This window comes from Nannobrachium achirus (assembly GCF_963921795.1).
Source record: "Nannobrachium achirus genome assembly, chromosome: 6".
In the NCBI taxonomy this organism is placed as follows: domain Eukaryota; kingdom Metazoa; phylum Chordata; class Actinopteri; order Myctophiformes; family Myctophidae; genus Nannobrachium; species Nannobrachium achirus.
In genome coordinates, this window is record NC_137815.1 from 48358914 (window position 1) to 48431002 (window position 72089).

The 72089-nt window shown below is 41.8% G+C and overlaps 3 protein-coding genes across 7 annotated transcripts in view; 1 reads left to right on the forward strand and 2 right to left on the reverse strand.

Moving 5' to 3' along the window:
- pik3c2b (phosphatidylinositol-4-phosphate 3-kinase, catalytic subunit type 2 beta) overlaps positions 1-12885 on the reverse strand; it is an 89095-nt gene extending 76210 nt beyond the window's left edge. Inside the window, exon 1 of one of the 2 annotated variants that reach the window (XM_080728992.1) lies at positions 12598-12885. The gene's annotated coding sequence lies outside the window, so the exon portion shown is untranslated. Of the gene's footprint in view, positions 1-9911; positions 9925-12597 lie in introns of those variants that run through there. The other variant, XM_080728993.1, reaches the window with a different exon arrangement.
- Positions 12886-20499: 7614 nt separating this feature from the next.
- Positions 20500-46915, reverse strand: nampt2 (nicotinamide phosphoribosyltransferase 2). 2 transcript variants are annotated; one of them, XM_080728546.1, is made up of 11 exons: positions 46851-46915; positions 40088-40223; positions 35970-36073; positions 34705-34833; positions 33537-33695; positions 30418-30548; positions 29172-29397; positions 27752-27871; positions 26548-26688; positions 24054-24179; positions 20500-23457 (listed from the first exon to the last, which is right to left on the reverse strand). In XM_080728546.1, the coding sequence occupies exons 1-11, from the start codon at positions 46896-46898 to the stop codon at positions 23296-23298; spliced, it is 1482 nt and encodes a 493-aa protein (XP_080584672.1). In that variant the 5' UTR covers positions 46899-46915; the 3' UTR covers positions 20500-23295. The 2 variants fall into 2 exon arrangements, with proteins under 2 accessions (XP_080584672.1, XP_080584673.1); XM_080728547.1 differs by lacking the exon at positions 46851-46915 and adding an exon at positions 44888-44947.
- Positions 46916-62512: 15597 nt separating this feature from the next.
- Positions 62513-72089, forward strand: part of cadpsa (Ca2+-dependent activator protein for secretion a) — a gene marked incomplete at both ends in the record, with an annotated part of 143171 nt that continues 133594 nt past the window's right edge. For all 3 annotated transcript variants that reach the window (XM_080728398.1, XM_080728399.1, XM_080728400.1), the window contains one exon: positions 62513-62875. In XM_080728398.1, coding sequence (XP_080584524.1) covers positions 62513-62875 — 363 coding nt within the window. The remainder of the gene's footprint in view (positions 62876-72089) is intronic.

The following is a 72089-nucleotide window of genomic DNA, read 5'->3' on the forward strand; positions in this document are numbered from 1 at the left end:
TATATTGCAACCATTTAATTCTCTGGACCCTAACCCTAACCCTACATCTGTGCCAGCAAATTGTTACAAGAAAAACAACTACAAAAACAACACATTATATAATCTCATTCATAACAAGTGTAACTAATGTAACACCTTTGTCACCCTCAGGTATTACCACCATATTCAGTGGAGACTGGCGGCAGATCCTACCAGTCGTTCCCCATGGCACACGACCGCAGATCATTTCACGATGCCTGAAGAGTTCCCCTCTTTGGAACCATGTTCACACCATGCAACTCACAATCAACATGCGCATAACACATGCGACTGCAGGAAACATGGAAGAAGACATGTTGTTCCACCAGTTTCTCCTTGATCTGGGAGAGGGAAAGATCCCCACAATTCAAGAAAAGGGTGAATTCACTGTTGCAATTATGGATCGCTTTCTCCTACCAGGATCAACTCTGCATGATATGGTCGACTGGGTATTTGAGAACCTTGCCCAAAACATGCACAACCACCAATGGCTTTATGAAAGGGCAATCCTCTGCCCAACTAATGCAGAAGTGGACACGGTCAATCAGTACATTGCCCACAAATTCCCAGGTCAGGAGCACATCCTCCACAGTGTGGATACCGTGCAAGCACATGACAGCCATAACTACCCAGTGGAATTCCTCAACACACTCTGTCCGTCAGGCATGCCACCCCATCGCCTGTCACTGAAGGTTGGTATGATCATAATGCTCCTACGGAACTTTGACACAATCCATGGCCATTGTAATGGCTCACGCTACATCCTGCAGCAAGTCTGCCCACATGTTCTCCTTGCACAGCTGGTATCTGGGATTCATGCCGGCGCCCAGCTACTCATCCCAAGGATTCCCATTTCACCCTCTGAGAATATTTTCCCCTTCACTCTCATCCGCAAACAGTTTCCTGTACGCCCATGCTTTGCCATGACTGTTAACAAGTCACAAGGTCAATCACTGACACGCGTGGGTGTATACTCTGTCAAGGACTTCTTTTCACATGGACAACTCTACGTGGCAGCAAGCCGAGTTGGCAACCCCCTGCAACTCCGAATCTTGCTACTCAATGACGACAACACCAATGTTGTATACAAAGAAATATTGACCCATACATAATGCCTTCCATACTTTCCAAAAAGTATTCATTGCTTTTATTCATCATAAACATATTCTATATTGTTGCACAACTATGACACCATTGGTAGTCATGATACTGTAATTGCAAAGTATGATGTACTGTTGTTCCCTTTCTGCTGCTCAAGTATGTTCAAATTTCTGTTCTGTCATGTAATTGAGTTGTTGTTTTTTGAAAGTGTATACATTTTTTTTTTTCTGTGAAAAAAACAAATAGATATATTGTTTTAAAAAAAGTATGTTCAAATGTATAATAAACCAACCCCTCTACAGATTTACCAACACTGTCTGTCTCCATGCATTGCACTCCTCCATGGGTTAAACAAATCTACAATTGCGTTACCAATTCCCCAAACACAGCCTGACACAGAAAGCCTACTTTCAATCCCTCATATATTGTACACACTGCACATAATTTGAAGCACATCAAACGGGTAAGGACTAGTCTATACTATAATTTTGCGAATGTCTGAGTGAGTGTCTGTCTGTCTGTCTGAAACAGCGTTTCTCCTCAGTGGCTGGAGCAATTGATCTGAAATCGCATCACCATTAGCATATGAACACACCTAACATAACTGTGAAGCCCGTTTGTCACTTTCACAAATCATATACTGTATATTAGCATTTTTATGGTGTATCTACTATCTATTCTGCATCTAGCATGAGGCACATCTATTCTGCATCTAGCATGAGGCAACATGTTTAACCAGCTCTCTCTCTGTGTGTGTGTGTGTGTGTGTGTGTGTGTGTGTGTGTGTGTGTGTGTGTGTGTGTGTGTGTGTGTGTGTGTGTGCAGGCAGGCGGGTGTGTGCGCAGGCGGGTGGGCGGGCGGGCTGGGGGGGGGGGGGGGGTTAGCCATTAAACGAAACGGGTATTTCTTACATTGATGCTCCTACATATTATCATGCAAGCACCAGTTAAAGTTACTTTCCATCCCTCATATACTGTATGCACAGTGCACATCCCATAACCCACACACTGCACATCATTTCAGTGCTCATATCTTTGAACGGGTAAGGGCTAGTACTGGTAAACAGTGAAGTCAGCTCCAGACGTCAACAGATTAGTGATGGGCAATCCCGTTCATTTCAGTGATCGGATCATTTCGTTCACGTTCACGGTAAAGATCCGTTCAAAAGATTCGTTCAAATGATTCGTTCATAGCGCGATCGTCCCGTGAAAAACACAATCGCGGGAGCGTTTTTATTACATCGCGAGTACAGCTAGCCGTCGCGTCCTGTCTGCCGGCCGGGGCTTTTAGGGGGAGGGGCGGGGGTGTGAACGAAAGTGTGAACGACCCATTTCAGGGATTTGAACGAATCGTTCACGAGTCATGCTAATGATTCGAATCTTATGAACGAATCACTCATGAACGACACATCACTACAACAGATGGGCAAGTCAGACACAGCCACGTCTCTGCTCCCTCCAGAGCTGGGACTGCCTGTCAACCTCCATCATTAGTTCAATTAGCCTAGCACTTTGAACACATTGTTAGGGATTGATTGAAAGGATGCATGAGTTAATAAGCCTGCTAGTTATGGTATGGTAGACGATGTCATGCTGATAGAAAAATAGGGAAGACAAAATATATGCACAATCTACTGTATATGCTGTATGTGTACTGTACGTCAGGGTCCAAAATATATTTAACCAATTTCATCGCCATCGTTTGTGTATCCTTTTTTAAAACACTATAGGTGTATGGTTTGTCAAAAATAGATACAGTAGATATTTTTGAAACTTCTGAAAACGTTTGAAAATGTGTAAAGTTGTAAAGTAGTACAAATTGGCAGCAATTGCTGATACAGATGTAAAAATAAAATAATCATTGATATAATGGTCTAGAACAGGGGTTGGCAACCTTTTTGAAATGAAGTGCCATGTTTTAATCTTTCTTGATAGTGTGCCATATCAGTATTTAGTTTGGTTATGACAACTTGTCAAAATTGAATATTTTATACAGATCTTGATCAATATAGGCCTACAACCTTTATTTCTTTTTCTTTTTTACTGCAATAACAGGATTAGGACTAAACTCCTGGCCATCATGGACAACCCCTCTCACCCCCTACATGACCCTGTGAAAGGGCAGAAAAGCTCCTTTAGCAACAGACTGTTACATCCAACTTGCAAAAACGAACGCTATAGGAGAGCTTTAGATCTTAGATGCATTTCTTTTAGATATTTATTATCATCATGTGTTTTCATTGACGTTTTTATGAGCTGCTGTAACGCTTGAATTTCCCCTCGGGGATCAATAAAGTACCTACCTACCTACCTACCTACCAATGAACATTGGACTCAGCAATAACCTCACCTATCTTCCAGACTCCCTCGCCAGAGTATGAATGAATGTAAGATTACGTGCAGGATGTAATTTGCAGATGAGAGGGGACTTCCAAAAACAAAATAGTTCATTTTAAAAGAAAAATCCTATCTCTGGCGTGTGCCAGTGTGCCAGTGATCACCCTCCCCTGTGCCAATGTTGGCACCCGTGCCTAAGGTTGCCTACCCCTGGTCTAGCTCTGAGCTAACAACCTGACACACCAGTTGGAAGCAAATCAATGTGTTTGAGAAGGGTGGGGTTGTTAAACTGATCAAACTCCATTTGATTAACAGCCTGACTTAAGAATGATGTTTGATTCAGTTGCTTTGCCACATTCAATTTCCCCAGCATTTGGCACATTTTGTTACTAATCTGTTAAAAGCTGAATATGAAATGTCCCAATGGAAATTGGGTGCATGTATATATGCATGCATTATATGCATGGAAGAAAACTGGTTAAAAATCCTGCTCAACGTACACCATTCTCTCAATTGTATTATCTGGTAAAACTGTGGGTGTCATGGTCTGGTCTGGTCTGTTATTAGCTCTCAGTTTGTGTCACAAGCTCTGGCACAGAGATACAATATGCATGCACCAAACCAAACCCAATAATTTGTTGACCAGGATCCCCCAGGGGTCTATGCCTGGTCCCCTCGTTTTCTAATCTCAAAATAGCCCATCTGCAAGTTCACAACGCGCCACTATAGATCTGCTATTCTCTGCCAATGCTTGTCTATTACATTACATGCCCAGATTAGGAACGCTGGGTTCAAATTTAAACTCCATCATATGCATGGCATGGCTTCCATCAGTTGCTTGCTACACCATGGAAACAAAGGACTACAAACCAAGCTCACAAACGCTTAAGTATGGATGTACTGTACCTTCTACTGTACCTTACCGCACCATCTATATATATAATACTACATTAGTAATCTGAACATTCCCTATTGCACATCAGTTTTTCACTGGAATCGGTTATTTTTGATGGTCGTAGTATAAACTATAAATCATCGTCCACCCAGTCTGCAGTTCCTAGGGTTGGAGACTTCACCCGTTAGCCCAAAGGGAGACATCCAGACTGATGAGAAGTGATGAGAAGTGTGGGATGGAGGTGAGGATGGTCTACTCTAAATGGTCTAAATCGCGATTTTTATGGGTCACTTACGACTCGAGTAAAAATCCCATTTCCTTTTCCTAAATCTAAAAAATGTCAGCTTGTAGATCTTCTATTTTCTCTAGTTTGAGTTCCAGGCCAAATTTCTCTCTTTGGTCTTGAGCTAAAAGGGAACCACTGGTCTAAAGACCTCAAGTCCCAAAAGAGACATTAGATTAGTTTGCCCGGGACCCAAACTAGTGAAAACAGCAGATGTACAAGCTCACAGCTTCGTGCCGTGTTGTGAGCTAGTAAATCTGCGATTTTGAACTACTTCTTTCACTACTGGAAATTATTTTTTTAAATTTAATTTATGAATTACCTTTTTCTATATATATATAATTGTGGAAAAGTTGTGATTCCTTTATTTAAACTTCAAAAATGAAGGAAATAAAAGGGGATGTTTCCAAAAAGGACTGTCTGCGACCCAAAAATGGATCCTGACCCACTGTTAGGGAAACAGTGATCTAAATGGAGGAAGGCTCATAGTACTATTGAAACTTTATATGGGGGCGGGGGTTAATGGGGAGAAGGATGGCTGGAGGGAAGGTGTGGGGGGGAGGGGGGGGACCCCTGCAATCTATCCCCAACAGGGAAATAAGCTCTTAAAATTAGGGGCAGGAGTGGGGGTTCCCACTCTGAAAGAACAAAGGGGCCAGTGCTGGGGGCTGTGTGTGTGTGTGTGTGTGTGTGTGTGTGTGTGTGTGTGTGTGTGTGTGTGTGTGTGTGTGTGTGTGTGTGTGTGTGTGTGTGTGTGTGTGTGTGTGTCACATGAGCGAGGTCATACTCAGACAGATTCACACGGCTCGGGCACCTCAAAAACAAAGGGGCTGCTGTCATCGGCATACAAACATACACACACGCACACACACACACGCCTGGCCCACGCTCCAGCACATCCCAGTGACACTAGCACACGCGTGCACACAAACACGTACACACACACACACACACACACACACACACACTGTAAAGAAATGCTGACAAGACATAATGTGACATGCTGTGAAACACACACACAGTCTAGTCAGGAAGTACAGTTTACACTTTGCCGCACACATACACTCTCCTGCCCCACGGTCCAGCACATCCGAATGACACTAGCACACGTGCGCGGGCACACACACACGCGCGCACACACACACACACATATACCCCCACTCACTCCAACCAGCCTAGCCAGTAACATAGTCCCACTGGGGCCAGCTGATGCCAGAATTGCTGGGCTGATGATGAAATGATCACCCCCACACCATCTATTCATCCCTATACCTAGTAGGCCACACACACACACACACACACACACACACACACACACACACACACACACACAGACACACTGTTTTGACCTTATTTGTGTACACTCTGTTGGGGAGGCTCGCTAAGTACAAGAATTTAACTGCCTGCAGTGTTGCCACAGCGGTATTGTAAACTAATGTGCATGAGACAATAAAAAAGCTAAAAAAAAAAAAAAAAACACCCTCCTGCCTTCACAAGAGCTTGGCTGAAATCTGCATATCATCTTTTCTGTTTACCTTCACTCATTCTACATCCATGCCCTAACTTGAACTTTGACCCTTAGCCTCGTCATATCTTGTTTCAACCAGGACATTGTGTCCATTAAAGGCAGAGTGAGGCGAGGGCCACACATACGGTACACAGAACCACGCGCGCGTGCACACACACACACACGCACACAGAGTCAGAAACTGCACAACCTAATGTCATTTTTTTTTTTTAATATCAAAGATAAGGAACTTTGTTTGAATTGTTTAGCCAAAGCTTTAAATTCCACTAAAAGAATAAAACATAAGTCATGGCTGTGTCTTCTTCGTGAAATAAGAATATGCAGTATATTCAATTCATCTTCTACTTTGTTTCAGGCCCAGCTCGACATCAAGGATGTAAAATCTACATTGTGTCATTTTAAGCTGGAGATCAGACACTGTAATAGAAATCACCACTAATCAAAACCAGGACAACCCTCATACCCATGCAAGACTGTTTCTGAACTAAGGCTCTTTGTGTTGGGATCCTGTGTGTGTGTGTGTGTGTGTGTGTGCGTGCGTGCGTGCGTGCGTGCGTGCGTGCGTGCGTGCGTGCGTGTGTAGAGAGGGAGGGTGACTAGAAATAGAGACGAGGGAGACATTAAAGTCTACATGAAACTGAAAACAGAAACAATGTGACATACTTAAAACTGTATGTCATGTACAGTATGCTCACATTCAAAAATGAAAATAACTAAATATATACATTTTGATCCACAGAGCCAGAGAAATGTTTTTCTTTCTCCATTCTTGCTCTGCAATTGCTATTGTGTTCTGCCATATGTGTTGCCATGCATATATTTCGCTGCGTATTTTCTTTGTTGTTCATATTTATTGGTGTAATACACGTTTTAATGCTATTCATCATTTTATTGACGTTCATTTCTGCTCTGAATTTTATTTTCTGTTCTGTCATGTTTGTTTTGTTACTCCTGATGTGTTGTGTTGTTTTGCACTGTACTGTATGTGTGTGGCAAAATAATTTCCCTCTAAAGGATCGCTTCACCGGGATCACATTTTGTTCACTGAAGAAAAATAGCCTGTCATTCTTTCATTCGCAGGTTCAATTCGCTCTCAATTTCTTTGTGCAAATGAATGCTCAAATGTCTAGGCTGGATACCATGTATACCTAAAGTGTCCATCTGGAAGTACTGGAAGTACAGTCAGGGCTACAGGACGTCCTGGTAGGATGGACAACATGTAGCCCTCTACTTCCCGTACTTCCGTTTACACACTGTCTGCAGTAGTTCTTTTTCAGGCTTGATCTGCTTGTGAAGTGGAGATAAAAGGTTACAACTGACTGCAAAATGAAACAATATTTTCATTAGTTAATTTATTTCACCCAAACTCTTTTGAATGAATAATTTGTGAACGACACAACACTACAAATCAGTTGACAGCAAGCGGAGCTAACATAGTTTTCATGATAAGATTTTTTTCAAGCAATCGTTATAGACATGTTAAGTAATGGTGGAATCACAGTGCATCATTCACAAAGGGCAAGACAGGGGCAAGCAGCCATGTAAACAACACAGACATCAGACTGAAAAAAATAAACAAAACATAAATACACAATGCAGTATAGAAATGTAAAGGGCAGACCAACTTAAGCAATGAACTAGCAACTAATAAATAATATATTAGCAGCAGGCCTTGACATTATAACTGGACCGCTGATCTGGACGCACAACAGAAAAACTCTCTGATATAATTACCTTGGTTGATCACGTGATTTCAATTATGTATCAGTGAGAGCAAATTGGCTGCTGTCTGTGTGAATAGAATTAATTAGGCCTATATAGCCTCCAGAACCTGGTTAGTCAGTAATTCCAATCAGCCACAGACAGAGATATAGTGCAAAATGTAAGTACGCACACACACAAACAAGCATGCAAACCAACACTCTGGCATAAGAAGAAAAACATACTATACAGGCTCATAATGGACATGAGCAGTTGCAAAAACATGTATTTTAAATAAAGATGAGAAGGTTAAATGGACTAATGTGTATGCTGGCACAGAGACTAGAGTGGGCCTATTCTATTCCGAGCGAAATATGACCATTCCTATCCCTGAGCCTCCAGTCTAAGCCTGGAATTCCTATACCATACATAGTCGTATGCCGTACAGAGTACAGGCGGCATTCCTAGCTATACAGTCCTGCCAGCTACTGGCTTTTCCCATGGCTACAACAGCTATAAGCTCATTCGAGCAGTGAAAAAAACATTAGTCAGCATTTTCTCCTCTTTGGTCTTTAATACTAGATAGTCACATTTTATTTTGGCACTATACTAGTGAGCTTTTAATTTAATGTTTATAATGTAGCCTAGTGTGAAGACTTAAAAGTGTAAAATGTTGATCTTTAGTGAGTCCTGAAACCTGGTTTATAATGTATAAGAATTGTTGATTCATGGACTACACTGAAGGTCTTGTTACACTGAATAAACTGTGCATGGACAGGCCCCTCGCTGAGCAAAGCAACCACCTACACAAGGCGCTGGGTGTAGTGGTGGCCAGCTTCCTGGTCTGCATGTGTGTGACTGTGACTGCATGAAAGGGTATTGGTGCTGAAGAAGATCAGCACCGAGACTTGTCCTTGATAATGAGGTTAACTATGGACCTGTTGGCCTGGATTCTGGAATATAGTACACAGCAGACTAGAGCAGAGTACTTCAGCCCATGTGTGATCGCTCACGTTGCTGTTTCTCCCGCTCCTACCCGGAAATTAACCACATTGAATCACCTGTTGACTTTGTGTTCACCGGACATCCCAGGTAATTGAGTAAATATCTGAAATGACAATTAACCTCCCAATAGAATATATTAGAAAACCAGCTGTACCAGGGGTCCCCTGAAGACCATGGGCTGAGGAATCCTCATTTACAGGGTGTTCTGGTGGCTCAACTAGGTAGAGTATGTCACAGTGTTTTTGAGACCCAATGAGATTGAGACCAGGAGCGCTTATTTTCTATTGACCATGACGGAGGCGCGCCGTCTCTGTCTCAGGCGACTTTGATCCACGGAGACTCCGCCGAGCGAGCGGTAGCGAGCAAGTCGCTGTGTCGAGCATTTCTAAGGTCGGATGAGCCGACTCAGCGCTGGTAGAAGTTGTAAACCAGGGGGACAGAATAGTAAATATTGTTGTGGGGATTGCTTTTGCGACCGACTGCCACTCAAAGGGACTAACTGCACTAGCAAACGAGCCTGGTCTCAATCTCACTCAAAAACAATGTAACATTCAGTATATACTACAGTATGTATCACAAAGATACAGATCACCTCCTACACAGTACAATCCTGAGTGTTACTTTAACTTTGATAGTGTAACTCACTCTGTGTTCAAAGTAACCCTACTGGTGGACAGTACTAAAAAGAGCTGTTCCTACAACAAACAGTCCAACCTGTCCATCTGGTTATTGACTCTGATTCTCTATCTCACTTTCTCTCTCTCTCTCTCTCTCTCTCTCTCTCTCTCTCTCTCTCTCTCTCTCTCTCTCTCTCTCTCTCTCTCTCTCTCTCTCTCTCTCTCTCTCTCTCTCTCTCTCTCTCTCTCTCTCTCTCACACTGCTGGCATTGCATTACACTACACAGGACCTCCTAATAATGGCATTCATTCCATACCCTATTCTTACCCCTTCCTGCTATAGTACATAGCTAACCTTAACCCCAACCTCAAGTTTAAACTCATTCAAAACCCCACCTTAAACATGTCATATATTTTTATGTTTTACCTTGTGAGAAACATATGTCCTCATATGTTCACATGCACACACTGTTTGACTGGATCAATGGGTTTGACACAGGGCTCCACAGGGACACCCAGGGAGAAATTGAAAGGGGTGATGATTAATTATTAAAATAGAATGGGCAGCCAACATCTGCCAACATAATGACACCAACTTGCAGATTACCATTTACGTAAAAAAGCAAGAACTAGTTATGTCTTCCACTATATATATATCTCCTATGTTATCACATTGATCATTGCACATCTGCTTTAATTAAGTCCAGTTGGTCCAATCCTGTTTACTTCTCTTCTAATGCTAAACACTGTACCCCCTATATAGTAATGTAGGTTGCTTTGCAGGCTTTGCAGCTGCTATGATAAAATGTTCTGTCAGGGATCAATTAAGTCTTATTTTATCTTAAGACATCTTATCACTTCGCCTCCAAGTTTGGGGGGTCTTGAGCCCTCTCACACTAGAGAATAATTAACACTGACTATCGGCCTCAAAGGTCTCCAGCTGCCGACCTGCAGTCAGGTTTAAAAATCAGGCAAATTCTCACTAGTCAGAAACAAGTTTCAGGTTGCTGTCGTCTGTGAGTGTAAATCATCTCTGGTTTATCAACAGGTCACTTCTAAGCTATCATTTGTGGGCCACTGATGTTTAGGACTCCTGGATTTTTGTTAAACATCTTCTGGGGTCACAGTGATTTGTGGTGATTCAGAGTGGATCTTTATCTAAACATTCCTTGTATTTACACACACAAATTCCACTTTATAAAATTGGGGACACATGCCCCCTTCAAATATTCGAAACCTAGCCTAATAATACCTTTCATATTTAAAGGGCACATTCTCACCAGGATGTTTTACTGCGATTAAAACAAATCCTGGAGCGCATTGTTGGAAAGTGCCCTTCGTTTGAGCTGGTGTGAAGGCTCATCTGAATACTGATGCGGATCAAACAAACAAATATAAAAACTGTAAAACTCTAAAAACTGTGGTCTCGCTTCCCTTACAAGTGCCCCAGAGTTCGGTTATGAATGCAATCCGCGTCAAATGCAGGGAATGAACCAAAACATGTAGCATTGTGTGTTGAAGAATTAGTAAACACAGGGGGAGAAGTACAGTACACGGGTGTTTCTCCCGTCTCTGGCACTCACGCCTCCCAGCACTGTACTGTACACTTTAGTTATTGTTTTGTCAATGGAAGTTCAGTTCAGTTCTGATTAGGCTCAGTGTCAGAGGTCAGTGAGGATACACTTGCACTCCATCCACAATGTAAAACAGAACATAATATTCACTGTCACTGATGCTTGGATAATGTACAATGTATAAGTCTGCATTGTGTCAGTGTCACGGTCACTATATTTCTGTGTGCTACAACTCAAACCTAAATCCAAGCTCTTTGCTGATGATTTTTGGCAAAATATGTCAGAGAAATGCTAAAAAATAGTGAACATATAGTTTTGCTTTTGTGTGACTAAGTATAATAGGGCTCTTTACCTATGTTCTTCATATAACTGGTCGTCATACTCATCATGGCACTTGGTCTGTGTCTAAAGAGGAGGGCTGTGGACCACTAAGACTACCAATGACATTGTCAGTATAGGAAGGTTTGGTAATTTTAAGTAAGATTCCACACTTTTATTTTTGAATTAATGCAAGAACAAAGGCTTCTATTGTATGTCAGCATGCTACCTTTCCATGAAGAGAAAGGCTGTAGTTTCTATTATCTTGGCAGGCAACCCCATCGATAATGTCATTGGGAGGCAGGTTTCTGAAATTGTGCCATCTTCTAATGAGGATTTGAGACCAATTATAAGAAGATAAGGTAAGTGCTCCTTTGTTTATGTCCCCCTATCTGTGACCTCTGATTCCTTGACTGACTCTGATGCTATCAAAATAGAACGACAATATAGGCTACATTGAAATGAAAACTAAAAGTGACAAAACAATGGCTTATAGCAGGACTAATATATAGTCAAACAGGCCAAACTCAGGTCAAACTCATCTAGGGTTTAAGTCCTTTTTTTTTTGTTTCAGGTAATTGTCAGTATGAAGCATAAAATGATAAATGTCTCTATAAACAAGTCACAGTCAGCTCAAATAGCCTACAGTACATCTTGTGTGGAAAGACCAAACCCAACCACTGGGTGCCTTACAATTACAAAACAAAAATGCCCTAATGTCATGGTGAAACTAACATAATTTGTTGAAGTGATTTTAGATAGTGTGAGTGTTTTCAAGCATCTCTTTGACAGCTGCTACTATCTGAGCCCCAGGCTCCCCTGACTGCTTGCTTTGGCTTGGTGCAATATGAGTCTACAGTACACCAAGTTGTCATTATTCTGACATCTGAGTCTGACATAAAGCGAATTTCGTCTGGAATAAAAATGTGTTTAATCCAATTCCAACAACATTCTTATCAGTTTCAACTTGTGCAGTCCGTTAACATGGGATTGCAAAATGACTGTTTGCAATGCATGCAGGCAGGCTCGCCCTCTCGCCAGAGCAACTGACTAGCGTCATTTTTGTGACCACCACCATGCAATAGCGCAGTTATTGTGGGGCTACGACAAGTGGACGACTAGCCTGCAACTTGTCAAAAACCAAATACAGCAGCTGCTACAGTAACGGCTTATAAGCGAACCCTTTTGAATAAATATAATATTCTAAAAAAAATGCCTTACCTGTTTCTTAAGTCTATGGCCGCCGGGAGCTGGCGGTTGCCATTTTAAAGCGGTTAATTTTCCTTGCCATAAAACAAGAAATTATTGATTCCAGTGTGTAATTGTTGATGCTGATCTGTATATAAATTCCCGAGCGATTAATAGTTTCCGTCTTCTGATATTGGCCGTTATTTCGCACACGTATCACGTCGACATCATGGGTGCCCTAGCTGGCTGGTCCCCGTGTTGTGTACATTGAACAATGCGACCCTCCTCTCCTCGCTGTCCCGGGTATTTGGATGCCGTCTTGCAGAGGTTTTCGCTTTTTCTGTGCATCGCCCTCTCTCTCTTTCAGCGGCGTCTGCACGGTCAGCTACTGTTACACGGACACTGAGGAGCCATCGAATATGGTTGCTCCAGATGTCACTGTTCCGACAACGCATATATTTTTTCAATTAAGTTCAAAGGAGCTTTATTGTTATTGGCATGCGAAAACATGCCAAAGAGAACGGTCAGGCAGGCGAACGGCGTGGTATTCTAAAGCTTTTGGAACAAATAGCAGCATTCTTTTCTTTCTCAATACGATTTAAATAGTATAGGAACAATAAAAACTCAGATTTTAAATTATTTTAAAGGTAGCAGCTCTGTTTCATACTCTAAATGTCAATCAAGTGTTTGTAGTCCTTGACTCCTTGGTGGTTGTATTCCATTCTCTAGCCTTCTTTTATCTGTGGTTAGTATGTGTCTGGGCAGGTGGCTAGAAAGTGTAGCAAATTAATGCATACAATACTAACAGCTGAGCCAGGAGGACGCAAACCAAAAGTGACCCGTCCCCCGCGCCAACACATTTCGATAGGTTACCAATTTTGCTGTAACGTACTCCGGCGAGCTCGGGTCGGGAATCGAACAATGGAGAGGAGGAGAGCGCCATCTTGCGGATATGCGTTGCAAGCGGCACACAGACGCCACATGAAGACTGTTGTAGTAATCAAATCAAATTTGGTGCCACCAAAATGAGGATAGGATAACAACAAGTGATAGGCTACATTGACCCAGGGATGAGCAGTAGTTGTGATAACCTACACATTTTTGAAATACCTATTTTAAATGTTTTTGTTAAACTGCCCACAAAAAAAACGTTAGGTTTTGGTGGTCGATCCGGGTGTTCGACCTAATGACACGTTACCGATATGGTGACCCTGAAGTTTTTTTCCGCTCGAGCACCCTAACTAAATAACTAGAGCATGGCCTGTACATCTGGGCCAAATTTGGTGCCTTTAACACTGAATAGCACGAAAATAACCCTATGGCTTGGGACTATTGGTGAAATATTGTCCATGTAGGTGAGTATGCTAATTGAAGCGAATTGTGCTAATTATGTAAATTGCTAAACATGCAAGTTAGCATCTGGCAGTTTCTAAATGCTGGGTACGCATACTCAACATTTCTAACATAAAACTTTGGTACACTCAACATGTCTGGGTTCACAATGCCCTGCTAGAAAAACCAGCACAAGACCAGCACCAGCACAAACCAGCGCATGTTGTGTTTTCGTCTGGTCTGTGCTGGTGCTGGTGCTGGTTTGTGCTGGTCCCACCATCTAAACCAGCATAAACCAGCACAGACCAGCACCAGCACAAACCAGCGCTTACTGCTGGTCTGTGCTGGTGCTGGTCTGTGCTGGTGTGGTCAGGGAACCCCGGGGGACCCCCCTGAGAAGTGGACCAGGTCTTTGCTAGTTTAATTTGCTCTTTGCTCTGGTGCTTGAATCCTGTTCTGTATTTGACCATATTAGATTGTGACATTATTTTTGACATTGTGGGTGTGAGTGGGATTCGAACCTACTACCTCTGGCACTTCAGTCCTGCTCTTATCCATGGCGCCACTGGAACCTGTTAGTTAACATGGGTGTTTGTCCCTATTTGTATATGACCAGCTTAGACCAGCACAGACCAGCACAGACCAGCACCAGCACAGACCAGCACCAGCACAGACCAGCAGTAAAACACAACATGTGCTGGTTTGTGCTGGTGCTGGTCTGTGCTGGTCTATGCTGGTTCATGCTGGTCTGTGCTGGACCAGCACCAGCACCAGCACAGACCAGACGAAAACACAACATGCGCTGGTTTGTGCTGGTGCTGGTCTGTGCTGGTCTATGCTGGTTCATGCTGGTCTGTGCTGGACCAGCACCAGCACCAGCACAGACCAGACGAAAACACAACATGCGCTGGTTTGTGCTGGTGCTGGTCTGTGCTGGTCTATGCTGGTTCATGCTGGTCTGTGCTGGACCAGCACCAGCACCAGCACAGACAAGCAGTAAAACACAACATGTGCTGGTTTGTGCTGGTGCTGGTCTGTGCTGGTCTATGTTGGTTCATGCTGGTCTGTGCTGGTGCTGGTGCTGGTCTATGCTGGACCAGCACCAGCACCAGCACAGACCAGCAGTAAAACACAACATGTGCTGGTTTGTGCTGGTGCTGGTCTGTGCTGGTCTATGCTGGTTTATGCTGGTTCATGCTGGTCTGTGCTGGTGCTGGTGCTGGTCTGTGCTGGTGGACCAGCATGGGACCAGCACAGACCAGCATAGACCAGCACCAGCACCAGCACAGACCAGCATGAACCAGCATAAACCAGCATAGACCAGCACAGACCAGCATGAAAATTGTGCTGGTCTGTGCTGGTTTTTCTAGCAGGGTGGGGCTCTATGGGCTAGCAAGTAGACTAGTATAGCCGCCATCTTGGAAATATGAAAATTATGACACACCCAATCATAATGATAAGCATTCCAACATGTTTGTAATGGTCAAAAAACATGAAATAGACACCAAAATTGCATTTGTAGCTCATCTGGTTCAAATGTTACAGCCAAAACCGTTTTTGGTGGCGGCCATATTGGATTTGCTACTACGGATTTGGCCGCTATGGTGACCCCGAAGGTTGCCGGCTTGGGCACTAAATAATTAGAGCATGCCCTGGGCTACATCTGGGCCAAATTTGGTGCTTTTAAGATTGATTAGCGCAAAAATATCCATAGGGCCCGGAACTATTGCTGAAATATTATGCTAATGAAATCTAATTATGCTAATTATGAAAATTTCCCAACATATGCAAGTTAGCCTCCGGCAGTTTCTAACTGCTGGGGACCCATACTCAACATTTCTAACATAAAACTTTAGGGTACTCAAAATGTCCGGGTTCATAATGGGGCTCTATGGGCTGGCTAAGGGAGCAAAATGTAAAAAAGAAATCCCACTTTACCCCACTCTCCACCAGTCTCCCCACAAACTCAGAAAGTCGCAAGACCCATGCCCACCCAGGTCAGGTTTAGTCGGGGAGACGGGTCCGACTGCTACAGTCGGATTCTATTGGAGAACGAGAGCGATCAGGTTGTAGCCTAGGGCTAGCTACCTAACGGCTTACTTCGTAAAGTTGACTAATCAACAAGAATTATATAAAATAAAATACCAAATATTAGGGAGAAATAATCGACCGAAGTTATGGATTCAGAATAATTAAAAACACCTAGTTAGACCCCTCGCATCCCACTTAAAGCATATTTTTTGGGAGTGATTTTTTCCCCTATAGTGTATAGTGAGTGAATGAGACCCAGAATTACCCTAGCTGTCAAAGATTTTCCTAGGGAAACTGAATTTCAGTCTTTGTGAGATGTGTTACTAGACACCTTTACAAACACATTGGTGAAGTAATGTTTTGGTAAGGAATTTATTCCAGGATTTGACACTATTTCTAAAGATATCCCCTGACTACATGGAAGAAGTGTTGGAAAGAAACGCAGAAGTTTTGGAAAGAATACAGAATAAACTTGATTGGAAGAAGGAAACAATGATTAGCACAGCTTTGGGTGCAATACATGAATATGATTGTCATTCTGCGAAACTTCATCAAAGCTGAGAGGACAGGCAACTGGAAATTACACTGTTGCCATCTTCACAGCGTATGGACACCGACAATATGCGAAGTCAGCCCATGTGTACCTGCAAATGATGACAGCCCTACCTGAAACACACCCAGATAATTTGAGGAGGGGTTCCACGTAGTGAGGCAGAGTAGCAGGTATTGGGCTGGACTGTCCATGTCCACTGATCTAATTATCGAACAGGTGCTCCTGAGAAGTGAAAACTAAAAACCTTTCAATGCTAGCATGTGTAAACATCAACAATGCCATTAACGGGTGTCTTGAGACCAGTGACCAACACAAAGATCTGTCCAAGGCCAGGCAGACTAGAGATCTCAGTGACACTTTATCCCTGATCAAAGAGAGAGACCCATTCACTGAGAACCCTTCCCTACACAACATTGCTAATGGTACTGTATGACAGCAAAGCAGGGAGTCAGTGTTGAGAAATCAAGGGAAATTGGTTGATTTTGGAGTCTATGGTAGGGAAACCATGTGGAAGAATTCACCTTCAGGAAAGCTAACCAAGCAGTGACACTTGCATCAAGATCATCTGTCAAGGTCAAAGGAGAGACAGTAGTAGTGGATCCACAGGTGTTTTTCCAGCGGCTTGTGGCAGTGAGAGACCGTTGTGAAGATTTGCCATCACTGTTCAAGTATGAACCGAACCGTCATCCTCCTGCTTTGTTTGAATCGTCCTACCTACCGCTTCAGGCAATCTAGGCAGTCCTTGCAGAAGTCCTCTGGAAATCCATTGCAGCAAAGACAACCCAATGGTGTTGTCCAGTATGTCCTTGTTGGGGGTGCACTACTACATCGTCTTCCATGGCCACAAGGTTCCACATATGACAGTGTGTGTGAAATGTATGTCAGATATGTCACACATAAATATGGTACTGCTACTGTCATAGTCTTTGATGGCTACAACGATGAGCCAACAATAAAAGACGCCACCCAACTGTGATGAACAGGTGTTTGTCCTGGTGTGACGTTACACTTCTCTGGTGACATGATCATCCAATCCAAAAAGGATCAGTTCCTTAACAATAAGGAAAATAAACTGCTTCTTAGCTTATCTCAGCGATAATCTAGAGAGGCTGGGTGCATCACAGATCATGCTGATGTGCTCATTGTCCAAACAGCCTCTGCCAGAACAAAGGATACAGTCCTATTTGGTGATGACACAGACTTGTTAGTAGGCTACTCTTGTTGTATCATGCTGATCTGAATGCACATGAGCTGTTTTTGGCACCAGAACCAAAGCAAGGGACAAAAGCAAGACGTACATGGTGCATAAAGCAGACCAAAGCGTTATTTGGTCCTGAAGTGTGTGACAATCTCCTCTTTATCCATGGCATTTTAGGCTGTGATACAACTTCTCGTCTATTCGGCATGGGAAAGGGATTGGCACTGAAAAAAATGAAAAATGATGCTCACTTTCTTGAACAAGCCAAGGTTTTCAGCCAGTCACAGGAAATGGTGGGAAAGGGCATCATCATTGCAGCAGGTGAAAAAGCTCTAGTATCACTGTATGGGGGTGCGTGGCAAGGATGAATCGCTGGATATTCTGAGACACGGGCGATTTTGTGATAAGGTGTACATCTCCAGTGGAACATCAAACTCTACCGCCAACATCAACGGCTGCAAAGTACCATAGACTGTGTGTTCTTTCAAATGATGGAGTGGAAAGGGAGAAGTAAAAACATGAACGCAAAAAGACTGGGGATGGCATGTTATGGATGGTACAGTAGATATATGCCAATAATGACTGATCAGCCTGCTGCACCACCAGAATTACTGGATGTAGTCTGCTGTAACTGCAAGAAAGGATGCAGCACAAAGAAATGCACATGCCAAAAACATGGACTCCCTTGCTCTAATGATTTAGCTAGGGCGCCCGAGTCGGTGACCTTCGTGGGTCACCACAGCTCCAGAAAAACAATGGTTTTAGTGATGAAAAGTGATGAGTCATCACTTTTCAGAGTTTTGTGGATGTTTTCTGGAGCCCGAAGGTCACCGACTCGGGCGCCCTAGCTAAATCATGAGCATGCCCCCCCTGGGCTACATCTGTGCAAAATTTGGCGCTTTTAGACTGATTAGCATGAGAAATAAAAGGCCTCCGACTAACATGAATGCACACCCATACATGCATCGTCTTCTGAGGCCATTTATAGTCCAAGGAATGTTTTTTGTGCAAAACAGATGCTTGCAATGGATTCGGCATCATGAAAACCCCCTACTGTAGTTTGACCCCTCTTATGCTACTAAAAGCAGATTATTTTTTTTTACCTTTTTTCCTGTAATGTAATGTTAATGGGACACCAAATCTAGAGGCTGATAACACCAATTTAGCTGTGTCTAAGAAAGGGTTATCATACCAAAATATAATCTACAGATATAGTGCATGGTAACCTTTGCCACCTTTTTGATACCGACAACCCGTCTGGCCCATGGACTAATATGCAGAGAATGTTGCGGTACAAGCTCTACAAACTGCCAGTTGCCTGATTTACTATGCCTGATGTCTATATGAACTAGGTTACTAGGCTACTCAACTTAAGATGGCTCACCTCCTTATCGTGGTGGGGTGGTTTGCGCATCTCCACGACCTCTAGAGCTATGTCGGCAGGAGTATTGTACTCCTGGAAGGGTCAGGGTCACCCATGCCGAACAGTTCGAAAGGTAGAGACCAGACAAAGAGTGATCCCACTGGCCCTCCAGGTTGAGGGTTCGGCTGTGGGCTGATAACCCGCTCCCGTAGAAAACATTATTACAGAAACAGAAATGCCATTATTTGTCAAAACATTATAGTTATAGTAAAAAAATTGGCAGCAATATTCTACTTATGGGAAATATAAATCTATCAAATCAAACTGGAACCCATTTTATATTTACCCCTCTGTCCAAAAATCTAACTTCAGAACTTAAAATCATTCAAATATCCCTATGGTGAGCAAAACTATGACATATTACAATGAATTGGTGGCCATTTTGGATTAATGCCAATTAAACATAATTTCCACAACTGTGATTTCTTAGGACCTTTAGTATGTTGTTCTAGACACCTCATAGAAAATATGTGTGGTGAAAAAAAAAACTTTTACTATTACTTTGTCGTAATACGCTAGTTTGCCTGTACGACAGTGAAACAAGGGTCAGGAACCGGTCATGGGGTGGTGCCTTCCTTTGACTTAATATCACATCTGCAGTCTGCACTCGGGGTCATATAGCCTTTGGCTTCATTTAAATAATTGTATTATTATTTATTAAATCTACAGGTGGACCAACAGGACAAAAGCTGTGGAAACAGACAATGGTAATAATCCACCGGCCAGCAGGCTGCAGCACTGTGCAGCAGTAGCCTGCAAGGAGAAAAGACCAAACCTAGGCTTATCTGAAATCCAGAAAACTTCACCTGACAGTCATTGCATTTCTGGAGATTAGGTTTAGCAAATATATACTGAAGTAGCCGGCTACTGATGTGCTTCTAAATTCTATTACCATCAGATGGAAGGCCTTTGACAAGTTGTCCAGTACTTCCTATAGAGTACTGCTCGACATGCTGTTGTTACTGTTTCTATCACCAAGCTAGTTGAGAACCAACATTTTAAACAAAGACCCTACCAGACAGACAAGAGCAGCTAGGGGTCTTCAATGTGGATTTGTGTTGATGTCAACTTGACCGTTGGCTCTGTACTTTGTCTGCTCTTTTTTACCCTCTACACCAACTCTCCAAAAATAGCGGATTTGCTATTTTTGGCTGATATTAATGTTCCTGATCACACAAAGATTTGGCAGACCCCCCTGTAGTTAATCTGACCCCCTGTTGAAAACTTGAAGACCTATGGACTAAAGAGAAATCAGGGCGCTCTTACATTTGATCTGATACAGTGTCCAAAGTTCAAATTATCACACCTTGCACAGGAATATAACAGGCTTATTTTATTGTCATACAAAATAGAATTTTGTAAAACTCAAATTAAAAGAATGATCATAGGACATTTTAGTTTAAAGCAAAGAATTTCCCAAAAATATATTTACAAAATATATTTATACATTATACAGTATATTTATAAAACATTAGTGCCAATGCTAGTAATGCAACATATTAGAAAAAAGAAAGAGGTAGAGATAACTTCTTTTTGTCCAATGTCGCACACAACATGACTACTTCAGACAGGATCAATATACACAGAACATGAGCATGAAATCCACAAGGCAGCAGGCTTTTGACCTGAAGCCGAAGGCATACTGAATCATTTGCAATTAAATATTTACAACAAAGTCAAAAGCAAGAAATTGGCTTACAGAGGAAGAAGACAAGAAGAAATTGCCTCACACACCATAGATTGAAGGGAATAAATATTTAAAACAAAGAACCACATTTATCCCCCAAAATGCAGCGGTAGTGAGAGATTTGTGCACCGAAACAAAGTAGCTTTTCCTTAAAACCCGCCACATCCTAAAGTAAGACCATCTTTCACTCTAGATATAGCAAGTTTACTTTCCAAAGCATAAATTCACTTCAAGTAATTTAGAATTTGGAGCTTGCTGGAATTATCCAGCAACTGCTGGTGAAATTAAACTGTAAAAAAAAAAAAAAAAAAAGACTGTCTCAAATGGACAATTTTAAATGAACATCTAATACATAGTTTCCATTAAAATAACAAAAATGCAATGGCTGCTGGTTGGGAGGAAACTCACAAATAGTTGCCAACAGTATTCGATTACGATTACAGCCTAAAGAAAAGTGTTAGTTAAGTCAATTGTCTTGTGTGTGACATCTTTTGAAAGAAAGACATGCATTGGAAGATAATGCCAAACTCACATTCAACTGGAGCAACTGACTAATTAGTGTCATTCGCTGAACATCTACAAAATCAGGTAATGCATTGTGAGCTTGTAGATCGGCTACTTTCTGTGTGCACTACCGTTGTCTATGACAAAAACCTGTGCTGTGTACTTAGTCAAGTAGTAGTGTTATGGTTTAGGTTAACTTGTTTTACAAAATGTGGAGGTATAGTGTTTATGGCTGCTATAAACATTGGACATTAACACTGGATTCATAGGTAGTTGCGTGCCTGTGTCACACAGAATAAAGCAGATCTACAAGCTCACAATACATCAAAGCAGGACACATTGTTTGATTGTATATATGTTATTTTCGATGTGTAACTCATGCGACTTTGTATGCATTAAGCCCTTAATTTAAGGATGAGTGGATTCTCTTATTCTGGAGTAAAAGCCTCTATGGGACACTGCTTCAACACAGATTACAGGAGGGATTGAACCAATGACCTTTACGTGATAATCACTCCAATCACTTTGTCTGTTTGTAACCCACATCGTTGGGGCTGAATATATTCAGCCTGTTTTTTTGTTTGGCAAAAAATATTGGATATCGGCATATCACATTTAAACCAAGGAACGAGGGTTGTGTTTCAATAACAATAAGTATGAGTGGAACACATTATGAGCTTGCATAATTAGAACTGATTTGATGTTATCAATGCCTCCTCTGTGTGACTAACTCTGGGGGTGGTGTTTGATTCAGTGTTTAGCTTCATAAGAATGATTCATGCTTCAGCATTGAGGTGTCATAGCTACATTGTAGGTGCCCACGACGTAGCTAGCAAGAACAGTGACACTTCGAGACAGAGGCATAAGATAGCCTTTAGTGACAACTTCTGACAAGAGCGATACAATGTTTGCAGTCTATTCTTCAGTTTTACTCTTAGTCTTTGCACATGCATATTATCTTTCAAAATGTTTGTCAAAATATATAAAAAAATATATTTGCACAATAGTCCGAAGATCCAAATTAAATATAGGTTTTGTGAGAGCCAGTGCTCACACAATTTCTACAAGTCTTGATCACATAGCTGGTTTGCCTTTTAATCAAAGAGTACATGGACATGTGACAATCCAGCTAAATTATAAGGAAAGACAGAACAAAAACCAATGAAAGCCATAGTTTTCATTGTTCCTGTCCACTGAACACGGCTTGAATGGAAAGCCTGCATTATGTCCTTATCGGTACCGGTAGTCAGGTGTAAATTTAATCTACAGAGCTACAGGGGTTTCTAGGATGGTCTCATACAATGGAATGGTGTTAATGGTGGCAAATTCTACAATTCCACCTCTCTTGGGAGGCTAAACCAAAACTAATTATTTTATCACGTATAAACATTTTTAATCTTATGTAAATGTTTTAAAACATTTATAATCATATTTGGACACTACATTGTGCGTTTGTTAAACAAAGGCAGTACTTTTTGGAGGGGTTCCGGACAATATTTGTCATTGTTTTGGACTGTTATGAATTGATTGCCAATAATAAGCATTGAACACTTAGAAACTATCCCTTTACCATACATTTCGAACATAGATGATTTATATTTAAGATTCTTTTTTCAGTGTAGAGACAGGAAACCAACGGCAGGGAGAGGGGGCATGCGAGACAATAATCGGGTAAGATTCGATCCAGGGTCTTCGTGCTCACTAAGAGCATAGTGTGTGCGCTAACTGACTGAGCAACCTTTCTGATAGACGCCCTCGTTGTTCGGCTGATACCGAAAATACGCCATATAAGAACACAGCTGCGTGTCTTCCAAACTGCCTCTGGCAGTGACAGCACTGGTTCATGCGGTCAGGTCCTTATGGTGCCATGCACATGAAAAACCAGTCAGTCAGTCAATCAGTCAATCAATCACTCTCTAAATCTCAGTGGGTGCATGCTATAGAATATCAACATGTGATATGCATAGGTGAAAGGCTTTTTGTGTCCCCGGGCCAAGGTTTGGTTAGTGGATCCCGTTGATGATGTTCTTGTGGAGTAGCACTTGGTCTTGGTTGTGCTGGGAATGGCTCACCTCCTCCTCGCCCAGCCGTGCGTTCTTCCTGATCTCCTCCAGGGAGTAGTCCTGCAGGAGGGTGCCGTTCTCGAACACCGTCACCAGCATGTCCTGAGGAGGAAGGGGGAGGGTGAGCGAGAGAGAGATGAATGAGGCGGGATGAGGTTCTGCATCTGAAATACCCTGGAATATTTACATGAACTCGTTTCTTGTTGACAAGAGCTGAAGTTCACAACTCGTTGCAATGCAAGCTTGTAGATCGTCTCTTGTCGGAAAGGAACATTTGCCATACTTCATAAATATAATTAAGGCTTGGGTGCAGTACTGGTATTAGCCTTGCATAGCCTGACTAATCAGACCAATTTATTTTTTTGCGCCAGCGGATTCGTCTGGTTCCAGGCTATACTGGTATGACTTTGTACCCTGGTATACATGTATCATGCAGTCATCATGCATTCTGTTCATGTCCCCATACATATGTTTGCCTAATTTTGTCTAATGCCTGAATGCACGATCTGCAATTGAAACAGCTCATCCTATTAAGAGAGATCACTTGATATATGCCATTATTACCTGTAAAAAATACAAGTATTGAACAAGAAAATGTACAATTCAAAGTTCAGTTATTAGTAGCACATGTTCTGAACCAAATTAATGGTTGTCGTCACAATGTCATAAGACACGATCAAGCTCAAGGACTGACTGACCTCCTCTGGCTTCCCTGCCCCTCGCTCTATGGTCTCTATGAAGCCATCCGAGTTCCTCCGCAGTGACAGGCGACCCCTCTTTGACCCCTTGGTGGGGTCAGTCACAGGCTGCTTGTACACGTCCATCTAGACATCAAGACAATAGAAGGGTTTATTTAGTTTGTACTGAATAAAGGGCATGTGCTGGTCGTGCTCATTTACAATGACCCTGGGAGGGTTTAAGAAACCACAGGCCCGGCAAGAACAACTTTCAAACAAAGAACAAGTTATCCAGAGACTGTTGCAATACCAAAGAATTTCAAAATCTCCCAAAGAACCAAACTAACGCACATTTACCAATGCACAGGATGTGATGTAACTAAGCCTTGTGCTAATTAGAATGAGTAACAGTACAGCAAATCCATGTTCAGATGCTATCGTATCAAGAACAGGCGTCATCAAGTGCAAATGGATGATATGACAGGTGTTTCTTTTAATCTTTCTTTTTTTAAAGATTTGTTTTTGGCCGTTTATGCCTTTATTCGATAGGACAGTAGACTGACAGGAAATGGGGGGAGAGATGGGGAGTGACATGCGGCAGGTCGTCCGGATCGGGAATCGAACCGGCGACGCTGTCAGGCATCAATGCCTATGTGGTATGTGCCTAGACCAGTAGGCCAGCGGACGCCCCAGGTGTTTTGTTTAATTAAATACAATTGCAACACCCCCTCCAGAATGCTCAAGGGTGAACTCTGACGGCCAGACTAACTTGTAAGTTAACTTCTAAAGCTGGCTTTTAACCAAACAGATTCGGCCACGAATCGGCGGCGGAAGAACGCGGAGAGCGTCTGTTGCCGACAGGGAGCTCAGCGGCAGGTTTTCGGCAAAGAGTCGAGAACGCTATCGACCAGTATCGACGGAAAACTGGAAGACTGGACTTTCCCAGTTTTGGTGAGTCGCCCCTGGCCGTCGGTAGAATCGAGGGAGTTGTAGAATGGACCATTAGTTTGCTACTGCTGCAAAACCAAGCCTAAATAAGCCATAGACATTTCCTCGTCGCACATTTGAAATAAATAGCATATTTACAATCTCAACTCTCAATTTCCTATACTAATCAACTCCAAAGCAACACTAGTAATAGTGCTATGGAGAGAGAAATCACTGCATCGCACCGTTTGTTTGCAAACGAGGCTGAAGTGTGTTGCCACATCTGACACATTTTGTGAGTGAAACAAGCAAACTTGTTTATGAAAACAAGCCCAAAAGAAGCGACCATTTTTACCACTTTAGCCCTATTACATCAGCTAATAATCTTGAAGCAAGACCCAAATAATCAACTACACTAAGGAAAATAAACATTAACAAAAGCAACCCGCAACTATGAATAGTTACAAGCAACTTTACAGGAAGACCCAAAGTCGCTTATAATGAGCAGACCTGGCAACAGACTGGCAGACTGAGATCAATGCAAAAACAATGTTATTTCTGCCGACTCAAGTTTGTGCTTAGTTTGTGCCACTAAATGCCACTGACTGCCAGTCTGCCAGGAGTAGGAAAGAGTTTCTTGTAAGCTGTTTGGTGTGGAGACACCTTAACTGGTAACATCGCAACTGGTAAAAAAAACTAACCTAGCCCAACCCTACCCTCCCCTGCCCCTTCTTTGTATATACTTACTTACTTACTGTTTAGACTCTTTTTTTGTTCTCTCATTTTTCTTTTCTTTACATATCTACTGCATAGTACTTTGTTCTATTCGTCTGTCATTCAATGTTATATGAGATACTTAAATGGTTTCCTGTGGAAATAAGCTTAGTCTTTTCATGGATCTCCTTTTAGTAGACCTTGTAACAGTGAACTGTACCGTCATGAAACTGTACCTTTTCCTATGCAAACTTCTAATAAAGTCTTCAATCAATCAATCAAAAGACAGAGTACTGACAACTACATTAATTCCAAAGGACAAAACACTAGTAGTGCAATAGAGTTGCAGAACAGACCAGCTGTGATTCGCTTTAAACGGTAAGACGTGGAAACAATCAGATATGCTTGTTAACCAAGTTTACATGTGTAAAACAAGTCGGTGACATTTGTTTTTGTGCAAGCTCCATTCTTTTTTTTTTATCAACAAGGCAGGTAACATTAGCTGTTCACACTCAAATATTAGCAATTCTTTCATTTATTTTCATGGACAAAATGACTACAGTACATATTGTACATGTTGGTGTGCTATATAAATATTGTAAATTCAAGCATTTATTGTCTACTACTGACCAAAAAAAGGCACAATTCTGTCTCTCTGTATAATGCATTCAAAAGGCCCACAGGGAGGACTTGAATGAATTGATTTGTGTCTACAGGACACACAAAACTTGATACATGACATGAAGTATTTTGGAGTTCCGTTGTCGCCACTCTCTCTTTACACCACTATGTTGCATATGCTGTCATGTCAATGAAACCCCTTGGGATTATGGAATGTATTTGAACCTTGACAGCACACTAATGCCGTACTTACCCCCTTGCCGTTGCTCTCCACGTAGCTGCACTTGAAGGCACAGTTGAGTGTGTCTCTGTTCAGTTTCTGCAGCAAAGAGCTGCCACAGCCAAAGAAGACGTTTTCTGCACTCCAACCCTCATCGGTCAACTTCTGGAGGATCTGCACGCACACAAACACACACACACACACACACACACAGGCTCACGGTCAATTTAAATGATCAATTCAAAGGAGCTTTATTGGCATGAGAAAACATACGTTTACATTGCCAAAGCAAGTGTCAAAATATATTAAAAACAGTTGAAAATGGGGAACATATATACAGTTGGAGGGGGTACAGCATTGTGTAAACAGGGCTATGTCATATTTTGTTGTTATGTACTATACAGGGTATGAAGCTTTTTGGAACAAATAGCATTTCTTTTTTTCTCGTACGATTTCAAGTCAGGGTACACACAGCAGGGCAGACACCACAACTACAGACACACAGCTGTTGGATTTCTATGGGTAGGATACTCAACGAGACAGAGGATCATACATTGCATTTTTAAGATTAAAACGAGACCAGAAGATAAGGCCTTGGCCACAACAAAGAAACTTCAGACAAAGGGGAGAGAGTGTTCTGGGAAGAACTTCAGCCGGAGTGAAATGTCAGGCTGACTTCTGTTGGCAGCTTGATGAAACCGCAGGGAAAATAAAGACAGCAGTCAAATAGAAGTGTCTGGAAGAACTGGAACTGAACTGCCATATATCATTTTATTTGTTCAAGATGACTTCCAAAGCATCCATTTGATTCTGGCAGACTTATCTGCTATGTGAAATAACTGGTTGAGCAACGAGCATGGCACATGGGGAATGTGCCACCATTTAACGACATGTAGGCAAAGGCATGTAGGCACACACACGACACCCACCATGGGCGCCATTATGCGCTATCGCTTTGTCAGTCTTCCTCGCCTGTGCTGACCTCCCTATTACTCCAGTGTGTGTCTGTGTGTGTGCATGCGTGCGTGAGAAAGGGCAAGAAAAAGAGAAAGATGATAATAGAAAGAAAAGAGTGAGATAGAGGCAGAGAATGAGGGGGAGTGAAAGAGACAGATAAAGTGAGAGATTGAGGGGGAGTGAGAGGGAAAGATACAGTGAGACAGAATGGGGTGGGGGGGGAATGAGAGAGACAGATACAGAGGGGAACAATGAACAAAGAGTGAGTGTTTCCTCTGACCTCCTCCACTGACTTGAGGTCAATGCCGTCTCCTTGGATGATGCGGAGGTAAGAAGGCAGAAGTTTGTAACCGACAGAGTTCACCACACATCCGAAACACTCCTCTAGAATCCTGATGACCTAAAAAGAAAGGTAAAAAGGAGGGCAGGTATCAGAGACCTCTCCAATCGCCAATAACCATTCTACTACACATACTGTACATAGTAGTTTATATAGACCTGCTAATTGATGTACTGTATCTAAAAATGTCAACATCGAACAGAAACGAATACCAAATTAACTGTACGTTGGTTTTGGCAATAAATGTTTGAATTTTATGTGAATATCCACTGTTTACGACAGAAGTCTATGGATCATAGTAGACATAGATACTCTCACAATAGCTCGGCCCCATCTATTTGCAGAACGGTGTATAACTTCAGATGGCCGCAACGTTAATTGACCTAAATATGATCATTTCATCAGCATATTAAATCAAGTAACAGCACTGAGTGGATGTCAACATAGAACAACATTGATCAGGCCTATCATTGTTTTTACACGTGGATATCTTGTAGATTTGTTTGTGTTGTCAAGCAAACACTGTTACACACAGGGAAGATTCATCTTAGATCTTAGGATAGAACTTTAAGCGATAGGGACAGCCATAGCTAATGGGTAGAGAGCCTGCCTGGGAAGCAGAAGGTATCAGGTTCGATTACCAGCCGCAGTAAAATGTCCCTGAGCAAGACAATGAAAACTGGGAGAATTTCCCCCATGGGATGAAATAGGTCTAATAATCTGTTATTTTATTATTATTACACATTATTATGTTTTGCCTGGAGGCGGTCCACAGGGCCTCCGTGACTCTGCGACACCTGTTTCAGGTGAAGTCAGGTGTCTCAAAGACACCTGACTTCTTATTGGTGCCATGGTGTCTTAATTCTGTAATATTCAGATGGTCAGAAAAAGTCATAAGGCCAAGGGTGAACAACATAATAACAATATACGGTGGTGTAATAAAACCATAATATGCCAGTGCAAACTTGACCATAAAGTTTCACTGATTAGAATGTGCACTTGTTTTGCATCTGATTACTATACAATTACCCATGTGGCAAAATATAAATAGTGGCTTTGTGCCATACTATTTGTGTGACTTTGTGTGTCACTGTGGAGTGGATCTGGTACCAAGGCATTATGCAAGCCTAGCATGAGGCTGGAAATGGAAAATGCCAACGTAGTAATCAAAGCGGTAAATTGTATTATAGCCAATGGACCAAAAAATCTGCAATTTGAAGCTCTTTCGTCTGAAAATGCCCTTTGTGGGTTCCACACATCCTTTTGTGAATTCTCCCCTGAGAGTGCAAATATGAACAAAATAAAGGGAATTAACGGAGTGAATTAACCCTACAAATGTTGCCGTGTGATTCCTCTTTACCTCGAGGAGAGTCTCAGCAGGATCTCCTGAGTCGGGTCGGATTACCAGGCAGGAGTCCTGGCTGCGTTCCATCACGCGCTCCTTCAGCTTGTCTCCCCAGATGTGCTTGCAGGCCTTGAAGATGTCATAGCTGTCACTGACCACGGACACGGGCCCTGTGGAGAACTCGTCCAGTATCCTCTCGAAGGCATCCTTCTCCCGACTCCTACCCCAGGAGATGATGGTGCTGGAGATGAGAAAGGAGAGTGGGAGTATAAATGAGAAGCAGCACCAATATATAGCCTAAAATGTTTGTGTTCGTTATTATTTCAATGAGACTGCTTACTATGAAAGGTTAGTGGGAGACACCATACAGTAGACTAAAGAAAAGTTGTGGCCAGGCCAGTAGAAGGGGGGCATGTTCCAGAGAAAAGGGCCTTAAACCACATCATCGTCATCTCTTTTATAACAAAGTCGCTTTTTGAACAGACACTAAATGCTGTGTTTGTGTGTGTGTGTGTGTGTGTGTGTGTGTGTGTGTGTGTGTGTGTGTGTGTGTGTGTGTGTGTGTGTGTGCGTGCGTGCGTGTGGCTGTGCGCGCAAACCACAAGTGACCACAAGACCTACTGCACATAGAGCTGTTACCTTTAAACACATTTGAAATCTGAGGTTTACTACTTAAAATCGTTTTGAGGAAAACTGCTGCTTTTTGTCAGCAACTGCAAAAGATTGCTGCTATTTGTTCTAAAAAGCTTTATACCCTGTGTATATATATATATATATATATATATATATATATATATATATATATATATATATATACATACAGTATTTTCTGGACTATAAGGCGCACCTGATTATAAGGCGCACTGTCAATGAATGGTCTATTTTCAAACTGTTTTCATATATAAGGCGCACCTGACTATAAGGCGCACATAATAGACGCTACCGTTGCGTTATGCATCAAACAGATGGAGCTGTGCTAAAGGGAATGTCAATGTCGATGAATGATCCATATATAAGGCGCACTGGACTATAAGGCGCACTGTAGTTTTTTGAGAAAATTAAAGGCTTTTAAGTGCGCCTTATAGTCCGGAAAATACGGTATATATATATATATAACACATATGCCGTATAACGACAAAATGTGACATAGCTCTGTTTACACAATGCTACTGTATGTGCTGTGTGTGTGTGTGTGTGTGTGTGTGTGTGTGTGTGTGCGTGCGTGCACGAGAGAGAAAGACAGCAAGCAATGCAACATTACCTGTGCTCTGCTGCTGGGATGGAGAAGCCAGCCATTGGGCAGCTGTAGTAACGCTGGGCCATCAGCAGTCCTGCCACTGTGTCTGTACTGCAGAAGTTGACCAGGTGAGCTGCCCCTCCTAGTGCTGCAGACTACACACAACACATGCAGGACACAAGCTGTTAGATGCATCACTTCATAAAACAAATCCAATATACAAAATAATCAATAAGTAATCGAATCAATCCCCATTTTGGGCGTTACGTTAAAATAACCGAGCTTGTGGACGGATATTTTCACAATTTTGTTGCACTATTTATAATACGCTTCGGAAGTGTCACTCATCTACAGCACCACAGAGAACTAGGGCTGTCACGATTATGACATTTTACATGGCGATTAATTGTCACTCAAATAATTGCGATTAACGATTTAATTGTGACTTTGTCGTTGACAATTACATTTCTGTTTGGCTTGTAGGTTTTGAAGTTGCACATGGTAGATATGACACATAACCTAAATATACAAAGACTTTACTGACATATTTGATAACTTTATACTTAAAAAAGAACATTGATAGTGGAAATAGCCAATCTACAAACTCACAACGCGTCGCATAGATCTGCTATTTCCACTATTTTTTACTTTAAAAAATATATATATACATTTTTCAACATGGAAACGATTATGAAAAATAATCGCGATTATGTCAAATAATTGCGATTAGACGATTATGTCAAATAATTGCGATTAGACTATTATGTAATAATTGTGACCCTACAGAGTCTGAGAACAAGTCTAATGTTTCCTTGTACAGTTTGTCAGTTTCAGAGCCACTTCTTTGAACATTGCCCCAACAGCACAGCATGTGAGAGAACAGCTGAGCTCAAAGTATATTGAAATCCTGAAATCCTATTGAGGTTCTCAGACTGCACAGTGAAATAATCATGCGCTGGCAATTTGCTCCTTTAGTCACAATTCAATCCTAAAACAGCTTTATTCAGTTAAGGCCTAGGGCAAGTGTGCATGTGAGTGAGCTCATTAACGCTTTCACGTGCACCCAACACATACTGTATGAACACCCACCTGCACACACAAGCACGCACGCACGCAGGCACGCATGCATGCACACACATCCATGTGACAGAGAATGTTACATTACTGGTTCCATGAAGCTGGTAACCAACCATGTATCATTCTTTGTGGTCATTTCATATATTATATGCATGGCACTGTGTTGCAACTCTGGCATGTGACTACAGGTCAGATCAGCCTGTTATATCCCCCTATTGATATAATAGCTATTAGCTGGCTATTATACAAATTACTGGGTAACCAGTAAAGGATTTTATGAAATAAAAACATACATGATTTAGGTTGATAGGTGATGAAAAAGTAAATGCAGTCAACATAAATAATTCCAACTGTGGCACCTCTTAGGTCATATAGCCTACATAAGCTAATACACAATGGTAATTGTATTCAATCCATTAGTGAGGCTGAAATGTATCGTGTATCATCAATCATAATGCTTCTGGCAGCACTGATGCTTCAGGCACTAGTCTGAATGAATGCTTACAAATTAGGCCTGCAGGAGATGACAGCCTCATTATGCAGACTTTAACAACATAACATAAATAACAATGTTACTCATGTATCCATTTATGCAGCCACATAATACAATTATTATTATTATTATTATTATCACAAACCTAGAATTTGTCCACGGCATTTACCCATAACTAACAGGAAAGGCGGGCACCAAGGAAGAGTGGTCACCTATGTGTTAAATTGGCTATTTCTTCCACTATGTTAAAGAATAAAATATTTTTTAAATGTTTTTAAGTAAAGTTGCTACAAAACCTGTCTATCTAGTCATTTTGGGGCCTAAAACATAGGTTTGAGTCGTATACTTGTTGTACCGTGCATGTTCACATCATGTATACTTCACATTACTTGAAGAGTATGTGCATTTCTGTCTGTGAAGATATGGAATGGCTTGACTGAGGATGTTTAATACAGTTTATTGCACGGCTTGTTTGAATGCTTGATTCTGATTGGTCAATCGCTGAAATCAGAGGTCTGATATTTCCGGATAACAAACCGCTCCGCTCTATAACAGACCACTGCCTATAGAGGGTATGCATCATGTGCCACTCATCTAGACTGAGTGGCAAAACATAAAGCAGCATGAAGCATTGGAGTTTGGAAGCTCTCGTTGAGAAAGACTCCTCCTCACTCCTACTGACTCCTCATTGACTCCTCATGACTCCTCATGACTCCTACTGACTCCTACTGACTCCTACTGACTCCTACTGACTCTTGTTTTTTGCCACTCAGTAGGCATTCACGCACAACATCGGGGTACGATGATGTCATGCACATACCCTCTATTCAAAGGCTCAGAACACCTGCTGCTCTCAGGCTGCACTGCGTGAATCTTGTGCCGTATACAACATGTCAGCCATGTAAACAAACACACAGTGTCATTTACAACAAAACATTGCTCTCAAGAATGTTTTTGAAAACATTTGAAGCGAGAAATAGACAACGCAGTAACCAAATATGGATTCAATTTGATCAACACTTCCTTGTTTGCGTCACGGCGACGTTGCGCTCTGCGGCGGCCAGTGCAACACTTTCACTTCTGTAAGCAAGGAAATATATATATATATATTTTTTTTTTACTTGGGTCAATGTATTAATTTATTTAGTAAGTAACCGTGCAATAGGCGGGATAACATCTCGCTCAGCGGTCGTTATCGAGTAATAGGAGCCCCTTCAGCTCTTAGGATAGGAGCCCTTCAGCCCTTCAGAGCCCTTCAGATATGCTGCATATCAACCTGTCGGGCTCCTATCACTCGATAATGACCGCTGAGCGAGATGTTATCCCATACATAATACATTGATGATGGTATTATGGTGGTGATGATGATAACGATAGTGATGGTAGCAGAGATAGTAATATTGGTGCTAATGGTTGTGGTGACGATTTTGTACTATATCTGCCTGAATATTTTTTTTTTCTTTTTCATTTAACCAACAAAAAAGGAGCTATAATGCTCAACTTTATACTTTATGCTCAGAATCTACCCTGTCTTGCAAGTGTATCTTTGTGGAAATGTCGACTCCAATCTGACCTCTTGTGAAGAAACTCCTCTGTAGCCAAAGTCATGGAGCTTAAACTCCAGGCCTTCCAGGTTCCCAGAGGTGGCCTTCAGGTGCTTCGCCAAGATCTTCTTAAACTCCCTGGAAATGGTGGCCACTGTGATAGGATACCACATCTGTACCAGCATTGTCTACGCACAGCATAGAGAGAGAGGGTGGTTAAAGAAGGGTTTGAAATGAGGAGAGTATAAACTTAAAGAACACAGAATTAGCCTTGCACAGCCAGACGAATGTGCCATTGCAAAGAAAATGCCCTCAGCAGATTAGGTCTGGCCCCGCTCAGTTATTCACATATTTCATGTCTCACAAGTTGTGAGGAAAGAACCAGGGGACCAGTATGCAAATGTAGGGCAGGCGTATCACCTTTAGGTCTAACCAATAGAGTCTGTTTGAATCTTTTTGTAACCGCCCATTGAAAAAGAAAATAATTTGAGAAGAACCAGACTCTATCCACGCAGTTATCCACGCAGTGTGATGGCTACTGTATGTGAGGCTAACACAGAATCAGGCAGGGTTTGGAGGAGGGGAGATACAGGAGCAAAAGGGATAGGACAGATATGTATGTAGTGTAGATATTGTTCTTGTTCCGTGGACTAATAAGAAATGTGACTCTTGTTCTAGTGTTTCTTATCTTTCATATCCGCTTTGTTCTTATCTGTTGTTTTGGTCTTTTGTATGACTGCTGTAACTGCCATGGCGACAACATTTTCCTCATGGGGTCAATAAAGGTCTATCTATTTATGGTTTAGAAAGACAAGGAAAGTGAGACAGATATCAAACAGCTGACCATACCCTGCAATAGAACCTCTGTGTTCAATAAATATTGCATAATGTCTCCCTGAGGCGTCTTACTAGTGAATATTCAAATTAAACTGACCAAACACGGATCTACAGTATTACAATTACTTATTGGCACACACACACACACACACACACACACACACACACACACACACACACACACACGCACACACACACGCACGCACGCACGCACGCACGCACGCACAAACACACACACACACACACACACACACACACAGTTCACTAAGGTTTACATTATTGTGCTCCAACTTGTTATCTGATCCCATCACTGAGTCCCCACACAGGGGTGTCCCAGAGCAGAATAAAGTCTATATTTACCTCAATGTAGTTTGTAAGCCAGAAGAAGTCAGGGTCTGTGTTCTCCACTGTGAAGAGCACATTTCCCCTGGGTACGATCCTGCCCTCGGGGACTGCTTTGATCCGGATAGGAAGGCGGCCATCATATTTCTGAGGGAACAGCGAACACATTGGCTTAAGTACAAAGCCCCTTTCCCACTTGACAAAAAAACCCATTTACACCGACCAACATCTGGCTTTTGTGTTTAGTGGGAAAGGCTACAATCGGCACTCATTCCCGGTACAAATGACTCTGCGGCTGTCACAGGCTTTTATTGGTTCCATCAGCCATGTAAACGAGGCACCCAGGTAGTCCCGCTGCGTGATAGTATGAGAGAGAACTTCTCCTGATTAGAGAGGGAGAGAAATATATGGAGGCCAAGAGCTCTACAGTGCGAGTATTTCACTGACAGATTTGACCCTAAAAATATGTTTTCAATAATAATCACAAGCAATCCCAAAACAATAATTGTCATCATCGGTATGGATTGTTATTGTGTGATACTAGACAGCTACCTGCAGGCACTTCACTGGTACATTTGTGACACATTATGTGACACGCCAACCAGGTGCTTATTTTTATCAGGTTAATAAAACTGGGTAAGTGCACAAATGTTGGTGGGAAAAAGGTATAAAACAAATGGGAGTACGTGTACCCCTAGCGGTACGCGGGGGTACTAAAGGGGGTACAGGATAAAATGAGAATATGTATTTTACTGTTATGTGTAATGACAAAACATTGACAGTCTTTGTGTGAACTTTCTCATCTGTAAATTGTTAAACCAAATGACATCAATAGTCTTGAATAGTATAACTGTTATTGAATAGAAAGCAATATTTATTTGCTATTATGCTGTTTTATTTTGAACATATTGGCATTGGAACTGAACTTTTGATGTAAATTTATAAGCAAAATGCTGTAGTCAGGGGAAGAGGGTACTTGGCTTCAGATATCAGTATTCATGGGTTGCATTTGTAGTCCTAAACGTCCATGTTGAGGACCAACACAGGTGTTTCAATGTGTCTGATTGGCATAGAACTGTTCTTGTTCAATGTTCTTCGCCAATCAGAACATCTGTGTTGGTCCTCAACATGGCTGGTGTAGGACTACAAATGCAACCCATGAATAAGGGGGTACGGCAACCAAACTAGTTTGAGAACCAGTGGTATAAAACTTGATATATAAACGGGTACTGTATGGGTAGATGCATGTCTACCTGTTTCAGTGAGTGCAACTTTTTCTATACCTCTAAGACTTTCCTCCAGCCCTCCTCGTCAAACACATTCTGCCTGAAATGCATCAGGTAGAAAAGCTTGGCCTCCTGAATCTTCTCCTCTGTGATGACCTGCCCTGTGGAGATTAAAGAACGCAGAGTCACTGACTCCGCCAGAGAGCCCAGCCGAGCCAAGCAGCAGAGCTAACTAAGGACAGCAAAGAACAACACAATGCAGCCACAGACAGAAAAACAAGAAATTACACAAAAGAGTGAGAGTCAAACCTAATGACATTTGGAGAGTAAATAAAATGTGCTTTGGTTTTCCAAACAGGTCCCGGGGTAAGAGAGGTCACTGTTCACACATTCCACAACACGCCACGCCACTATCACATCAGCCTCCCTATCTGACTGCCTTGGACATCTCATGAAGCATCTACTTTTCAATCTTAAAAAAAAAAAAAAAAAAGGACAGAGTGCCGTTTTCTCCATAGCATTTGTTTGTTATCGATACAGTAGTAAAGCCGAGGGGGAAATGGCGAAGGGAGGAGCAGAGGTTTTCATGGTATAATAGAACAGGCCAACGCGAGGGCCTGTTGGAGTGTGGATTAACCTACACTAGTGTGGGGCCTTAACTCAGTCGGTGCCATATTTAAAGTGGGATGACCTCTTATATTGCCGGTTCGCCAACAAAGGGTTAAAAAAATAGTGTGCACGCTGGTGCACACATTCGTGCACAGATTTCAGCTTTCACAGCTTTCAAACAAAAAAATCCGCTTGGAAATCCGTTCAGGCATTCAGGAGAAAGGAGCCCTTATGTTTTCTTCAAATGTAAACAAACATGGCTGCCATGTTTGAAAGATGGGGTTGGTATGGGGGTTAAACATGCAATTTCGCGATCGCGATCATGCCTAGTACACTGTTGGAGGTCCAAAAAATTTTTTTTCAAAAAATATTTTTTCAATTTTTTTTTTTTTTTTATTATTTAAAAAAAAAGACGTTCAGAAGACGTCTGGCAGGGAGGTCCATAGTGAAAAAGACGTTTTAAAGACGTTTTTATCATAGAAACATATTTTTTGGCAGGGTATGAGTTAAAGGGAGCAAATGCTAATTTCGTGCAAATCAGTCTAAAAGCGCCAAATTTTGCACAGACGTAGCCCAGGGCTTACTCTAATGACAGCGGACAAATCAAGTTGGGCTCCCATCGACTTTCTATACAGGAGGAAAATACCTAGAAAAACTTTTATACCCAGAAAAACCTTTTTTTCCTGGGTATTTAAGTAGGATGTGAGGGGTCTAACAATGGATGCTGAATCCATTGCAAGCATTTGTTTTGCACAAAAAACATTCCTTGGGCTACAAATGGCCCAGAAAAACGCCCACAAAACTGTGATTAGTGATGAGTCATCACTTTTCATCACTAAACCATCGTTTTCTGGGCCATTTGTAGCCCAAGAAATGTTTTTTGTGCTGGGCTACATCTGTGCAAAATGTGGCGCTTTTATATTGATTTGCACGAAATTAGCATTTTGCTCCCCTTAAGGCCTGCACTACACGCTATTGATGGCACAATGTATTATTTCATCGTTAATGACATCAACATTTGTCTTTAAACATGCAGCAAGGTTCTCCCAGAAATATTTCCTTAAGTTTGACATTTTGTTTGTAACAGTTTGGATATTCTTATAGTAGTCTAACTCTGGAAAATAGTGGCTGTGTCCACCAAGGTGTTTTTTCCCGGCACTCTACTAAAAAGGCTTCCAAACACCGAAAATATTTAATCTGATAAAAACGGCAGATGTGAACGAGCGAGTGCAAAATGAACAGCCTCTCACCACACTGCTGGGGTTTGCAAAAACACGGCACTACCATTGTGAACAATTCAAAACACATGAAGAAAACGTGTTGGTGGACACCGTACCTTACTTCAGGGCTTTATTAATTGACATATAAATTGAGGCTGGGGTAAAAATCGATTCATTTAAGAATTTGCATATATATACCGGTACATTATAAGAAATAGTGTGAGCATAGCATGAATAAAGGCTAGGCCTACTTTTTTGTCTTAGGTTTGCTTTTTGTGCGTTTACATTTTTGTTGAAGCGTATTCGTTATAATTATTGAAATCACTATGACCGCACCGCGCCGTACCGCATCGTGGCCGTACCGCGCATCAACGCACAATGCAGCAGTCTAGCAGGAGATGTCTATGCAAGGCTAGTAATCCATATAGCGATTTTTTTTTTATCATTTCAACAAATATTCACTGTGTATTCACTCCATTTTGTTCCAAAATGTTCCTATTTATCATGACAAAGCAAAAAATAAAATAAAAATATAAATAAATATCAATTTAAAACTACACTCTCGCCATTGATATTAATGATAGAATGTGGACTTTGTCCCACTGCATAACTCCACCCAGGTAGCAAAAGAGAATGATTTTTCTGGTTGGCCAGTCAGGGACAAATCAGAAGGCTGACAAAGGGTCAATTGAATTGAAACTTGAAACACATAGTGCTGAATTATGTTAAAACTGCATGAATATAGTAAACATGCCAGACTACTTTACAATAAGTTAGGCTACTTGCTTTCACAACTTATAATTGAAACTGAAATGTTTTCAGCTGTACTGGTGGCGCTACTGTATCACTCTGGTGTACTCTGGCCTTATACAATAAAAGGATGGCTTGCATAAAACAATCCACTTCAATGCCATATAAACTATAAGTTAGGCTACTTGCTTTCACAACTTATAATTGAAACTGAAATGTTTTCAGCTGTACTGGTGGCGCTACTGTATCACTCTGGTGTACTCTGGCCTTATACAATAAAAGGATGGCTTGCATAAAACAATCCACTTCAATGCCATATAAACTATTATGAGCCTATACATTTACACTGTATCTTATCTGATATGCACCATTCCATAGGTCACTGATAAAACACATTGCATTATGTTATAAAACATGGACTGTTTCACTTTTATTATGATATAAACGTAACACTTTGAGTACATACGGATGGAGGAATGCAGGTATATTACTCAAATGATAAATATGAATTATGGTACTATTAATTGGAGTCGAGTTCATTTCAATTTTCTCAAAACCATTAACATACAGCAGCATGTACATTTTTGAGGGGGTCGTTTTGTTTTTCTTTGAGGACCTGGCGGGCCGGATTGAGATGGCCAAAGGCCCCTGGGCCGTATGTTGACAAGACAGTTACTACATAGTACTCCTACATATATCTATATCTATTATATTATTATATTAAAAGTGAATTAGATGGTATTAGACGGTAATAAAACTGAACTTGTATTTTGTGAGTCACCTGAAACCTGTATTTTATAAATTATCAAACTCAAATGCCATCTTTGACTTGAGTGACAGCTGTGCCTTTTTAAAGCTAAACAAACATGTTAAAGGAGTAGTTAACTCAAACAATGACATATTTCCTATCAATTACACACCCCATGAAGCCTTGAATTCATGGAGATTTTTGTTTTTGTCGCATTCCTGAGCCAAAAATGTGATGACCGGCTACGGCGGAGTCTCCGGTAGGATAGATAGAGAAAGGTCCTTATTGCACACATGCTGGGACAGGTGCGTAGGAGCAGGCAACCAGTGCATCATTCACACTGTCTTAACTTACAGCAAAAACTAAAAACATTTTATTGCGAGTAGGCGACCAACGTTTTGGTCCAAATGACCTTTATCAGGCAAGGCTAAGATAGGGCTGTCACGATTATACATTTAAAGTTTACGATTAATTGTCATACAAATGATTGCAATTGACGATGTAATTGTGTTTTGGGCATTGAACATTGGAACATAATACAAATTTAATTTCCGTTTCCGAGAAAGAAATAGCTCATCTACAAGCTTACAACATGATGTGACACATTGTATGTTGGCTATTTTCACTATTATTGAGCATTTTTGAAAGTGGGCTTAAGTGATTAAAACCAGGAAAAGACCTCACTTATGCAATATCACGACAATTCAAAATCCCAGACAATGTCTAATCTCTTATCACAATATCGATATAATACTGGCCTGTCCATATTGTCCACGTTGGCCTGTTCAACTATTAACTCATTAAAGTAAAAGCAAGGCTGTTTATAGTCAAGTATGGAAATATTGTACCTGTCAGGTACTTCTTGAGCAGGTACTGAAGACCAAAAAACACCACCTCGTTGAACTGGGAACCTATCTTGCGTCTGCATTCAAAGTAAGAGTAGATTTTACTGACGTTGGGAGGGTACTGTTTGTAGTGAGTGATCTGGAAAAGAGAGAGAAATTGACACAAGGGTTAAACAAGGACAGACAGTAGACAGTAAGTAAGCAATTTACCCCGAGTGAGAGGACATTATGCTCTCATAATGTCCGCAGTGAGGGTGTTATCGGACGAGGCGCAGCCGAGTCCGATAACACCCTCACTCAGGACATTATGAGAGCATAATGTCCGACCCCGAGTGGTAAATAGCTTTTCTACCACTTTTTCCCGTATACATGAAAGAAAACACATAGTTGTAACTTGCAAGGATCTTAAGTTACAATCATTATTGCCTATAAAACTTCCGCGAGACAGCAGATAGTTCCACAAACAACATCTTCTACTCACCAACAGATGGCGCCAACTCCATACTAATCCATGCGTCTAGCTTACAGCTAAGCTAACGTCAGTTAGAAGTACCGTTCCGGCCGTAAATAGAGGCTGTTCGCTTCCAGAAAGGCATAGGTTCAGAGAAAAGGGGCTTTAAAGTTGGCGGATTGCATTGGATCCAAATAAATCGGCGACTATAGCATGCACGTTAGTAAACATAGGACCGTTGCCACCGTCATTTGTTGGTTGGGGGAAAGGTGTTCCGACTACCTCCTGAAGTCCCCGGATGTACACTGAGGTGCATTGATCTCGGACAAGTCCTCATACAACTTTGCGGCAGTTGTTTTGTCATAACCTCCGGAATTTAGCCAATCAGAATCCAGTATTTGAACACGTGACTAGAAAAAGTGTTAGAAACATGTTTTTTGAAGCATCGCACTAGATCTTAAATGGGTAAGGCCAGTTACATCAAAGTCTAATCTTATCAGTACAGACGATCAGATTTGCGCTACATAAAATGGAAAAAATGTTCCAAAATAAACACTGAGGACCGTCTGGTTAGATGTTCAACGTGATGCCGGCGTGTACAGTAAGCATGTTTTCTGCTTTCATTTGGGATTCAGAGGGTAGGGTGAACATTAAGCACAGGCCTCTCTTTGTGTGGGTTGGGCCCAAATTAAATACGGTAATCAGGAGCAGCAGCCCCTCACTTGGGGACAAGACTGCAAGGATGCATGATGCATACCTTTTCCCTATTTCTTCCTCCTCCAGACCCCTCCTATAGGACCCGCACCCATGTCAAACAGCTTATCTGGGAACAGGGCCGTCAAGGTTACGATTTACAATTTTGCAATTGACGATTTAATTGTGTTTATGGCATTGAACGTTGGAACATAATCATCAATACAATTTTACCAAAAGATTTATTTTTGGTTATAAGGCTTCATAATCTTTTTTTTAATTTTTATTACATTTTGTATGCCTTTATTGATAGGACTGACAGTAGACTGACAGGAAATGGGGAGAGAGATGGGGAGAGACACGCAGCAAAGGTCATTGGGGATCGGGACTCAAACCTGCAAATCAGGCATTAGAGCCTATGTGGTATACGCCTGGACCGGCTAGGCCAGCGGGAGCCCCTTGTTTTTTTGTTTTGGTTTTAATAGCAGAAATATCTAACTTACAAGCTTACTTTGTGACCCGTTCAACAAGCTGATCAGCATTGCTGATCGACAATGCTGATCAGCACGTTTACAACACACAACTTGTTGTAAGCTTGTTATGTAGGTCAGCCATTTCTGGAATTTTTGTAAAATGTTTGAAAATATATGAACATGCCCTACTGGTCCGGGCACAGTATCTCTGTAGCCATTAAACGAAACGGGTTTCTTACATTGATGCTCCTACAGTACATCATGCAAGCACCAGTTAAAGTTACTTTCCATCCCTCATATACTGTGTGCACAGTGCACATCCCATAACCCACACACTGCACATCATTTTGGAGCTCATATCTTTGAACGGGTAAGGGCTAGTTACATGAATTCTACAGAAAACGAGCAGAGGTAACCATGGCAAGTGGCAACAAATTATAGGTCAAATAGATTGTTAATGGTGTCTGCACTCTGCACATAGTTGGGGGAGACCACTGTGCATCCTCGGATATGAACTAGAATAGCTTCACCCAAGACAGTAGACGTAAATGCATTCCTACATGAACCTCATCAGGACAAAAGCCATTGCTGATAGTATGCGTCTGGTACAGTTATGATTTGGTGTACTAGTTACGCTGGTTATTCATTATGCCGCTTACGCAAGTCAGCGTTTCAATGAAAAACAAAACACAACAGGCCTACTATACTTGCACACTACTTTTTGGGCTGGTGAAAGGCCTCAAGCAGGCATCCAATTCCACATTATAATCAGCATCCTCACTGTTGTGGAACCCTTGTTATGCAACAGGGGGCTATTGGCTAATGACTAATTCTGAGACCATGGATTACATAAATTAGAGCCTATACAACCCAAGAATGAGCCACTGTGGAACCAATCACCACGGCTTCCAGAAAAGGTAGTGTGCCAAAGATTAGGAGTCTAAGCCTCATTCGCACTGTAACCTGGAAGTTATCTAGACATTAGGTGGTAGGGCTTTGTCTGAGAACACAAATGTACAACTCAGCAGGGAGGGCCTGACATGCAACAGACTCTGGCTCCCCTGAGTTAAGTCGATGTATAAAGTCTGATTAAGACTAAACGGCTCAATGTGTGAATGGACCAGGTCAATGTCCAGTGAATTTACACTTTTGTCACGAGGTGGAGAGAGATTTGATCACTGAAAAACCTCTGTGGTGCATGGGTGCGTCAATGGGAGACAGCATATCAAAGTAATTCCTAAGCATATTTCAAATTTAGTTTTCACATCTGTCATGATCTGTGGAAAGATATGAATGAAAGGAATCCTTGCATCTTCCACATGCTTTTAAGTGGGAGGAGCTAACGTGTAAATCTCTCTAGAAACTGCCCCAAACAAAATATTGACAGTTGTGTGTCAATGTGAGAACGGGTTTGTCCTGTTGTGTACATGTCAGAAAGGGCAACACCAGACACTGTACTGAACCGATTCCCCCGAGATCATACGAGAAAAGAGTATTGTCTTCAGTGGATATAGCCTGGACAATGCTAACCCCCATCAGAGACCACAACCGAGCAAGGTTGTCCCACCAACATACAAGCCTGTGTTGTTAGGACTCAGCAGCCCACCCCCACCAGGAGTGTACAGCTGTGGTCTGACTGAGGAGTTGGTAGAAGACTTGAGAGAATACTACAGGTCAACAGACTGGGACTTGGTTGCGGGAGTCCACACCAGGACACTGATGGCACTCCCATTGTATTACAGATTGCATAAGGTTATGCAAGGAGAGCACTGGACCCACCAAAAAGATATGCTGCTTCTCTAACAACAAGCCTGCCTGGACCAATGTGGACATGATGAAAGCCCTGTTGAACAGGAAGAAGAGTGCTTTCATGTTGTGGATGTAGGGGGACACTGTGGGGGGCCGAGAAGGGACGCCCCAGCACTCTCAATGACGTCACATACTATGAAGATCTTCGATTGAAGACAAGAAGGTTCTGAGAGTCGGGCTTCAAAACTGCCATGAAAATTCACCTTTCAGGAGGCCAGAGAGACAGTAGTATACACTTATATTTATGCTGACACAGTATATATTATCTTATCTTTAGCTTGAATGTCTCAGCAATCTGTCCATCTAATTTTGAAATAGTTTTTGTGCAAATGTACATTTTGGAATAAGGGTGGTCTACACAAAATGTCACAGGGTCAATAATTAGGGTTCAATCCTTGCATTGCTGATTGACAAAGCTGATCAACACGTTTACAACACTTGTTATGTAGGTCAGCTATATTTCTGGATTTTTTGGAAAATGTTTGAAAATATATGAACATTGTTCAACATGGAAACAATTATGACTATTATGCTAAATGCTGTAGTTGTGTTATAGCTACTATGGCGATTCACAAATAACACTGGTCACACTCACACCTTGACATGAATTCTACAGAAAACGAGCAGAGCTAACCATGGCAAGTGGCAACAAATTATCGGTCAAATAGATTGGTAATAGTGTCTGCACTCTTCACATAGTTGAGAGTGCATCCTCCTGTGTTTCACTCTTACTGCTGTTGTTGCTATTACACCTGTATTTTCCCTCTAAGATCAATAAATATTATCTTATCTTTAGCTCGAATGTCTCAGCAATCTGTCCATCTAATTTTGAAATAGTTTGTGTGCAACTGTACATTTTGGAATAAGCGTGGTCTACTCTACACGAAAGGTCACAGGGTCAACAAAATAATTAGGGTTCAATCCTACAGGGACCATAATATTCTCAGCGTGTTTAATGGCAAACTACCTATTAGATCATGAGATATTGTGTGGTCATGAAAGGTCATGGCATGGGGTCACTCAAATCAGTAAGATTTGCTTTCTGAGGCCATGAAGGTGCACACCATTCCATGGCAATCCACTTCACCGCCTCCCTTTTACAAAACAACTAGTTAGGTTTCATTTTCTCTGTAGACGTTGTATAACAATGATAAGGCAGTAGGTGGGGGGTTCAATGTGATGTGCTTTAGTCCCTTATCTCTGAAAATCAAGGTGGGGTGCCTATAAAGCTGATAACCCCATTCTCATTGGCACATGAAAACAGAACACTGTAGCCTTACACCATATACATATATACATATATATTACATCATGCCAGTGGTTTTCAACCCTTTTCATATCAAGGTCCATTATTTATTGGGCATTTGAGCCACTGACCACCATTTGATGAAACGTAGAAGATTCTGTTGTCGTTGGATACGGTTTTGCCCTCAATTCCATTCTGTATTGATGTTGGTACCATAGGAGAGATAAAAGGCAAACGTTGACCAAAATAACAATTCTTCTACATTATCTTATTGCGTAGACTTATAGTAAATTAAGTTATTCAGATGTTTAACAATAATTTAACCCTTGAGAACGTTAAATCATTTTTCTAAAGATCTAATAGGTCCATTTGGTTACCAACTCTCCATCATTTAGCTGGGGACCACCTGGAACCCCCTGAAGGACCACTGGTGGTCCCGGGATAACTGCATTTATGCCATTATGATGACAGCCTCCCCCCCTCTCTCCGCCTTTTCAGGGGTTCAGCTAGCACTGGTGCCAGTATTACAGCCAGGCCGTCATCATCAAGACCTTTGGCATTTTACCAGATGTGTGACATCTAACTGTGACATCTGACATTTAAAGTCACTGAGCTGAGTGTGTGTGAGCGTATGCTATGTGCCACTATAAGCTTCCTGTGTCCACAATCACTGGGGTAGGCTAGGCTCACTATAATGACCTTTGAAACAGTTCAGGGCAGGCGCCTACCAATCTGGGAACCCATCGTCAAAGAAGAAAGGGCGACACCTATCGGTCGGCCTCTCGCGTAGCGTTCTCTGAGGCTGTTCTTGAGAGACTAGGCGCCTACAGCTACACTTTCTGTTTTGCCTGAAGTGAAACTAAAAGCTACCAAGGCTTGCTACAGAAACTTGTAATAGAATAACACAAAATATCAAACCAAATGGTTTGAGATTTACACTACTTGATGTAGTGTGATGAATTTTAACAAGCAACTTTAGCTGTTGTGTTGCCATATAAACGTCAGTCGAGGTGAGGGAATGTGCAGGCAAAAATGTCAACCCTTTGCTAAATGTAAGTGAACTCAACCAACCCTGATGATGCAAATGCTGCATTTCAAATAAGCTTACATGACGTAAGATTACATTACAGACATGTTACGATATTATGCTGCGATGCTTTGCCACTGACTAGCCTTGGATCAAGACTATCATAGATGTATTTTATTGATTTTTACATTTGCATAATAACTAAAGATAAAATCCATCTGTGACAGTCTTCACTCAAGGCTACTTTGACCCCAGCCTGATTGGACAGGGCAAAATGTCAATAGTAATACTGTACGCTACTGTACGTATGGTCAGCTACTGTACCAACTGAAGTTGACTGGATTTAATATTCACTTCAAATAATGTTGCCTGGAGAAGAACAAAACATGCAGCACAGCATGTTTGCATGCTTAGGGGGGAATTCTTGCTCTGCCAGACTCACCGACCAAATGAGACACTGTGTGTGAACTGCATATGGAACTGAACACATTCATTTATGACAGCACATTCACCTATTATAAGAGACAATATCAGTGGTGTAAAGTAACTATTAGTACATTTACTCAAGTACTGTACTTAAGTACAATTCTGAGGTATTTCTACTTTACTTGAGCATGTCCAATCTCCTATACTTTCACTTCTACTCCACTACATCTCAGATCCAAATATTGTACTTTTACTCCACTACATTTATTTGAACATTTGAAAAGTACTTTTACTCAAGTACACTTTGAATATCAGGACTTTTACTTGTAACATGGTATTTCTACATTGCAGTATTGTTACCTTTACTTTAGTAAAACATTTGAGTACTTTTCCCACCACACTAGACAATAATATACCCGGCATGATGCAATAATGTATTGCACATGCCTTGTGTTTACATCACAACGCACAGGAGTTTTTCCCCCCAAGTCTGGACGATACAACGACCCTCTCTCTATCTTTGTAAACAGATTCAGTCTTTTCTGGCCGATCAGAAACAATGCAAATGTAATAAACGGATGGAACATGTCAAAGAGGCGTAGAGACACAGGGCATGCATGGTCGATGATCGGTCCACTCACCTTGTAAGAATCGGTCGCCAGCAAGAAATTAAAATCGTGTGCTGCCATTGTTGTGAATGAATGACCTGTGAATGTGACTTTATGTCTCCTTCCCTTGCTGTGGATATAGTAGAAGCTCAACTAGAAGCTCAGATTGTATGCTACGGATGATGTGGTGAAGGAGCTAAAAGCCCGTGGTTTTGTCCTCCTTCGGATTTGACAGATTCTGTTTTTATCTCGGGTTAAAAATGTGTCAGTTTCGTTGTGAAATGCGACCGACGGGGTCTTATAACCAGCATCGGGTGGGTTTTTAGACTGGGGGTTGGTTGGTTGTAAAAAGGGGCGGGGGTGCATGTCAAAATGCACGTCGCACGCACGCACGTCTGCAGCACCGCCCCGTCGTTCGTCATCAGCAAGCGTGATGACAGCCGGGCATATAAGACAGCGTGTATCTATTATGCATCTAGCATGAGGCAAGACCCAAATTCTGAGAGAGTGAACATTTTTAACTCAAATCTTAGCTTCTGGGGGTTCCTGGAACAAATTATTTTGAGATGGGGTCTGTGGCCAAATACATATCATTTTGGGGGTCCTTGACATGACAAAGTTTGGAGGAATGCTGTATTTAATTGGAGGAATGCTGTATTTGGAGGAATGCTGTAGCAGGGCTATATGGAGGAGTCAGTGCTGTATTCTTTCTGGACATATCTCTGAATAAACCAGGTGTTGTTACTTCGTATTCACTCTCCTATTTTGGCATCGCTTCACTATATCACGGTAAATTGAGCAGTTTGAGACTGAAGGTTTTTATCCAAAGGTAAGGTTTAAGAAAAACCTCGCTATCAATAGCAAGTAGCAACATGTATTTTTTCCCCTCTCAGAAAACTGTTAGGATTTAGAAGAAGACATTTGTAGAATCAGCGATTCTCATGTCAAGGACCCACAAAATGATATTTGGTCACTTACCCCCATCTCAAAATATGTTGTTCCAGGGACCCCCAGAAGCAAAATATTTTAGTTCAAAATGTTCACTCTGAATTTGGGTCTTGCCTTAAGCTAGATGCAGAATAGATACATGCAGATGTACAGCGCAGCTCAGCGGCCATTAACAGGTAATACAGCAGAGTCTTCCATTCAGTGGTTCTCAAAAGTCCATGGGGTCTTTGAGGGGGTTCTAGCCTAGGCCGGTGTTTCTCAAACTTTCCAATTTCAAGGTTTCCCCTTAACTGAACCAAATCCTGTTAGGGTTCATTTGGTTCCATCTGTAGACTGTCTGAGATAATGGGTCAATTAATTTGCACTTTTCTGCATTTAATTGATATTGTTTACACTTTAAAGTTAGATGGACAGGAAACAGTCAGAGAGAGACGTGGAGATATACTGTAATTAGACACCATTTCTGTCCACTCCCTTGCTGAAAATGTGGTGTGGTATGGACTGTTGAGAAACCTGCTTAACCAATGACATCATTGATGAGGTTTCCAAGTTAATCCAAACTTTCAATTTCACTTTAACTTCCTGGAAAGTTTGCATGAAAGCTATGAACGGCACTATAGGTGTCACACGGACAGACCACATCAGAAACGTGATATTATTATTTTTTTTTTTTAAACTTTTGTTTATTGGGTTTTTTAACAAGCATTCATTGTATGAATCAAGAAAAAGTTATAACAATGCTTAATATATCCCCATTATCACAAAAAACATCTTAATTATATATCATTTTTTCCCCCCCAAACAAGAGAAAAAGAAAAAAAAAAACACTTACAAGATGAAACATGATACTGGGGACCCCCCACCCTGACGAGCTGGTTCAATTGTGAAAATAGCAGATCTACATGCTCACAACGTCCTCGCAACAATAATTTAATATTTTCACAATTTCTGCCATTTGGCCAATGTTTAATTTGTCATTTTAGAGGTGTTAAAAAGTCATTCACTTATCACTTTAGAAATGTGCAGATACTCTCTATATACAGTACACTTAAACTTTATGTTGGTTTGTTTACTGTTGAGTGAGAAAACAGTGTTGCGCATTAAGTTAATCATCTGGGGACCCCCCCCCCCCGACCCACAGGTTGACAACCACTGCTCTATGGGGGCCTACCACGGGTCACAGACAAAGTCAGAGAGAAGAATAAGGCTGGCAGGGCACTGCATCAGACACCCGGAACTAGTGGCAAGAAAACCAACACTATAGGAGCCAACCCTGGGCAAAGCCAGGAAATGCAAGAAGCGCATCACCTACGTGGTAAGTAAAATCTCGCAATGCCCATCAAGACTACATGCACCTCCTTATCTTTATGGTGTTTGAGAAACTCTGTATTGTTAGGGAATTGCGTAAGGCAAAATGGCATATTTCACACAACTGATAGCATACACTTTGGAAACACCCAGGAGGGTCACAAGCGGGGAAAAATGGGACTGAGTTACTAGGGCCCAAGGTGGAGGGGGGCCTTGCAAAGCCCTCTCCTCCTACAGTATGAAGAACATTCATTGGGGACCCCCCCAGTGAATCCTTGTCCCCAGGGCCCAGAATTTGGTGTGACGCCCCTGGAAATGTCACCTAAACAGATACTGGGGGGGGGTCCTGACCTTTTAAGCCCACCCAAAAAAAAAAACAGTGTTCAGATTGCAAATTAATTTAAGTATTTCATTCAAATCAGCAGAGGAACATACACAAACTTTCGAACCAGTAAAATTGTCACAGTTCAGTATGATATATAGCTAAATCGCAGCCAAGTAAATAATTATAATTATAGTAAAATAATAACAAATTATTAAAGGACAACTTTGTTTTTTTACAACAAAGGTTCATGTTTTAGATAGTCATTAGAGAAAAGAAAAGATGAGTGTTAAAATGTTTTCATTTACTTCTTTCTATCATTTTAGTGATTTTTGAATTGCAATTTGCATGCATGTCCCCAGGTTGGGGGCATGCAAAATATGTCTTTTTAGACACAATAAGCCCATTCCCAAGATGCACCGCAATCTTTCATCGGGGGCAGATGTGACAGAAATTGCCGGCTTATTGTCTCTAAAAAGACATATTTAGCCACTTGTATGCATGCCCCCAACCACTGAAATAAAAATACTAAAATCGCTAAAACGATAGAAAGCAGTAAATGAAGACATTTTAACACTCATCTTTTCTTTTCTCCAATTACAATCCAAAATATGAACCCTTGTTGTAAAAAACCAAAGATGTCCTTTAAGTAATTCAGGGGCAAAAAGATGTGTTTGGGCTGGATGCTGCTTTTATTTAAAAAAACATGTAGTCCACTCCTATTAAACCCATAAGTATTAATACATTTAAGAAATCTCTCTTTAGGAGTTGACACATTTCCACAAAGCCGGAAAACTGTGATCATAATGCCATAGTTAAAATAATAACAATAATAATAATAATACAAATAAAAAATAAAATATTTAGGACTGAGTCTATTTCTAAAAACTCCTTCTAAATCCTGACCTAATTGTTCTGAAAAACTATACTGCACATCAGTGGTTCCCAAACCTTTTAGCTCAAGTCCCAAAAGAGAAATTAGACATTTGCCCCGGACCCAAACTAAAGAAAACAGCAGATCTACAAGCTCACAACACGTCGCTTCGCGCCACGTTGTGAGCTTGTAGATCGGCTGTTGTCACTACTTCTTAATGAATATTTTCTCACATTTAGGGAATTTCTTAGAGATGTTTGTTTGTTACAAAATGTATATAAAAAAGGTTTTTTGAGGGGAGGGGAAAATGTATTGATATATATATATATATATATATATATATATATATATATATATATATTAAATGCAAGAAAAGTAAATGGTCATTTTACTTGAGTTGTGGCCCATACATTTTTTACCGTGACACACAAATGGGTCCCGATCTGATTGGAAACCTGTGCTGTCCATAACAACAAGAACCCAAAATGGGTTCCCATCTTGAAAGGTAAAACCCCAAAAGGGCCGGGTTCCCGTCCTAAATCGGTTAATTCACCAGACAGGCAAACAGACTGGAATTTCTGGAACAGCGGGATGCCTACTTAATTTGAAAGCAATTAACTTTATCTTTGGAATTTGGATTTAGACCAGGATAGTCAACAGAAATGTTCAACTGCTACCTCACTGCAAACACCAGTTTATTACATGCATAACACAATGATAGATTGCTCCATTGCTCCAATCATTAGCCACATAATTGCGAACGTCAGGTCTGAAAAGCTCCACCGGCTGTCTGTCCATCAGTCTGTCTGTCACGTCACACTTTTCCCCCTACTCTTATCTCCACCACCGTTGCCCCTATCCATGCCAAACTTTGCACACACACTCCTTGGCTGGCAAATCACAACCTCCACCCCTGATTTCTCACATGGCCCTTTTCTAGCACCACCCACAACTACAACACCAGAGGGAGCGCAAACAACGATTTAATAATACAAACCCATAGTACAAACATGGGGAAATTCTCCTTTTACAATACAGCCACTGAAGTGTGGAACTCTTTGACCATTTCCCTTAAAACGAGTAACTCGCTGGCCTCCTTTAAGGCGGCCCTGAAAATTCATCTTTCAGGAGGTCAGAGGCGTAGGTAGCCTACTTTTTTCCCTGAAGACAGGAAAAAAGTGTATTTCTTTTTTGTATTTTTTTGCCTCCTGCCCCGAACATATATGTGAATTATTTATATTTATCAAATGCAACGAACATTGCCATGTTCTGTAAATTGAGTGCCAAGGACTTCCAATGGAATCAAGACTGTAAAAGGACTTATTGGGATGTTCCTATTGGACAGAATGCTTTTAGCCCTACCAGTGCTGTGCTACATGTTTTTAATGTGTCCACTGTACATGTGTGTAAATTCATTGTGCCAATAAAATAATCAATCAATCAAAAACCATCAGGCCGAGTTTTGCAAAACACATTTTTGGACACTGCTCCTACAGATTTTGGCCTAAAATCACACAAAGCGTTACACAGTATCTCTAAAGTCATGTCATCAACATGGATCTGTCCCATTTCCCATATTCCCTCCTGATTGGCTACGATTGCCTTCTAAAGTTTGTGTATGCGACGTGACGGTCGCTTGTCTCCCGATTAGGGAGTCTTACTGGTGTATGTGCATTGTTGCGACTGTCAGGTCACAGTTATTATCAAAACCTCCACCGGCTGTCCGTCAGTCCCTCCGTCAGTCAATCTGTCAGTCACGTCACGCCACATCGCGTCACATCACGTCATGTCATGTCATGTCACATCACGTCACGTCACGTCATGTCACACTTTTGGCCCTACTCTTATCTCCGGCACCGTTGCCCATATCCATGCCTAACTTTGCGCACACACTCCTTGGCTGGCAAATCACAACCTCTGCCCCTGATTTCTCACATAGCCCTCTTCTAGCGACACCATGAGGCCGATTTATTGAGCGGTGGTCACAACGCTCCTATACGTGGCCGTGTGTGTGGGTATGTCTCCGTGTCTGTCTGTCTGTCTGTCTGTCTGTAGCCTGTCAGTACCTTTTTTGACCACACATGTTAAGGGAGGGGCGCTGTTGTTCAGGCCAGACCAGACACACACACACACACACACGCACGCACACACACACACACACACACACACACACACAGGGGGGGGGGGGGGGGAACCACCGCTCAGTTCACACGGGTGTGATTTTTTTTTTATTCGTTTCCCCAAATGTTCAGGTCTTCTACCAACTCCTCAGTCAGACCACAGTTGTACACCTCTGGTGGGGGTGGGCTGCTGAGTCCTAACAACACAGGCTTGTATGTTGGGATAACCTTGCTCGATTGTGGTCTGATGGGGGTTAGCATTGTCCAGGCTACCGGTATATCCACTGAATACAATACTCTTTTCTCATATGAACACAGGGGAATCGGTTCAGTACAGTATCTGGTGTTGCCCTTTCTCACATGTACACAACAGGACAAACCCGTTCTCACATTGACACACAACTGTCAATATTTTGTTTGGGGCAGTCTTTGGAGAGATTTACACGTTAGCTCCTCCCACTTAAAAGCATGTGGAGATGCACGGATATCTTTCCACAGACCATGGCATATGTGAAAACTAAATTTGAAATATGATTAGGAATTACTTTGACATGCCGTCTCCCATTGACGCACCCATGCACCACAAAGGTTTTTCAGCGATCAAATCTCTCTACCTCGTGACAACAGTGTTAATTCACTGGACATTGACCGGGTCCATTCACACATTGAGCCGTTTAGGCTGAATCAGACTTTATACACCGACTTAACTCAAGGGACAGTGTGCACCCCCAACTATGTGCAGACACTATTAGCAATCTATTTGACCGATAATTTGTTGCCACTTGCCATGGTTACCTCTGCTCGTTTTCTGTAGAATTCATGTCATGGTGTGAGTGTGACCAGTGTTATTTGAGAATCGCCATAGCTATAACACAACTACAGCATTTAGCATAATAGTCATAATCATTTCCATGTTGAACAATGTTCATATATTTTCAAACATTTTCCAAAAAATCCAGAAATAGCTGACCTACATAACTGATCAGCAAGTTACTATGAAAAGCTCCACCGGCTGTCTGTCCGTCCGTCTCTAAAGTCATGTCATCAACATGGATCTGTCCCATTTCCCATATTCCCTCCTGATTGGCTACGATGCAATTACTGCACGATTTCCCTCACCCAAAATGTACACAAAATCAAACATACAGAACTTTAAACGCCCTTAACTGGTCGTTGGTAATTAAGCTACACTGAGTGGACTCTACAACATCACTGCCCATTGCACTCACTAAACTGAGCACACACCTGGTGCACATTTCCAAACGCACCCTTTAAATTCCTAGATTTGACATCCTGATCATCTGACATTGAATGCATGATGATGTCGATCATTGAGTTAGCATTAAATTACAGGTTTGGCTTGTATGCAGCAGGTCCAGGATGACTTCTATTTCTTCTTCTAGGGTGTTGGCTGATACCAAGGTTGTGCTGACAAACCCAGTGCGTGATATCAGCCCTAGTTGACACTGGGTTAGGTAGACCTACTGTTTGTTTAACGTTAGGCTAACACCAGCTTAGTTAAAACAGAAATTTTGTCTGTAGCCTATGTGGGTGTGTCATGCGTACATAAGAGTGATGTAATTACCGTAGGTTCGACTTTGAGGGGGAGCGAGCACATGTAGGCTTATTGTGTCCACCAAAAACCTCTGTCTAACATGCTGGGGAAAAGATCACACCTAGTGTGAGGTGAGCAGTGCTATTTATGAGTTCATTTCAATTCAATTCAAAGGAGCTTTATTGGCTGGAGAATACATTTGTTTACATTGCCAAAGTAACTGTCAAAATATTTTTAAAATGTCATCAAGCGTCCCGCTAGCCAATCACAGCGCGTCCTGCGAAACTTGGCCAATGGGACCCGCCTTGCGTACAACAAACTTTTAGTCGTTTGTGCCAGGATTTAGGCCATATCTAGGCCAGATGTAGGCCACGCTTCAGTTTACTTTAAGGCCCGGACATTGTTTGGGAACCGAACAAAGCTAGATGTTGGAGCTTAGCTCCTTCTAGGAGCACCGCTCAAAGAGTGCAGGCCCGTTGGACAGCAAGTGTCCAACAACTGTCTTCCAAAGTCTTCGCGATAATCATGGAGCTTTACAGAAGTTAAACTCTGCGGTTAGCATTCACCAGCGTCGGCAGGTTATAGCATTTCACCAGGTTAACATTCACCCGCGTCGAAAAGATGGGACGTCGAACAAGATGCCATGTTGAAATGATGACACGCTCCTGTGTGTTTGTACGTGTGTGTGTGTGTGTGTGTGTGTGTGTGTGTGTGTGTGTGTGTGTGTATGTGTGTGTGTGTGTGTGTGTGTGTGTGTATCCCTATCCCAAACTCAAAATGTACTTTCACACACAACACAATACCATAAAGTATAATGGCTAATGGGTTAAAATGCCAAGAGGAGACCTTGGGAGGAACCTGGCCTAACCAAATTATAAAAACACAACTAGAAAATGATATTACACACTGGAGGGGAAAAAAGTACATTTGAATGCTATTTGGCCATAAACTGAGATTACACAGTGGCATACTACCTGTCCACTGTTACTGATTCACAACCGAGGGAGACATTGATGATGTACAGACTCAGTGACCACCGCAGCCTGGCAAGTACAGACAGGCAGACCTGGCTGCCTAGAGAAGATATGGCTGTGTTCTGTCTGCTCCCAAGCACTGGAGACAGAGTGGCACGTCCTGTTAGTAGGCAACCACGGGCAGTCGGGCACTAACATTGGCACAGGGGAGTGTGATCACTGGCACACTGAGTGTGAGAGAGAGTTTTTTTTTTTCTTCTAAAATTAAATATTCAAAAAAGGTTTAGTCAGTTAAATTACCCTCTAAAGTACCCTCACATCTTTTTACATATATATCCTGCGCATAATTCTACTTTCATTCAAACTCCTAACTCTGACTGGGAAGGGACTTTATCCTGAGAAAAATTAAATAATAAAAAAAAAAAGAATAAAACAATAAAGGTTTACAGCCTAAATATTTAATTTTAATGTGGTCAGGTGTCATAATTGTGGGCTCGCTGAAAGCTTGTAAATCTTCTATTTTCAGTTCGCACCGGTCATACTGGGCCGGTGCCCAAAATGATGTCCCAGTCCAGCCCTGTATGGCACACTGACTATATAAGAAAATGAAAAACTTACAGTATACAAAGACATTCTTATCGAAAAGTGCAGAACAATACCAATAATTTGAATTCATCATCAATCATCATTTCAATAAATTCCAGGAGAAACCTTTTTGGCAGAAAAATATGTGTGGGCTGCCATCAACTGAGGGACAGCAAGTGAACAGAATAGCCAAGCTGTCTGAAAAACAAACCTCACTAAGTAATTTCTATGTCATTTGTGTTTTAGTTTTTAGTTTTATTATTTGCTTGTTGTCCCAAAGTGTTGTGAGCTTGTAGATCTACTAACTTTGGTGGGGTGGACACTGGTCAACATATATAGGGTTAAGGGGTTAATTCAAGTGGTTTATTCAACTACAGCATATACTGTATTATAGTATAATAATATTGCTATATGCTTTGCAAACGTAAAGCACTTTATCATGCCAATAAAGCTTTTTTTGGTTTTAAGAGATTCCTATATGTATAAGAGAGTCAGTAAAATATCTCAAGCGAGATCTGAGGTTTAATAGAAGTAAACAGACTTCCTGAAAATGCGTCAGAACCCACTGAAACTAATGGCGAATGGCTCCTCAAGCGAATGTTTTCACCAACTATGTGACTTATTTATTTCGATTTGTAAATATGACCACCCCAACGGGGCTGCTCACGGGGAATTCCCGGGGACCACCCACTCCTGGTGCTCCAGAACGGATGCAAAAGTGGTGGCGCCCCCAGTGGAGGACCCCCTGCCACTGCAGTGCACATAAAATGCCGTAACTCGGCCTAGGAGCGTCCGGGAGAGCCGGGGCCGGTACCTATTCGTCCGCCAAGGCAACGCGGAGACCCCACCCCTCATTTCTCACATGGCCCTATTCTAGCGCCACCTTCAGGCCGATTTTTAAAACACATTTTTGGACACTGCTCCTACAGTTTTTGCCCTAAAATCACGAATATCACTACACAGCATGTCTACACTCATGTCATCAACATGGATCAGGAAGATTTTGGAAAAACACATTTTTGCCCTATTTGTGGAGATAAGCCACCTACGGTCGCTTATCTCCCGATTAGGGAGTCTTACTGGTAATAGTTAGATTTGTAAATACCTGCAGCAACAATTTGTCTGCTACAGGTAAGGCCCTGGATAAAAAGTGTATGCATGTAGCTGCATACCGCGCACTCTACCTCACCACCAATACTCTCACCTGTAAACACACCCCAAACTTTCCATTTTCCATTTTACATGACAATGTTGGGTAGACTGTCACACTCCTCCTTAACATATCTTGAAAACTACTGGCTGGGAGTGGCTGCATGCATGGAATTAGCTGTACACTTTTACGTTATGTCTTTTGTCCAGGTCAAAATTAGCCTTACATTAAGAAGTACCTGCCGTGACTTCCGCATTGTGACGTGGGACGAGGTCTCAATGCGGAAGTCATGGCAGTCGGCTAGGTCAAAATGTCAACTTAAAGAAAATGTGGTTGTGTTTGGTGGGTTTATTTTGGTTAACTTCTGTAAACTACAATTCTTTGGCTGCACCTGTTTCATGTTATTTATGTCAAATAATGTGACAAATGGCATTAGTTAGCATTGCCTTTCCCCCTCAATTCTGCAGCCACAAACAGTCATGAATCAATAGGGTCACACGTCGAAAGCTACTCCTTCCACTTCTGTTTTCATTACTATGGTGACCACGGGTAATGGGGAATCAGGGTTCGATTCCAGTCATTTAAGTCTGTGAAATGGCTACCACATCAAAGAGGTTCCAGAACAAGGAAGGCAGCAGGTGTACACATTACCCACTCCAGTGAGGTAGTAGGCTACTAGTGACAAAAAAAGAGAATAAAAAAAAACAAAAAAACAAGCGTGTTTCAGAGCCCACAGTTGCTGTACCAGAAATAGGTGTGTTTTGTTGATTATCAATGTGTAAATGTCAGGCACTAGGCAGTCACAAGTAGCCTACTGCTTGAACATATTGACTGCTGTGGCTGCCTGTGATTATGTTTGAGTAACCTCATGACTTTTCCTTTAGCACCACCTTCAGGACAAAATGCCAGCTTTGCATACAAGATGGAACACACACACACACACACACACACACACACACACACACACACACACACACACACACACACACACACACATATATATATATATATATATATATATATATATATATATATATATATATATATATATATATATGTTACAGTATGTTTGGGTAACTCAGGACGGTAAGAGTAAGAGCGCTTGTTTTGTCGTTCACCACACACTAATCACCACCAGATGGCGACGACAGCCCATAGACAGCCATTCACTAGTGCAGGCGCTGACGTCACTCGTTTGCGACTCTCTTTCTTTATTTACTAGCCTAGCTGGGCGGTGTTTAGCCATTAGCTTAGCCATTAGCTTAGCCATTAGCTTACTATGAGCGTTTATCGTGGGCTTGCCCAGGCCTTACGGCCTGGGCATAAATATAACGATTGCATTCACCACGGCTTCGTAACTCGCGCGGCGCTCCGCCGGCCGCGCGGCCCTGACCCGCTCTTCGCGGCCACTCGCGCCTCCGGCGCTCGGGGGCGAAGAGCAAGGTCCGCTGGCCTTCGCGCCGCTTGCAATGGCGTGGACAATCGAGCGGCTCCGCCTGGAGGACGTTGTTGTGGGCGACCGCTTGTTCCGCCCCGTGCGGCACCACGAGTGCTCCGTTTCTCGACCGTCCTGTTTCTCTAACAAACCGTGACATATATACACACACACACACACACACACACACACACACACACACACACACACACACACACACACACACACACACACACACACACACACACACACACACAACTCATTAGCAGAAGGGCAGGGTGAGCTGGTGGGAGGACATCCACCAACAGGTGTCAACCATGCACCCTGCAACCTGTGTGTGTAGCAGCAGAGGGTGGGAAGGACAAAACTGTTGCATGTCATCTGCATACATGTGGTAGCGATACTACTACTACGACTAACTTGTGTGCAGAGAGATGACAGAGCCATGGGGTCTGACATAGAAGGAGAAGAGGTAGGGACAAAGAAGAAAGCCAACTTAGTATTGACTTTAACATCCATGTTCCCAGTAAAGCTCTCCTATAGTCACAGGGGGCGCCCGCTGGCCTGGTGGTCAAGGCGCATAGTACCACATACTAGGCTACGATGCCTGCTGGCGTCGCCGGTTCGATCCCCGATCCGGACGACCTTTGCCACGTTATTCCCCATCTCTCTCCCCATTTCCTGTCAGTCTACTGTCCTATCAATAAAGGCATAAAAAGCCCAAAAAGAATTATATAAAAAAAAAAAAAACTCTCCTATAGTCACAGAAGATGTGCTAACCAGTACACAACCTCACAAAGGAGAAGCAGGGGTTTGAGGGGAATGTTTCTCGTAACCGCAGCTGATCAAATCAACTTAAAGGTGATACACCATGCATTTAAAAAGTATTTATGTCATATTGTTTATGTCCCAAAAACGTTTTTCAAAAGGTTTGAGGCTAAATTAACACTCCTGAATAGAGAGCCTCTCTCATTTTTGAATGGCTCTCAGAGCATTTCAGCTGCAGTACCACCTTTGGCCTGAACTGCGCCACCCCCCCCAAAATCTTTTTGAAAAAATTTTTTTTTTGAAAAAAGTTTTTTCTTTTTTTTTAGTTTTTTCTTTTTTTTGTGATGACGTCACAATCGGCAGATGACGTCACAATCGGCAGCAAATCTGGACAGCCTGTTTTGAGAACCCGTGGGATACTTTTAACCTTCGCCTTCTCAAAACCAGAGAAAGACACAACGGTCAGAAATGGGACTTTGTGAGGATAGAAGGTGCTAGTGGGACCCCAAAAAAAGGTTTTAAAATAGGAAAAGTGAAATTTCATGGTGTATCACCTTTAAACCATAGTGAATTGTGCTCTATTCCCCCCTTCTCCCCTTCATCTGCTCCTCCGCGTCATCAGCGCCCACACCCTAGGTGGGGTTGGCGATAGGCCCTTTCTGTGTGGAGTTTGCATGTTCTCCCCGTATCTCCTAAGGTTGATACCCTCACAAAAACATGCAGTAATCCTGGTCTCAATAATGCCTCCCCCTGGCCAGCCGGGGCGCTTGATGGAGGGGAAAGGAACTGTTTGGAATAACGTGTTCCTTCCACGCGCTACGTCCATCCCGGGGAAATCCCCTCTGACAGGTGAAAAGAAACAACTTGGACTACTCATGCATTGAAGGAAGCATGAGGTCAGTCCGTTGTCTCCCCAGGCGCGGCAGAGGGAGAGCAGAGCCCAGGATTACATAGGCAATTGGCACTGGGTGAAAAATGGGTTGCAAAATCGTGGGATAAAAAAAAAGAAAAAAGAAGGGGAGAATTCAACCCATATTTCTTAAAGGCAGATATGTTGAAGAGTGCATGACAGACTTATGGGTGTTTTCAAAGTCTTGAGCGCGATTATGACAGTTTGGCGATGAAGTCAAATTTGTGTTGTTACGTATTTTTCTCTCTATTTTCCATATTCCATCCTGATTGGCTAAAACTGACTTCTAAAGTTAGCAGGATTGGTCAGTTTTGAATAAAATGCCTGAAATCATGAACACATCGTGCGATTTTGGTGAAATTGTCCATGCGCATTTCCAATAGGCAGAGGAATAAATGCCACTTAAATATTCTCAAATCAGCCTCATGGTGGCGCTATAACAGGCCGATTAACGTTTTTACCTATAACTCCACTGATCAGTGTACAACTTTGTATGTGCACTCCCTAGAGGCCAAGGAAAAACCTTTGCCCTGCTTTTTTCATATCTGCCTTTTATAGCGCCACCAGGAGGCCGACTTATGTAAAACACATTTTCCCTATTATTCCTTGAGAGTTTATCCAAAAATCATGCAAATCACTACACAGTATCTCTATAGTCATGTGATCAGGGCAGATCTGTCCGATATTTCATATTCCATCCTAATTGGCTAACACTGGCTTCCAAAGTTTGCAGGATTGGTCCATTTTGAACAAAATCACTTAAATCATGAACGCAGCTTGTGATTACAGAGAAATTCTGCACGCACATTCCCACTAGGTCAAGGAACAAATGCCACTCTTTTCACATTGGCCTGTTATGCATGCAGGGTCACATTGCCGTTAAAGGCCAAAGAAGACATGGCACCCATTTCACATTTAGCGTCAACAGGACTTACCTGACCTGGTGGAGACCTGTGCTCGGAAGAGCACTGCTTCTAGTTGCTGGTGTCTTTCCCTAGTAGGCCACCCAACCTGCTGAAGACATTCGCACCCTTCTCTGGTTTAGCCTATAGGCCTACTGTAGAACTGAACTCATGACTATGTGACTTTCTCTTGCCATTATAAGTGCAATAATACTAATCATCCCAATCTACTAGATATTGAAGGATTATACTGTCTCTCATAGTGCATTTCAATTACCTCTTTATTATAGTAGTAATCATTTGGATGATGGCTTGTCTGAGCTTTTTACTCCCATATGCTATGGAAATTACTACTACTACTACTACTACTACTACTACACTACTACTAATAATAATAATAATACTAGGCTACTACTACTACTGCTATAGTAGTAGTAGTAGTAGTAGTAGTAGTAGGCTAGTAGTAGCCTAGAAGTAGCCCAGTAGTAAGTATATTAAGCTAGTAGGCTAGTAGCAGGCAGCAGCTACACCAGCACCAGCGGCAGCATATCAGCAACAGCAGTAGAGTAAATTCGGTTTAATTTAACCCAACTAATTTAATAATTCCTCCGTTGTATATTGTTTATTTCTCAAGTTCTTTCTCCGTATTGCTCTCACCCCTCTCGCATTTTCACCGTCTCCTACTTAATTTTGGACAAGGATAGGCTATTAAAAGCCTACTCATCGACAGTGACGTGTTCTTTTAAGATCCATATCATGACAGAATGAACGTGACACTGAAGGAAAATAAGAGGAACGGTTTCAACAACATACATATGAACTGGCTTCGATACAATCGCTGACTCGGATCGAGGCACCAGCTACAAAGAAGACATTTTATTGAACCGCATCTGTCCCTCCATATGCGTCTGGAAATCATCAGGTGGGTGCGCATGTCCATTGTCGCCGCCCCCACCAGCTCAACGTTTGGCTTTCCGTTTCAGAACCACGGCCAGTTCCCAATCCCAACACCGTCAATGATCACAGCGCTTTGCCTCTCTCTCAGGATCGTGTGGTAATTACGAATATATCAATGACAAAAGCAGTTAAAGTAGGCTAAAGAGGCATCATCAGGCGACGAGCGACTCTCCGATATTGTAAAGCAATTTCTCTAATGCTGAGGCGTCATTTTGGGGGCATAGATAGTGTTGTTCATGTTCACATGTTACATCAAATTCAATTCAACTAATTTATTAACCACTTTCAACGAACTCATTTATGAACAACTTTCAACGTGGCATCCTAATTTTGGGAATGGCGAACATCTTCAAACATTTTCTTTTTTCGCCCCCAAAAGAAATAGTGAAAATAGCGGGGGAGGGGAGGGGGTCGATATTTTAGAATAGGCAAAAGTGGTTTAACCAATCTCTTTTGCCACCTCCTATCTATCTGAAATTACGCCTCTGCTCTGATGTTCTCCCATCCACCCGACCCCTCCCCCTTACATCTCCTCCTAGCAAATCCCCCACGGTGATGGAGAGTAGTTGAAAGGCTGGGAACACGCAACCAACTACAGGGCAATACAACAATTAAGCGCATGGACTGAATCGTCTGCTAACAGTTTGTATTTTATTTTAAACAACAACCGCTCCGCTTCTTTGGGGTTCAAACGCACCCCGTCTTTTAGTTGCCGAGTTTTTCCTGGATCTTTTTTTCCCCGCTACTTTTGCCTCTCGTTGACGTTGCCAACAGAGCATAGGTGACTAGTCTCACTCTAACCCCTGGTCTACTCTCGGCATTGACAATCATCGGTGTCTGACTGTTGTTCTTCACATTTTGTGTGTCATTAGTCAAAGACCTGCAACATGTTGGACCCGTCTTCCAGCGAGGAGGAGGGGGACGAGATCGTGGAAGTGGAGACCAGGAAAGAGGTGATGGCTCCAAAGAACGGCGAGGCGGCTCCTCGGGTGTCGCCGAACCGAGCCACGGACAGCGGCGGCGGTGGGCTTCAGCCCCCGATGAGCCGAGGAGGGAGCAGCGGCCGACCCTCCAGCCCCAGTCCGTCGGTGGCCAGCGCCAGCGACAAGGAGAAGGAGGACCTGGAGAAGATGCAGAGGGAAGAGGAGGAGAGGAAAAAGAGACTCCAGCTCTACGTGTTCGTCATGCGCTGCATCGCATATCCATTTAACGCGAAACAGCCGACTGACATGGCCAGGCGACAGCAAAAGGTAAGACCATCATTGTGGAAAACGAGATCATAAGAATCAAACCAGAACAAACTCCATGCAAGCAATAACCTAGGCTACAACTTAAGGCATTGCAACCTCATATACTGTAGGGCAGGCACCTGCTTCTCCAAGCACACTAACTGTTGCTCATATGAAGGGGTGGCCAAAGAAGCACCATGTATGCTGTTTGTTGAGGACGAGGTGATATCACTGTTTGAATGAAGATTGGCTCCTTTTATTACACCAGTGACCAGCAACTTATTAGTTTGAGATCAGCTGATGATCAATATTTCGTGCATTTTGAATTAGAATCCACTGTCCCTGTAAAGTAGGCCTATAGTTAAAAAGCTCAATCATGAAAGGGGGAAAAAATTGTCACTGCCAAATGCCTCTCAGAAAAAGCATTAATGCCCCCCCCCCTTATTGTAGACAGTTACACACAGTTCTCTGTGTGTGTGTGCGTGCGTGCGTGCGTGCGTGCGTGTGTGTGTGCGCGTGCCTGCCTGCCTGCATTTGTGTGTATGTGTGTAAATGAGAGAGAGAGAGAGAGAGAGACTTCAGTGGTTCTGAAACTGATGCACTAGTGGTCCAGGCCCACCCTTTGTAATAGGTCTTGCATAAGTGCATTGCCCCTTAGGCATGCAAGCAAGTATACAAGTCTATACTGACATCAAGCCAACCTCTCGCCAGAACATTATATAGAACATGATAAATAGGTTTTCTACTCTTAAGTGCCCCTGTGCTGCAAGATCACTGAATCACATGCTCTTTATCAGGTATTGTGTCATTATTGATTATGCTCAGTGGCAATAGATATATATTGCTGTTAGAGAGATGTGTAACATTGATAATAACGACAAGAGAAACACAATTCTAAATACTAGATTTGTGTAATTTGCAACCGTCTACAAGTAGAAATCCGAGAATGAATTCCAATTATGATACATCAATCAACAAATACTGCCTACTGCTCCATTCACAATGAATAGGAAACTGACCTTTGTTTGGGCAATAACCAATGTGAAGTTAATGTTAATGTAGACCCCCCCCCCCCCTCCCACACAGATGCACGCACACTATTTATTTTTTGCTGTTTTCAAAAGCATAAAATTACAGTGAATCACAGTTGCTGCATCTGCTAAATCTTGGCCACACCACACAAGAAGTCTAGAACTGTGAATTGACTGGAGACCTATATTCATTATTTAGGGGTGTTCTTCAAGTTGTGGTTGCTTTATTCAATAATAGTCTTCAGACGTCAAAGAGAGAGACAGGTAATGAGCCAGACTCAAACCCAGAACCCAAGATGAGCGATGAGATTTGGTTGAGCTACAAGTGTGCCCAAATGCATAAGCCTACTTTCTCTGCATGTTACGGTTGAGCTTTGAGTTTGTTCTACTAGATCAAGATATTTCCTCTCCTGGAACCCGAACAGATTTTATAACACATGCCCAATTCTGTGCTGCCAAATGTGCAGGAAGGAACATAATTAAGAGCACAGTTTATTAGCATGAGATGTAATGTACGTCAGTGGGAATAATAGCACAGGGGTGCAGTGCACACACCTTTACAGCAATTACCAAGAAATGTTGGTCTATGCTTGTTGCAAAACAAAGGCAAAGTAATGTGTACTCATGAGAATTAATTAAGAATGATGTGTTTGGCAATGTTAAGAGTTTTTTTCTTTGAGTGGAGACTCAAACAGAGAAACAAATGACATGTTTTGCCCAGAAACCAAGTTCAGGCAAACACATGATTTTGTAAAGTTCTTCAAGGGCAGGCACACCAAAGCCTCCACATAAAAGTACTCAAATAAGTGCATGTAAGTTGTAACCCATTCCAAATAAGTAAACATTAATGAACTACTTTTTTTCATTACTTTGTTCGTGTGGCCTACCTTGCCATTCTAATAGGGGCCCAGGTTAAATAGGCAGAAGATATTGACCAATACATTGTCGCCTTATGAGCTTGTAGATCGGATTTTGTTGTACAAATGATAAATATAGGACTTAACAATACCCCCCCCCCCCCCCCCCCCCCCCATCCCCCCCTTATATATATATATATATATATATTTTTTTTTATAAATTGAACCTTGGGTGTCAACATGTTATGTTCACCTTGTTAACGTCCACGTCCTCCAGAGACTTTTACTCTGGGGAGAGCATGATGAAATACACTAGACAATGTGGCTTCATCTGCAAAGGGGGCCCGTTCTCGGTTTGAAGGAAGGATTGGTGCAGTTATTGGTAGATGGTAAGGCAAAGATAAGACTTTGTACAGGCTCATGAAATGTATGAAAACGTATAGCAAATACACGTTTGCTTATTTGTTGAGTATACACACATCATGAGCATTGTCGCTGATTCAAATGTATTTGTTGGTCAATTTGTCTTACTGAAATCATACACAATCACTATCAACCATATTGTACCATCTCGGAGCATTACCCTGCCCTATCATACTCTCGTCGCTGCAATCAGAGTGAATTGAGTTTGGAAAGAGTTATTCTGCCATCTTCTTGTCAGAGGAGGAAGCTACTGTATACTGTATAACCCAGACAGGCAACTCAAAGGTCTGTTGCAAACCATATTGTCACCATCTTCATCAGTCATCAGATTAAAAATCAACACAAGCAGAGGCCATATGTTTGCTCACAGCCTACAACAAGAATGGGTGGACTGTTGACCCTTACAGCTCCACTCTGCTAAATATGTTGTTAAACTGTCACTGGTGTGTGTGTGTGTGTGTGTGTGTGTGTGTGTGTGTGTGTGTGTGTGTGTGTGTGTGTGTGTGTGTGTGTGTGTGTGTGTGTGTGTGTGTGTGTGTGTGTGTGTGTGTGTGTGTGTGTGTGTGTGCGCGTGTGTGCGTGTGTGTGTGTGTGCATGCTTGTGTGCGTCTCCTCATACAGATCAATTTGATTTAGTTAAATACAGTTGAAACTATTTAATTTCAAATCAAAACAGTACAGGTAAAACCCCCAAAGGCTCAAAGACATTCTTAGCATCAGATGTTGCAGTCCACAAATGCATGTAGTAATTCATTCATTGTGTGCACATTAGGAGCTAGTTGTATTGACTGTGTGATCGATACAACAGTTACGATTTAGACCCAACAACAAGACAATGAAGAATACACCTAGGCAACACCAGTCAGTAGTAGGCTGTCGTGTACACTCCCAACCTCGGTCCTTGGGACCCCTGGTACTGCTAACTTTTCATCCTACCAGGAAGTGAATTGCATTCACCTGTTGTAACTACAGTAGTTTGACATGGTAGGTTGGAAAAACCAGCCGTAGCGTATAGCAGGGTTTTTCAAAGTGGGTGACAGGGCACCCTGGGGTGCCGTGATGGCAGTCCAGGGGTGCCACGAGATAATTTGATAATATTTGGAATTCATTTGGACACTTAAAACAATATTTAGTGTCATTTTAAACTTGAATTACAAAAGTTATTTTCAGTCAGTTCTAATCAAAATGGCTATTATCTCAACGTTTTCCTTGCAACATAATCGCTAAAATATGGCATAAATATAAGGTGTTGGGAGTGAAAATTATGAATATAATGTAGGGGTGCCTCGGATGAAAACAATATTTATAGGGGTGCCCTGAGCCAAAAAAAGTTTGGGAACCCCTGGCTTATAGAGGTCCTGAAGTTTGGATCTAGACACTTAATAACGTTCCAGTCTCTCCCATTGCTTGCTTACATGCACCAGTATATAAGACTGAGGATGATACTTTTGGAAATATATTTTGTCTACTTTCAGTGTGGACAAAAAAGTTCTGATGTAATTTTTCTGTTTCTCTTCAAAACCACTAGGATACATTTTTTGTCTTGTTTTATACAATACTTTTTTGCTATTTTGTTTGTTCCAAAAGAAGAAACTTTGTCATGTCATCATTAATCATTCCATGACAATCTTTTTGTTCAATGATGTGTTTGGCCTTATAGATAAATGTGTCTAAACGTCCAAAATAGGACTGTCATTTTTAGCTTGTGGCCCTTGGACTTTTTGTATTTTGCTGATTGGCCCCTGAGATATCTTAAGTTGAGTAGCCCTGACCTAAAGGTTATTGGTATTGTTCACTGAAATGCACAATATTGAACATACTGTATATCAATATGCATGAACAGTGTACATAGTTAATACATTTTGAGTTTTTGACCTGGTTCTACCTGTTTTTAGTCTGATGTGTTTGTTTGTGTTTAGATCACACACTCTATGATGCACAAACACACGTTCTTCACTCTGGCAGTCAGCTGTGATGTGGGTGGTATGGCAGCGTGACAGTCCCTTGAGACACCGTGGTCTCAAAACCGAGAAAACAGAGGCTGCTCCTTGTTCACTAATTGTATTTAAATTACAAGTCTCAGGATATTTATAGATGTGGTGCACAAACTGAGGGATGGACTCGGGACCCTATCTTGGGTTGCCTGAGTTACGTATTGGTGCGGAATTGTGTAAATGGTACATGGTGCATTTATATACCGTAGCACCTTATCCAAGGCCACTCCATTTATAGCCTGGATAGCCAAAATGTCATGTGAAGCTGACCAATCCAAATATCAGACAGACATCAGACATTTGGTTGATTAATATTCCATGTAGCTTAAAAGTAACTAGACCAGGTCAACCTGGTTGTGCCAGACCCCGGTTCTGCCAACCCTCTGGGCCTGTCTGTCATCATCATTTATGACATCATGCCTTTTGTAGGCATGTCATCATCATGTCATCATCATATATACCCTTTATATAGAAAACCCGACATTTGCTTATGTAGGCCTACCCATTTCATGGGTCTGGCAAAAACAGGTCAGCATCTGTCAATCGGTGTGCAATAAAACAAGTTCGTAGCGAAGGAGACCTGCTCAGTGAGTCTACATCAGTATTCCTAGTCTCAGAAGCCATGCCATTCTTTGCCCTGGAGCTGGGCTCATTTGCTCATAGTGAGTGATACATGCTGTACGGCTGCTCTTGCTGAACCCATACAATGACTTACAGAATTTGCATGCAAAATCTCCACAACATACGCGCATGCACTCTTAATATGGATTATCACAGTTTGAAGCTGGATTTAACCTGTCAATAGTACTACTGGATATGAGATCCAAGGGGTAGGCCTATATCTGATCTTTTCATTGCTTTCTTGCCTGAGGACAAGAAGATGAGATGTCAGTACCGTGATGTCAGTGTGACGTACAGTATAGAGATTTAAGTCAGTGGTAATCCAGTCTGACACATTCACCAGTCAAATGGCACAGTACGTGTGCAGTGTCAAAGCATCAATGGATGACGTGGCGTCTGTATGTACCGTACTGCTTCAAATAAAAATAGAACGAGTGGTTTATATATTCATGTATGTTCAATGTTCCCAGATGCTAACAGCATCAATTGTAAACAACTGATTTAGACACTCATTGACTTTTGGTTTTAACATAGATCAGAGAGACTATCAGATGTTTTGAAAAGGGGACAAGTTAAAGTTAAGTCACTTCTCATTTGTCTTTAGTAGAGATTAGCTTAATCTGTGATACACACATTTCATACTCCCTTTGGTGGAACAGCTTTTGTGATTAAACATGAGCCCCAGGCTCAATATGAAATATGTTAACTAGCACTTGTTTTGTTGCTCTGGTGTTCTCTGGGTTTACAGCATTTAAGATGCAGGAACAAGTTGCTGCCATGCTTTCCTCTCTCCTTTGTCTTTTATTCTTTTTTCTTTGTTATTAATAAAGCCTGGGGGGATCAGAGTGGTGCCCAGGTGGGGCCACTATCTGCCTGCTTGTCATCAGCATCACAATAGAACCCCAGTGATTCTCCCTGTTCTCCTCTGCTTCTATAGCATTTACATTATGCTTTGTTGGAAAGATTCTCTTGGCATTGTGGCTTTATTTCAGTTGTACAAGGACAGAAGGGAACGGCAGCTGGGTTCTTACCCAGGACCTTGCAATACAGTCAGTTGTACTACTGTAGCATGGCTGCTATGTGGTTGAGCTGTGAGGGTGCACCCATTCGGCCATTGTAGATCTTTTTAGCTAGAGGTCCAATAGTCAATTGAACTTATCTTTTTTTTTATTATAAAGTAACCCATAAAAAAGCACTGTGAGCTTGAAGGTCAGAGATTTAGGCATGACACCGTTTACAACAAATTTGAAATTGTCATTGATTTAGTAGATTATAAAAAAGTTTTTAAAAGAAAGAATATATTTTTTAAATTAGCTTGTTGATTATTAGGAAAAAAATGTATTAGATTAAATAATAAGCGATTGTTGCTGCCATATGTTTTAGCTTAAGCTCCAACATCTGGCTTGTTGGAGCGTGGCCTACACCTTGGCACAAAGCGTGTCAGTTTGTTGTATACCCAGGGTCACATTGGCCGATTTTTTAGTGTAGAGAGAGGTCACATCAGAGACAAAGAACAACTAAAAGCTCTACAATTAATTTGTACCAACAATGACATAAGCGCCTTACATGTACCTTCCTCCATTTAACTTACAGTACATTAACATGCATTCTAGAGTGACAGGAGGCAAACTTTGAAGACAATTATTTCGATGTTACTATTCACAGTTCACACGGTGCTCTTTGGACTGTCACAGCACTGGCAGTTGCTTGATGGATCGTGTTGCGTGCGAGGGCGTCACAGAGGGACTTGAATGAGTCAGCTGGCATCACAGTTTAGCCATCGATCTCCCAGGGATCATTTAAAGGCAGGTTCACTTGGAGGTCCCCCTTTCATTAGACTGTCCCTCATTTACTTCTGTGTGGTCTTGTACCAGTGAACTATACTGTCATGAAAACCTTCTAATAAAGTCTTTAATCAATCAATCAAAGTCTACTCTTCCTGCTCATCCCTTGTTAGGGCAGCATCTATCCACAAATGTTATGGCGGTTATTCCTATTTTTCCAATGTATTGAAAAATCTAAATGCACGTTAAAAAACATGTTTCGATTAACTTTTGCTCCTCTAATCTCTTGCTTCTTATTCAGAATTCCAATAACCGTAGGGCGTAGTAGAGGTACATAAAATCAACAAAATTAGATGCTGATGTTCTGCCATGCCTGTACAGTTGAATAACTTTTATGGCTCATTCAAAGATGCCATATTTACATGTCCTAATGAATATCTTTCAAAAAAGAATGCATTACAAAAAAGAATGCAAAATACTAAATAAGGACTTGTATTCCCATTGTTGTAATTTATTTTTATTGGGAATAAATCAGATTCAGGGCAAAATCAGCCATTTCAGTTATTCAAAAGTAGGCCTACAAAAGTAGGAAAGGAAATAGAATAATTAGAGTGTAGGGTTAACTGAAATAAAACACAACTTTTGTACTCTTTCTTTCATACATTTTCTACAACATTATGTTGTCAGTAAGAAATCAGTAAGAAATGGACGAGAAATTGAAAGAATTAATAAATAAATACAAATAAAATATTTAAAAAAGGAAAAAGAAATGGACGAGAAAACAATATTTAGAAAAACTGAAACAGATGCATGTACCTCTGGTAGAAAAAAAACTGTCTATGGAAAATATACAATTATGCCATTAAAATGAAATAAAAGTTTGGCATGTGAGTGCTTGCTTGTATATACAAGCTGTGTTCGATTGTAGTGTTTCAGCCTGCATAATTCATGAGTACAGCGTGTACAGTGCTAATGATGAGGGAAATCCTTGTCAACTGGCCTGCTGTGCTTTGACACGCACACGCACGCACACACACGCAAACATACATACAAACATGCACGCACACTCACCTGCAAACACATACAAACAACAGCACTCATAAGTCTTTCCACAAATTATTAATTTATTCTTTTTACGCAAGCACGCACGCACGCACACAAGCATGCACCCAGACACCGTGTGTGTAGAGTAGAGTGGTCCATTCCCCCAGCCACTCATAGAGCCCAATAAGAGTGGTCCAAATCAGGCCGGCTGGTGACTCATTTGTGCCAATCTGATCGAGTTAAACTGTAATAAAGTTCCCATCCTCGCCACCCAACAGAGCTGCAGCATTAAAGCACGGGAAGCCATTATGCCTGATGATGTGATGTGGATCACACCTAAAAGCACATTGTCTAGCCTCACCTCAGCCCTACCTGCATCCCCACTGCTTTGCCAAAGCTGAACGAAAATGAGTTGCTGAGCTGTAACATTCTGGTCCATTCACATGCTCAGTATAGATACTTTAGTACTGTATATGAATTATCATGGTACTAATGAGGTACCAACAAAAGTACTCACATGTTTTACTTAAGTAAAAGTATCTATACTGCAATGTAGAAATTGACATATACTTGGAAGTACCAAAAGTAAAAGTACTAATTTTGCAGAATGTCCCATTTAACAAGTTCAAAATGTTTAAATAATTGTAGTGGAGTAAAAATTACAATATTTGTCTCTGGTGATGTAGTGGAGTAGAAGTAAACGTATTGAAAATTGGAAATACTGAAGAAAGTTAGGTAACACTTCCTTTTTATAGTACAGTAAAATACCTCAAAATTTTACTTGACTAAAAGTACTTAGTTACTTTAAAGGACAACTTTGTTTTTTTACAACAAGGGTTCATATTTTAGATTGTAATTAGAGAAAAGAAAAAGTGAGTGTTAAAATGTTTTCATTTGCTTCGTTCTATTGTTTTATCGCGTCTACCGTGCTAAAATGTGGGGCATGCGTACGCATGGGCGCATGCGTACAAGTGGCTAAATATGTATTTTTGAGTGGTGGTCCCGCCGCTCCTGTGATTCGATTTCAAGATGTTACTGGCTGGCCGGCCGTGTATGTCTGTCGCCAGCCATGTATGTCTGTCGCCAGCCATACCTCTCCTGACCACACACACAGACCACGCCGCACGCGTACACACACACACGTTAAAGGAGGGGCGCTATTGAGCAGGGCAGGCAGACAACACTCTCTCTCTCTCTCTCTCTCTCTCTCTCTCTCTCTCTCTCTCTCTCTCTCTCTCTCACGCGTTGGTCAGGGACCGCGTTGGTCAGGGACGTGCAGAGAATGTTAAGAGAGGCAGGGGCTGACATTTCTAAAAGGGCCCTTTGGTGGACAATTCTCTCTTAAAAGGGCAGGGGCTCAAGCCCCGTTTGATGTATAGGCCTGGGGCGGTATCGACATTTTGTTACCGCGATTACCGTCTTCCCATTTACCGACGGTACTGCGGTAATTACCGCACCCCCGTATCTATTAATTAAGGTTC

Excerpts from the sequence above, each read along its gene's own strand:
- nampt2 (XM_080728546.1), bottom strand. The coding sequence starts at position 46,898 with ATGGCAGCACACGATTTTAATTTCTTGCTGGCGACCGATTCTTACAAG. Across the intron at positions 36,074-40,087 it reads GCTCAAGAAGTACCTGACAG|GGCAGGTCATCACAGAGGAG; the intron begins GTACAATATTTC and ends TAATCTCCACAG. Across the intron at positions 34,834-35,969 it reads GCTGGAGGAAAGTCTTAGAG|AAATATGATGGCCGCCTTCC; the intron begins GTATAGAAAAAG and ends CTGTTCCCTCAG.